This window comes from Arachis hypogaea, chromosome 20 (genome assembly GCF_003086295.3).
Source record: "Arachis hypogaea cultivar Tifrunner chromosome 20, arahy.Tifrunner.gnm2.J5K5, whole genome shotgun sequence".
In the NCBI taxonomy this organism is placed as follows: Eukaryota; Viridiplantae; Streptophyta; class Magnoliopsida; order Fabales; family Fabaceae; genus Arachis; species Arachis hypogaea.
Window position 1 is genome coordinate 3,958,353 of NC_092055.1, and position 60,948 is coordinate 4,019,300.

Below are 60,948 nucleotides of genomic sequence, written 5' to 3' on the forward strand. Positions count from 1 at the left end.
ACATTTGGAACTGTTTTCTGTACTTTTTCTTCTAGTTGAGTAGGTTTTGTAAGGCATGTTTTACTTTAATTTCATATAGGCATTTGATTTCTTATAGTTGATGCCTTGATGCTATTAAGGCCAGTGATTGATTCAGTTCTTAGCTATTATTTTTCAAAAAGAATTTGCCAAATTCTCGACATATTTACCTTAATCTGTTTAGCTTAACAATTAAAAAGTTAATCAGATCTAGAAATCTCAATCCTTCTTGAGATTAAGTTTATTTGGGTCTGTGGGATATGAGAAGATTATAGAACAATGATGTAAAGAGCAACATTTTTGGATTTAGCAGCAATCTGAAATTTGCAGTTCTATCTTGACAACAAAGTTATATGTGTAATTTAGGTATCTGGCATGAAGAGGTCTCACCCTTCATCCTTGGAAAACTCACTGATTCCTCCACCTAACTTCCAAGTTTCTTCAATCTTTTCTCACCTTAGTAGACCTCATCAATCATCCATTACTGATACTCAAGGTGCAAATGGTTTCACCTCAGCCAATAATTGTTACAGGTAACTCCTTTGTTTACCATTATAGGCCTTATTGGTTTTTGTTTTCATTTTCAGTATCTTTTGTATTCAAGATAATGTTTTCATTTTTGTCTCTGCTTGTCTTTTTTTTTGTTTTTTTCTCAGGGATGCCAAACGGGGTAGTAGCAGTAGTTTGGATCTCAACAACAAAAGGTTCAATTCTGACATTGGTATGCATGGCCAAGCAAATTTCCCATCATTTGCAACTCATCATGATGTTCATCCACCACCACCACCTATGCATTTGTTTCAAGGTGTTCTTTCCAAGGGCACTATGCTCCCTTACCAAGTCATTGAAGTAAGTTGCAAGAAATTTCAGAAGGTCAATATTCTTAGCTCTTTGGTTATGTTTAGTAACAATCACCTTTTTTTTTAAGGAATGAAGCAAATACTTAATGTTCCTCTCTTAAGAAAAAAAAAATGTTCATTTTCTATCTATCCAAATGTTTAGAACAATGAAGGACACTTTTTCTTGATTATAGTTTGCATATCTAACTATACATTTCCTTTTTTCTGTTTTCGAAACATTATAGGATAGAACTGAGGACTCAAACCATCGTTCAGGATCAAATGCATCAGACAACAAGCCTTTTTATAATTTCTTAGGAGTTAAGGATCCAGAGTGGGGGAATGCACCTGGATCACATCACGGGCGATGCGAAGCAGGACGCTGCGGCATTGATCTTAGCTTGAAGCTTTGATTCTAGCAGGAAACCGTGAAGCAGTAACAATGGCTATGATGAGTATGCATTTGCAATGGTTTTGTGCTTGAAATCCAACAATGTTAACAAGCAAAGAAAGAGTGAATAGTTTCCTTGTCTTGGTTGAGGCCAAGGTAACTCGGAGTTATAGATAGAAGGGACTTGTTACATTGGAGACCATGCCTTTGGATTCAAGGAAACTGGAAATCAAAGATAAGAAGAAACCTTGCATGGGGATTTCATTTGACTTATGTTAGTTTCGATAGTTATGGTTTTATTTTATTTGAGACTTTTAATTTGATTACATTACATGTAATTCTATAGTTGCTCTATAGTCTTAGTAATAAAATTTTAAATTCGATGACACTCCATGTTTTGGTTCCTACAAGGGTTTGTTAGCATGAGCCAAGAAACAATAGCTCAAATGGCATAGTCTCTCTATATTCAATTAAGAGGTTGCGGGTTCGAATCTCCATATCTTCGGTAAAAAAAAAAAAAAGGTTTGTTAGCATGAAAATGCATGAGTGTTCTTTAAGAATTAAGAGGAATGTTATTTGGGACGAAACTCATTTGGGAAATTTTGTTTACTCTTCAAACTGTTCGCTAAATTTATTATTTTCTCAAAATAGGGGGGTTTTAAGTACTCATTTATCATTTTCTTTCCTTTGCCCTTCTTTACATTTCACATAGAATAATTAAACTTACTTAAAATGAAAATTAAATATGCCTCGTCTTTGTTTCCTTATCCCTAATGTAAAATTGTAAATCAAATTTGAATAAATTAAATAAAAATCAAATATTATAGTTTTAATTTAGATGTTTTCTTTATGTATATGAATTAAATGTAATATTATCCTTCTTCTTTCTTGCTTCTTTTTATTCTTCAGTTACGTTCTACTTCTGCGTTTTTTTCTAATATAGAAATTCTTTGTTTCTATAAAAAAATTGTCATTTTCAAATATATCTACATTTTTTTTTCAAAAGATTTATATTTAGTTTCATAAAATTTGTATGTATGTATTATTTTAAATAAACAAATTTTGAAAACTTAATAATAATCACCAAATATTTTTGCGTTATCCTCGTGATAAAATTGTGAAAGAATAGAAAAAAAATAGATAAAGAAATTTTATTAATTGTTGATTGATTGAATTGAATTGTAAACTATGAGGGTCAAACTAAATATATATAGAGCATTATCCTATGAAAGATAAAAGCAAATAAATATAAGATAAGAACAACTAAAGATAAAATAAAGATAAGATAAGATAATAAATACTAAAATTGTAATTAAATTTATATATTTTGTTGGGCTGAATTTGTGGGACACAAGACTTCTTTATTGTTGTCATAAATTAAACTGGAAGAGTAGTTTAATACACCCCCGCAATCTGGTGGATGGAAAACGCGTCTTATGATGGCATGGAGTTGGCATCCCGTTTGGCACCCCATTTAGGGGTGTGGGTTTGATGTGATCCAGACCTGGTCCGAAATATATACCGAGCCTATTTATTAAACCTGAATCCGGCCCTAGACCCGATGAAACCTATACACTTTCGGGCCATGATTATATCGGGTAAAAATCGGGTGAAAATCGGGCCGTTAACATTACATTACCTTGATACCTTCTTATAAGCTAGCATGTGAAAATATCCAAATTTTCAAGACTCCAACCATTATTTGACATGGAAAATACCCTAAAATTCACTTAGAAAAATATAACAAGAACCAACTCTTTTCTAAAATTAAATCATAACCATAATCAATACTAATATTATCTAATAATACCAAATATTTAAATAAATACAAATAACACAATATTGTGCATTAGTCTAAAATCTTATGCATTTTAAACATAAAACATTAGCTTATAGTCTTATAATAACTAATAACACAATATTAAAGTTTACAATACTTAAATTCCACGTAAGAATAGTCATCATCCATCACTAATAACACAAAATATTAATAGTGTATAATGACCGGGCCACCGGACCGACTTCGGGTGACCCGAGCCATGACTCGGACCCGACCCAAAATAATGACCGGGTCTATTTTTGAGACCCTTACCCAATCCTAAACCCGTGAAATCACACCAAAATAACCCCTAAAATATTCGGGACCGGACCGGATCTTTGGGTCGGGCCGGGCCATGCACATCCCTAACCCCATTCATGTATTCCTGTTAGTGGCCATCATTAGCATGGTGCGTTGTTGGTGGCGATGGCTCCACAAGACAGCATATGAAGTATCACCGCCATCTTCCATTCTATGGTTTATCTGCGTCTGTTACATGCTCCTCGCTATCATGGTCATCACAGGGAGCATCAACATAATGCAACTTTTACGAGTCTCCCAACTCAGCTTCTGTGATTGTGAGATTTACTTCGTTATTCGGCAGTTCGATTTCCATTGCCACTCTGATTGCTGTGGCCGCACTTCAAGAACCGCCAATAGTGTCTGACACCGCCTCACAAGCCGCCGATGCAATAACGACCTTCTTTCTTAGCGTCCAGATAATTGCCACTCTCCCTATGGTTGCTGTTGTTGACATCTTTCCCATTCCGGATGCGGTACATTTTGCCAGAGTCGTTTTTCCTGTTTTGGAGTCATTGGTTTTCACATATGTAATGCTTAGCGCTGTGGAATTGGCAGCTGCTTCTCACGCAACCGTACAAGTTGATATTGAACCAGTCACTGATCCCTTTGAAGTCATCAGTCTCGCTGTAATGGCTTTCTCAACCGTAATCTTTTCAATGTTCATAGTTGGCCACCTCCCACGCACAGCCTCCCATTGAGAAATGCTCGGATTCCATTGAAATTTTGATTTTGGTCATTATTTTTAAGAAAAGTACAGGTAGATAATGAAAATATTAAATAATATGAACAATGTATATTTTGGATGTTCAATTTACTTTGTGTACGAATGGTTACTCTAATATGATGAGTAATTTGAAGATGTAATGTACCAAGACTTCTTTATTGTTGTCATGGGTTAAGGTGGGAGAATAGTTAGTCTCTATTTTAACTTTTTTAAGTGTATATAAATAGATATAGATTTTGGTATAATGTTCTCAAAATATATAATTCCAATATGAAATGAAACTACTTTTCGTAATATAAAATAAATTTAATAATTATATGTAAACAGATTTGAATAATTTAAATATCTTTAAAATGAAATTGAATAACTCTACGTTATTTATGAATTTCTTCTGTTCTTGTGCTATTTATAAAATTTGATTTGAGTTTGACAGTTTTTTTTTTTTTTCGAATATACATGTAATATATATGTGTGCAAAATGATCGAAATACTCTCAAGACTGTAATGTTGAAAAAATATAAAATCATGTGTATGGTGAAGAGTGAAACTTTATCTAATTATCTCTATAAGTATATATCACTTCAAATGGCACTTTCTCAAAAATGAGCAGGAACCAATCTTCTCTTTCGTTATTCTTGAATACAATTTACAAAATCTATAGAGCGTTAATGGTTGAAACCGTAACCTGGCTATTAGGACTGGGGAGCTTGAAGGATTAACAATAAACCCTAAATGACATCCAAAGGGGTTTCTACCTTTACTCACTAGTTAACCTGTCCTACCTGAACCAGAGACATGATATCTTAGCAAAACATTTCCCTTTTGTCTCGGATTTTTCCAATAATTAAGGCCAAGGCAATTAGTGAAGAGGATTAGATTGTTGTAGCTGGTAGAAGTGTGGAGCAGCCTCCAAGAGCCATGAAGGATCTATGGATATGACGTTACGCATGTACTGTCTATCAGTTGATACAAGAGAACTGTAAATAATCCACTTCGGATTTACTCTGCAAAAGAACATACAAATTGCTAATCAATTAGTTAACTCACATGAAAACTAAGACTCGAATGAGCTTCGATTAATGGAGTGAACTCAATAAACTAGAAGTAAACTCTTGATCTCACTGTTTTAGTTGGATTTTGTTCTCGCAAGCATCAAAACACTTTCATAAGTAACATTCCAAATTGTAACTCTTATCTTGATGTCTTGATTCATGTTATTTTGATAAATCTTCAAAGAAATTTCTCAACTTAGTTCAGATTCGCATGACATTACCTGAATAGCACTGATGAAGGGTGAATATAAACTTCTTGTGATCCTCTTATCGTCTTGTACATCCCATTATGGCTGTATTCCTTTTGCAACAAGGTACAGAAACAACAAAGATAGGAATCAAGTCAAAAAATATACAGAAGTCGCTCAACAATGTACATCCCATTTGGAAAATATACAGATAAAAAAATAAAAAATAAAATCAGAAGATCTGCCATTTTAGTTTCAAGAAGCCGCTCACCTCTAAACGGCATGTATTAGCGAAGAATCCTGCAGTAACTGCCTTCCGAACCACCTAAAATGACATAATTTAAATTTATAAATATAATTGTACCCAGTAAGACTAAAAACCAATGAACTGAAAGTTAAAAAGATATGGTAGGGTAAAAAGCCAAATAAAGGAAGAGGATCAATAAGATAAAAATTACATTAGGGGAAACCTGGAGAGCTTATCTAACTCAAATATTCATGCAAAAAATAATAAACCACGGGAAGATTGTATCCTTTTCTATAATATGTTTTCCAAAAAAGTAAAAATATCAGAGAGCTGAGAAGCAACCTGCATATCACTCTCGCAAGACTTCAAGACTATGCCAATCCTCTGTGCAATTCTTCTGAGTTGTTCTCTAACTTCAAGAACCTTTCTCTGTAAAATTTAAGTAGGCTATCAACATGTATAAATGGAAAGGAAATGGAAAAGCTTACAATGTCAAAGTTGCAAAACACAAACACACCATTGCATGATAGTTCACGTAGTTCTTGTGACACCACTGGGAAGATTTACCAGACTGAAGAAACCCCTTGTATACATTAAGGAACGTCACATGGTCACCCTGTATCAATAATTGAAAGACGATGAAATTAATTCACCAACCAATCATCCGACTCCATAAAACAATCATTAAATGATGAATCATGGGAAGTTTAATACAAAAAATAGAAGTATGAACAGAGAGGATGAGAAAGTGTGTGTGTGTGTGTGTGTGTGTGTGTGTGTGTGTGTGTGTGTGTGAGAGAGAGAGAGAGAGAGGGTACCTCTGCTGCAGCAAATCTCAATTTTGCTTCATCTGATTCCTTTTGTATCCCTCGTCCCGAGATCCAGATGGACTGCACATACAGATACTTTGAAACTGAATTGAACTGTCACTGTGTAAATATTTTAACTACATTTCTGTGCTGTGATCCAGATAAATTTCATTTAATATGTACAAAAATAGTAACAAAACGTATATACTCTTTACCAATCCTGATTTTTAACATGCAAAGAAAATATAAAATTTTCCCTGAAACAACTCATTATGAACCAGAGCAAAAAGCTTTACTTGGATGGAAAGAACAGCAGCAACCGTGATTATTTCCTCTGAACATCCAAATTGGTTGGAAGCTATTATCATTTTTGAGATCATTGGGTCCTGGAAAAGAATTACATGTCATCAACAAGTGTCAGCAAAAAATTGTAAGAAATGCATGTAGATTGTGATAAGAAAAATGAATAAATGGAAAACCACACAAAAACTCTTTTAACAGCTGAACATTGACAACAAATGTAATTAGTGCTAAAGAATATGATAAGAAAGAATACTAGAAATTTAAATGAGCTTTAAAGTGTTGATTATTTCATGAATCCACACTGGTCATCTATGTTAACCAATAATCCTAAGAAACGCAAGCAAAACCATACTAGAACCACATGCACTGAAAGCAAAGCTAAGTAACAGGTGTAAAAAATGATCCAAACTCCAAGGATAGCATATGTTTCCTCTATGGCTGCAAAGGATTAAGGTCGTTATGGAAGAAGGAAATAGACTTTCATTAACATTTTATAAGAGAGTGCAGGTTTCAGATGAATTCCTATAATAGGATACCACATTTATCCTTTACAGATAGAATTTATGAATAAAGTCATTGATGCTTCCAATTTTCAATATTTTCAGTTCTTTGCTATTCCTTTGTGGGTGCACTTCGAATTAAACCCGTCCCCGTGGTGGTGAAATTTTAACAAATGGATGAAATATGATTTTAGATAAATCCCAAACGTACAAGTGGAATCTCTGCAACTTGAAATCCAGTAGGTGAAGTTAGCTTTGCATCATCGTCCAAGACCCCAAGTGAGTAGAGAACTTCTAGTGCCCGGATCATTGCTTCAGGAGATGGAGATGCAGGCCAATCAAAGCCTAAGATATTATCAATCCCCAAGGCCTTCAACTGGAAATCATCATAAAAGGTATTAAACACTTTACTCAAGATAAACATACATAAACTGCACTGAAAAAAAATGTTACTTTGAAATTGTTTCTTTTTTTTTAAATAAAAAATAAAATGACTAACATGGATTATACAGGAGACAAGATTTGATCTCTGTATCTCTGGAATTGCCTCATTAGACATGTGATTAAGAAAATATTCTTCTGCATATAACCTGGTTGCAGCCATACGCATAATGAATGGTAAGAAAGGGGATGCCAACATTACCATCACAAATCATAATAGTTATGGTTACAAGGTAACAGGAAGAGAAAGCAGACATATGAATCATAATATGCATTTAAAAAAATCAGCGAAATAAGACGCAATGAAATTCAATGAAGAAACATAACTAGTTGAACAAAATGCTTAATATGATATTAAAATGTATCTGAGGAAGTGAACCACCTAAAGAGTTTGCAGTTATGCCACAGCCTCTATTAAGAAAGGAAAAACAGCAGCAAGAAACACAGAAGCAACTTTTAGTCAACTTGTTATGGATTTCATATCTCTTAGCAACAAAGGATTAGACGAAAAACATTATATTTGAAAACTGAAATACCTTGAACCTATCTGAAAAATACTAACTAGTTTCAGTCACAAACCTGTAACATTTTCCTGGTCGAACTCGTCCAGCCCTACCAGCTCTCTGTTTAGCAGAAGCCTTAGATATTGGTGCCACAACCAGATTTTCAACATCAGTAATCTGAGACAGAGGAGAGCAGAAAGTTAAACTTGCAGACAAAAAGACATCCAAGAAAAGAAGAGAAGGGTGGAGAAGGTAGGACTTATGAATATAAAATTACTAGCAAGTCAACTAGAAACGATAGATGCAGACTAGAAAGCAATAAACTTGAATGGAAACCAGAATAGAAGGGCATCAATCTAAAAGGCATGTACTTTTATCCTGTATTAAATCTGGAAAAAAGATTTAATTTTATAACAGTATGAACAAATAATTTCCAGCTCATTAAAATATATCTTTAATAGAAATATACTTAAAGAAACAAAATGGAAATACCGGATTGTAGAACTTTTGTTTTGAAAATCCGCTGTCAACAACATAGACAATACCCTGCACAATAAAACATTGAGCATGGATAAGGAGAATCCTGTAGCCTCTGACGATAGTTAATACTTTGCAGAAAAGGGTTACCTCCAATGTAAGGGATGTTTCTGCTATATTGGTAGAAATTATTACTTTCCTCTTTCCTCTAGGAGTTGGAGAAAACACTAACTCCTAAAAAAGTGAAACATATATGACATTCAGATATTTTTATACAAACACATGTTGCAGCAATTAAATGCACTAATGTATAGTAACCTGTTCAGCTCGTGGAAGTCCAGAATAAAGAGGCAAAACAACCAATCCTGAAACAAAAGAAAACACCATGTGTTACTGGTATCCAATTGACAGGTATAATTATGTGCAAAAGATGACATTCTATTAGTCTATTCCCATTGTGTTCATTTTGGAGAAATGAAAATACAGTTCAACACTGCTTAATATTTTCTAAATAAAAGTAAAAAGAATTTGTACAGGATATAAACAGCTGTAAGAAGCTAACTAAATCACAATCTAATGGTTCAAATAAGAATGTTTCATAAGGTGTACCTGGAGAATGTTTCTTGCTGGTTTGAACTTCATCAGCAATCAACTGAACAGCACCATCAATATCATCTTGACCAGTAAGGAAAACTAGAATATCTCCCGGAGGCTCCTAACAAGGGATGGTATAGACCAATTACCATTTTTAATCCATTTTGCTTTTGTTTTAAATACAAAAATATATATGACTTTCTACTTATGTCAAAAGTCAAAACGTTAAATGTGTTTCACTATGTGGTGGAGAGTCCCAGAATTACTGGTTCTCCTTGAAATGAACACTAGTACTTGGGTTCTATAACTCGATGCTTAGTGCATACTCGGATGCACCATGCAACTGCATATATATTTACATTAAATAAAATGCATAAAAAATAGAATAAATTCCTTGATGTGATCATGTTTCAATATAAGACAAAATACCCTCTCATGAATCAACAGTACTGTTGAAACGGCAGCCTGAACATAGTCTTGGACAGGTTCCTCAACATAATTAATTTGTACATTGAAGCCTCTACCCTGAAAAACAAAAAGTATAATTCATTTTATATATTAAAACTCTACCATGGAAATCACAAAGGCCAAGTGACTATGAACATCAGATCTTCAAATTAAAATGCAGTCCAAACTCTGAAAAGTATGTATTCTTCTGCTAATAAAATTTCTCATTATTAGCTGCTAACATTAAATAGAATGAAGAACATTGAGGACCAGGGTGAGGATGTGGTAGTGGGGAAAACTAAGGAAACAATGAAGCTTGGAATACAGTAGGATAGAAGAATCCTTTGCAAATTGAATATGGCAACACCCTTGAAATAAATGTGGACCAAGCACCTGAGGGAAACTAACAATCGAAAAACATAATCTTATCCCAAAAAGAAATCCAGCCAATGATATTCTAGTCACATCAAGAAGCATGTGTATTCCTGCCTAGAAAAGTAAATAGTATAGAGTTCGATAACCAAAAACATGCAGGCATCAATACTATCTCGGAAAATAGTACCTCAACTGATAAGATTGCAGGTTCCAATTGTATTCCATTCTCCTCATTTTCAAGTTCCCGCCGCTTTTTCCTGTTTACCATGCACAAATGACTGAGCAAGTGAGTGGGTTTTGGAGGAAAAAAATAAGCGTCTCCTTCTTCAGGATAGGGAAGCAGCACCAAGAATTTCTAATTGATACAACATACTAAAATGGACAAATAATGGGTATAGTCAATTGGATGAATTCTTATTATATCTACGTACAATGTTTACCGTCTGTAAGGTTAAAAGTAAAGGAATAACAATTAGAACATAGAAAGATAAGAACAAAACCTCTTCCGGAAGAAGTCAGACATCGCCTTTGCTTCAATTGTAGCAGATGAGATGATCAATCGCAACTCCGGTCGACGTTTTTGAACCTATACAAATATGAAGCAGAAAATATACAAAATAAAGACCCTGAAAACCGGAATAAAAAAGTTGAATTTGATACTTCAATAATGTATGGCTAGCCTATAAATTTGATACCTTTTTCAACAGTCCAAGTAAAATATCAGTTGAGATGGACCTTTCATGAGCTTCATCTACCATTATAACACTGCAAAAGTTACGTTCATGGTCAGATCACCACAGGACACAGAAATGGAAAAAGATCTCTTTCATTCTAAAGCACAGAACAAATATAGGGTCCTTGCTACTTGGCACTTGGCACAAACTATAAAATGCCATGGAAGGACAACTACTTTACATTAAGGTTTACAATTCGGCTTTGTGGACAAATTTTGACGAGTACCTATATTTGGTCAAAAGAGGATCATCCATCATCTCCCTCAAGAGGACACCATCCGTCAAAAATTTGAGTACTGTTACATCCTGTGCTGCCGAGGAAATGAAAACTGTTGTAAGCATTCGCATTATATGATCACAAATTGTAAGTACAAGAAAGAGTCATTCAAATGACCATAACATTATTAGTGTTTAATGGGTAGATATTCATCAGCACCATGTCAGATTTAGAGATTTCCTAATCTGAAAGAAATAAACAGAGATGCTTACTGGCTTTGTAACATCTTCAAACCTAATGGTGTAACCAACTTCCTCACCAAGTTTAACTCCCATTTCTTCGGCAACCCTGGAAGCAACCGCCTGCAAAAACGTTGGTGTGAGAACATTATCAATAAGGTGAGCCATAAATGAGAATAATGACATTATAAGATGAGAATTCAATTAAACTGTGAGTGAAGTTAAAAGAACCCAGCTAAATAGCACAGTGACAGTGTTACATCAGCTCATTTAGCCACATCACAAACGAATGAATTCACTGTTTACCATTCAGCAAGTACTGCTTCAGCATGGTCTGAGGCTAACCAACATGGCCAACTAACTTGAGTAACAGAATAACTAACTTCTAATCTTATATTGAATAGAATATATCAGTGAAAGATATGGTGGAACCTGAACAGCTAGTCGCCTCGGCTGGGTGCAAGCAATGAGCCGGCCACCGGAAGCCCAGCCAGCCTCCTTGAGGAACTGCAAGTTCCAATTAGATACAAATGAATTTCAAATTTCAATTTCAGTTTAAAATGGTCGAATCCAATTTGCACAAGACAAGTGTTCTTCTGTGTGTTACCTGAGGGATTTGAGTGGTTTTGCCGCTGCCGGTCTCGCCGACAATGATGGTGGTGGCGTGAGTCTCGACAAGGTAGAGAATCGCAGTGCGGTACTTGTAAACAGGTAAACGCTGCCTCTGCTTCTCGATGCTCGCGTATCCATAACCAGAAGAGGAAGAAGAGGACGAGAAGCCACCAGAGAAGAAGAGAACGCCGCCTTCTTCATCGTCCACAAGGCGAGGCTTCTCCGTCCCCGGTTTCCAGAACTGAGCCATTCCTTCTCCTTCTCCACTCCACCGCACTCGAGTTTCCAGCTTGAGCTGAGCTTCAACTTCTGGGCTCTCGGTTCACTTAATCGGAGCCCCGATCCGGTTACTTTATGGACCGAACGTAATAGCCCATTGATCCACAATGCTTCTTCCCCTAGGCCCGTAACACCGGCCCAATCGGGTTTTGTGCATTTATGAGTTGACCCAAAACCTGTGATCCATCTCTCTTGTGCTCCCCTAAACAAGTGATTTCTTTGTCCAAAAAAAAAAGAACAACAAGTGATTTTACTTTCTAACCCTAGCAACCTTCGTCCAATAAATGAATATTATAATAACTTTACTTACAAGTTACACATCCTTATAGTTAGGCTTTAGGGTAAAAGTGAATATTCCAAAAATATTTTTTATATGTGCAATTTATATACTTAAATAACTCGTATAAAAACTATTTGGATCCAGAAAATACGTATTTATGTTATTTGTTAGTATGGAAATAATATTAGCTTATTTCCTTTCTTATTAGAATGTTAAGCATATGTATTAGCATGAAAAAATCATTACTCAAATTTACCCAAGAACATTTCCAAAATACATTATTTATCTAACCTAAGCCAAAAATATGTTAACATCAGTTTGAAAATTAATAGACATTCCAAGTTTCTTGGAGAACGGATTTGATCGAACTATGTAAGTTGACCTTTCAAACTTTTAATCCTTGGTCAAACAATAAAAAGTTTAATTTTATTTCATGAAGTGATTCTTATCAAATTTACATTTTTATTCTCACACGTTAGACATTGTTGTACACTTAGAAATGATCATATGCGAACTTTCAAAGGGTAATGTTCCATAAGTTGAGAACAAATGAATAATTTTCAATTCAACACCAATGTGCTATAAGATTATGACCAGTTCCCTCCATTGAATACATGTATATAACTATTATGCTTCTTTTATTGGAAATAACATCTTTTTTGCAAATGGTTAAACTTGCCTATTAGGACCAACATGAATTCACATATTTTGCTTCTTCAAATATTCTTGCCAACCAGAAACCAGTAAAAGTATTGATTGCTGAATATTTGTCCCTACACAAGCCAATAAGTTCACACCTTTTGTCTCTTAGTCTTTTTAGTAGACTTCTAAATTTTAATACGTGTGGTTTCGATATTTCTATAAATGCATTCTTTTTCTCACATAGAATTGTCTTATTTCAAGATTCAGCCCTATAATTTGCTATAGGAATCTTAGGTCTCCCATAGAATTTACAAAAAAAAAATAAAATAATAAGGCTTTTACATTGTTGCCATTACAGAACTCATTTGCATCACATATCTTTCATCCAAATTTGTCTACTCTTATAGTCTTCTATCAATTCTTGTGGTCCAGAACTAAAAGAACGTACTTGTTACATTTATTTACAAAACTCAGAAAACAAGAAAACAAAATGTCCAATCCTGATCATTAATTAATGAGTTTTTGGAGGAACTCTTAATTAGATTTCGTACATAGACTTGCATCTATGATCTATCCCGGGAATTTATTAACTTAGCATTAATACATTAATAGACCAAAAATATTATTTGTAATTTTGTACACCAAAATCAACCACTAAAATCAGTTATTATGTATTTATATATATATGTGGTTTTTAATTTATTTTTAACGTGTATTTTGTATTTCAATATGTATTTTATATTGATGGCTGATTTTAGTATACAGCTAGCATGATTGTTAATAGACTTATAGACACTAATGTGACTAAGTCATAATTTATTAATTGTGATTATTTACATATGTAGTATATTATCGTTAGAATAATCTTCTCTCAATATCATCCAAGAAAATATAATATTCTCTCTGGGTGCTAAGGCTAACCATTATTTGTGTGTAATAAAGAGTCTTGTGTCTCTGGCTTCTGATATCCAACTATTTCTTCAAGACTCAAATGTTGTGGAGTCAACCCTTCACAATTGACAAAGTCTCATTTCTCAAATTCCATGCCCCACTTAGATCCCTTTAATTTGTATCACAAAGTTTAAATGCCTAAGGAAGCCTATAAATCAAAACATACAAAAGAAACTCCAACAAACTGTTTATGCAGCATGCATTGTTGCCCTTCAACTATTCTTCAATCACTTGCAATGACTTGGCTCTTCTTTTTTCTTGTTTTCATCATGAATGCAAACTCACATGAGGTCAAGAATGAAGGCAACAAAGTTATATCAGTTGGGGTGATTATGGATGCTAATTCTCGTGTGGGGAAAGAGCAGAGAGTAGCCATGGAAATTGCAGCACAAACTTACAATAACACTTCAAAGAACTACAAGTTGTCTCTCCATTTTCATAACTCTACCATGGACCCCATAAGTGACACCAATCTTGGTTAGTACTATATCTAGCATTTGATAAGAAAAAAATATAAAAGATATTATTTTTCATGCGTTAGGATTATAAACTTAGCATCTTTAGTATTGAATATTGTGTGACTTTTCTTGCAGCGGAAGAAATGATAAGAATGCAGAAAGTGCAAGTGATTTTAGGCTTCCATAGATGGCCAGAAGCAGCTCTTATAGCTGAAATAGGATCGCGGTTTCAAGTTCCTATTATATCCTATGCAGAACCTTCCATTACTCCACCATTGATGTCAATCCGGTGGCCATTTTTGGTAAGAATGGCCAACAGTGGCAGAGCATATGTAAAATGCATTGTGGATATAGTCAAAGCTTATGGCTGGGAAAGAGTAATAGCCATCTATGAAGATGATGCCTATGGTGGAGAACAAGGGATGCTAGCCCTGCTATCTGAGGCCCTCCAAGATGCAAATTCAATGATTGAATACAATTTTATTCTTCCACCAATTTCTTCTTTGCATGATCCAAGAGGGCTAGTGCAAGACGAGCTACTTAAGTTAATGAATACTCAACAATCGCGAGTGTTTATCGTGCTGCAATCATCACTAGAAATGGTGATTCACTTGTTCAGAGAAGCTTCAAATATAGGACTTGTGGATAAAGAATCAGTTTGGATAATCCCAGAGAGCATAACCAATCTAATTGACTCCATCAACAAGTCTTCCATTTCATACATGGAAGGAGCTATAGGAATCAAGAACTACTACTCTGAAGAAAACAACAAGTACCAAGATTTTGAGGCTCAGTTTCAGAGAACTTTCTGGCCAAGAAGCCCCGAAGAAGATAACCGAAAGCCTGGATTTTTTGCTTTGCAAGCATATGATAGCATTAGCATTGTGTCTCAAGCACTGGACAGAATGAGCAATGGCAAAAGCAGCACAAATACCTTACTAAGAGAAATACAGTCAAGCAATTTTTCTGGTTTAAGTGGCCATATTGAATTTGAAGATGGAAAACTGCTGCAGAATCCTATCTTGAGGGTAGTGAATGTGGTTGGGAAGAGTTACAAAGAGTTGTGCTTTTGGACTCAGCAACATGGATTCTCCACAAGCTTCCATGCAACAAGACAAGATGGTGGTAATGGTAACCATGTTTCAGAATGCTTCAATGCTGTACTTTGGCCTGGGAATTTGCAAAGGACACCAAAGGGATGGAAAATGCCTACTAAACAAAAACCTATGCAAATCGCGGTCCCAGGCAGAACTACATTTTCCAGGTTTGTCAAGGTTGATTATGCCAAGAATCAAAACCTTGATAAATATGATGGATTCTGCATCAAGATTTTTGAGCAGGTGCACAAAATTTTGGGGTATGATCTACCCTATGAGTTCCATGCTATCAATTGCACCTATCCTGATTTGGTTCAATTAGTCTATAACAAGGTATTTATTCGTTCCCTTGTTCCTTTTTTCCATTCTTAATTAACCATTATCATATTATGTAATATTGATATGACCAAGTCTATTACAATGAGCAATTATGTCCAAGTTCACTTATCAAAATGTTACAATTATAATTATGTTCTAAATACAACCAGCTATCTTATTGATTTTTTATTTTTATTTTTTAATTTTTGGAAGAGTTATGATGCTGTTGTTGGGGATATTACCATACTAGAGGAAAGATTGCCATATGTGGACTTCACTGTGCCATATGCAGAATCAGGATTGTCAATGTTAGTTCCAGCAAAGTCTGACGAATCAGCATGGCTGTTCACCAAGCCATTTACCTGGCAACTTTGGACAGTTACAGGAGCCATCTTGATCTATACAATGTTAGTAGTTTGGCTACTTGAGAAAGAACCTAATCCAGAGTTTCATGGCAATTGGAAGAACCAGATCAGCACTGCTCTTTGGTTTACCATCTCCTCTTTGTTCTTTGCTCACAGTTAGTATCAATCTCTATTTTCAATTTGGTTCCAATAATTTAAAAGTTTCAAACCTGAGTAAAATGAAGCCAAATTTTCTCATTTTTCAGGGGAGAAAGTGTATAGAAAGTTAACTCGGGTGGTGATGGTATCATGGCTATTCCTAGTTCTGATTCTTAATTCAAGCTACACTGCAAGTCTTTCTTCAATGCTCACAGTGAAGCAGCTGCAGCCAAATGTCACAGACATTGAGTGGCTGAAGAAGAACAACATGAAGATTGGTTGTGATGGTGACTCATTTGTTAGAAACTACCTAGAGGATGTGGAGAAGTTCAAGCCAGAAAACATAATCAACATTATCAGTGAAGACAGATATATTGATGCATTTGCAAATGGTAGCATAGTAGCTGCATTTCTTGAATTACCCTATGAAAAAGTATTCATTAGTGAATATTGTGATGGATACACTGCCTCCACTCCCAGAACTAGATTTGGAGGATTAGGCTTTGTAAGTAAAAAATAGTACAAAACTTTTGTTCACCAAGTAAAACAAAAGATTATGATATCATATTATGTTTTGAATAAAAACATTCAAATGATTTGATGCAGATGTTCCAGAAAGGCTCCCCGGTGACAAGAGATGTTTCCAGAGCTATATTACATCTCTCAGAAAATGGAGAGCTGAAGAAGTTGGAAGAGGAATGGTTGTTGAGTGCATCACAGAAATGCTCCAACATGACCTCCAATGGCACGGAAAGCTTGAGTCTAAGAAGCTTGTGGATTCTATTTGTCATCTCCGGTGCCACTTCCACTATTTGTATGCTACTATCAGCAATGCCATGGCAAAAGTTGTGTCTCCAAAGTCAAGAATTGGCACCAGAACATAATGGCACAACAAGTGATGAGAGTATTTGGAGAAGGGTGATTACACTTGCAATGCAGATTCATAACAAAAAGGTCAACAATTCAAGTGATCATTCTTCTTCTTTTGGAAGGGACAATCATTTGAGAGATAATGATAGCACTGAGCAACAACATCATCATCAACCTGTAAATGGAATCTTGATGCAACATTTTCCACCACCACCAGAAGAAGAAGCAAAAATTTCAGATCTTCCTCATCACTGATAAGAATATTTTGGAGTATCAAAACTATATATAAAGGGTGTTCCAAGTATGTTAACCATATAGTACTAAAATTACAAGGAACCATATTGGTTTTCCAAAACTTCAATGCTATTCTTTTTTTTTTTTGGTTTACCCAAATGGTATCCCCCAATCCGACAGGTTAAGGACTAATCCATTGCGGATCTGAGCTCCATTTAAGAGTTTGCCGCTGGCCAATGAGTTGCTGCATGCACAAGACGGGATTCGAACTCCCAACACTTACTTAAGCGGACGAGTGAGCTGATCACTCGACCAATCCAAGTTGGTTACTTCAATGCTATTCTAACTTCAACGTTTTTGTCATCTCTGTTTTTTTCACCAATTTAACCAACCAATATAAGTGCGATGAGTAATGAGTAACAACTAATATATCTAGCCCAATCAATATTTTTTTCCAAAAAAAAAAATGAAGCCCGTATTGAATGTTGTTCCACGTGTGACGGTGGCAGTTACAGCAGCGCCAGCAGATGGAGTGGTAGTATCTGCGCGTTCCCGCACAAGAGGAAGAAAGCCACTGCGCGGAGTCACACGCCGGATAAGGTCCAAGCCGCTCCCACTCACAGTCAAAGCAATGCGAGCCGTCGTTCAGCGAGTCGCCTCCGCATCCGTCGAGGTTGAAGGCCGCATCGTCTCCGAGATCGGCCCCGGTCTCGTCGTCCTTGTCGGAATCCACGATTCCGATTCCGACGCCGACGCCGATTACATGTCCTCCTCCACGCTTCTCTCTCTTCTTGTTCTTTTTGTGTTTCTTCAAAGCTCCAATTTCTTACTTCTTTTACTTTTTTTTGTTTCCACAGATGCAGGAAAGTCTTGAACATGAGGTTGTTCCCTAATGAAAATACGGGAAAAGCATGGGACCATAGTGTAATTCTATCGATATCTTCCTTGCTATCTTTTACAATTCTGATTGTGAATTCATATTACAGTGTGCGTATCTTGTGTTTGTGCAGGTGATGCAGAAAAAATATCAAGTTCTGCTTGGTATTATTCACATTCTAAACGTTGATTATGGAAATTGGCGTTTCCTTTTCCTTTTCATTTTCATTATCAGCTGAATAATTATTATTAATTTGTATGTAACAGTGAGCCAGTTTACCTTGTATGGATTCCTCAAGGGTAACAAGCCAGATTTTCATGTTGCTATGCCTCCGCAGAAGGCCAACCCCTTCTATGCGTCTTTAGTTGACAGGTTCAGGAACACATATAACTCAGATGCTATCAAGGGTATCTAACTAATATCCATCTTTCTATTTCTATAAATCTGTAATAATCATTAGAGTACTAGCAATGCATGGTTTTCGTTTTCCATTCATGTAGTCAAGAATCAATTTTATGTAATTCATGTGCTTACACTTTTATGATACTTACAGTGTATCATAATGAAAACAATGACATAGACCTTCCCACACCAAACAATCTCTAACTATAGTCCTACTGCTTAGACCTAACTGACTAGAGGAATGGTCTAGGGTGGTTGATGGCCAAATATGGCAGTGTATGGTATAGTGTTCTAGTATACCCCAGCGTTTCAGGGGAATCCATGGTTGTGTACCCCATTGTTTTTAGAATTGCAAAAGTGATTCACATTAATGACTTGTGTTTCCTGTCCTGGCCAACAAAGATGAATATGCCAATTCTATCTATCACACTCTATATCAAAATAAGTTATTGTTGGTTTTGAAAAAAGTTGTTTATGAAATCATATCTATTAACTTATCAATAGCAAAATTATAAATAGAGAACACAACCTCAAAGATTCAAGTGTGCCTATTTGCTGCTTACCTTTAAGGAGTGCTAGTTGTAGTACCGTTGCTTTGCATTGATTCACTTTTAGATTCTGCTGAAGCTATCTAAACTTCTATGCAGATGGTGTGTTTGGAGCAATGATGAAGGTATGTAACATCACCCAACTCTTGTGTGAGGTTTCCATTGTTGTGTGATTACATCAAATGCTGCCTCTTATTGGTGTAACAATCCTCACCCTTATGATGGTGACAGGTAAATTTGGTTAATGATGGACCAGTTACCATGCAGCTTGATTCACAATCGTCCAAGTGAGTAAATGATAATATTAGTTTTGACAAAAATATTTGCTTGTTTCATGATAACAATTCTGTTTAAAATTCATCTTTCAGGAATACGTCTGACACAGCAGAATCTTGATCTGCCTTGATGAAAAATGAGTTTTGAGATCCAGCCAATTTTTTCGGCAAAATCATGTAGGACATGGTCATTCACATGGGTTTTGTTGATCATTCTATATGAAGCTCATTATCTGCTACTGGAAATCACTGATCCATCTTGGAGCACTATTTCAGCTCAAGGATGCCTAAGGTTGTCCTTGCCCATTCTGTTTATACGGAAATAGAGTTTGTATTCTTTTTGTACTCACTAAAGCCAGATGATTACCCCTGTGTGAAGGGGCTAATGGCCTTATGACCATTATATTTGCCAAATTGTATTTTTAATGCAGTCTGTTGTAGACCCATATTTTGTAATAAAATTTTCGGTTGGTGTTACTCGATATGGATGGTCCTATTTTTTGTGTATTCTTGTGGCATGAATGCTTTATGATATTCACAACTACCTAGTTAACGAGCATACTGTTAGTCTCTCCTACATATTTCAGCCATTTTGCAGTACCAGATCATTTTGACAATAATAATGTCATCACACATCATCCGTGATTAGCTACATTAAAATGGATTGCAGATGCTTCATGTATTCTTGATCTCTTGTACAGTAACAACAACAAATAAATTCTTAGTCTATAAGGTCGGCTACCTATAGCAGTCGGTTTACTACTACTGCAAATAGTAATCATGCATGCATCCTGTTCCGTCCTGAGTGCACCGAGGTATGTGACTTCCGGGTGATTGCTCGAATCCCTGGTTGAGCTATACGTCGTCCAGGGGTTGTTGCAGATTAACTTCGGTCCTCTGAAATACGGCGGCGGGAGTACCTGCACAGAGCACTCCGATGCTCAAGTAAGTATGTGAGTTATGAGATAATGGAGAATAATAAACTAGAGTGAATTCTGTGACCGGATTCTTTTGTGGACTATTTGGCTTGGTTTTATAGGCGAGTAGTGTGTCAGTTAGGATCTGTCTGTTCCGATATGCCTGGTAGGTGTGGTTAATAGTATCTTTGATTTGCACAGAGCCGTGATTGAGTTTGGGTAGTGGGTTCCGTTTATTGTGGGCAACGGCTGGAAGATAATACGGATTTTGTGAGTGACTTGGTTGGCCTTATGATCGGTTTGTTGGTTATTGATAAAATCTCCGAGTATAATGGGGTACACATCATAGCCCCCAAGGTCGGCTGGCGTTATGTTAAGAATGGTAGGCGAGCTTTCATGGACTCATGGTTGACTTCTGTCGTGCGTGGGCTTTTTTGGCCCTTTTTTGCTTGTTGAATGATTTTTGAAAAGGAATTCTTGGAGACCCTTTGGTTGTTTTTCTTGCAAGACGTGTCGAATTTAATGCGTCTCTTTTGCCGGTTGGGTTTTCCACGTTCTTTAGTGGTTAATTCAAGCTATCCATTAGGTTAGTGGGCTTGCAATAAAAATTTTCTCTTGCTTTGGAACTCTGCTGTTTTACCTTCTCACAGTTTTACTTTCATTATGTCCTCGAAAGGTTAGTGCTGTTGTCCCCATTTTTCACTGTTTACTGTAGTTGTTTATTTATGGCGGGAGAAAGAGGGAAAGAGAAATTGAAAGTGGTTGAGGTTAAGGAAGATGACCCCTACCATTGGGTTCACGATGATGTGAGGACTCATTCCTCCTTATTTACTAGTGTTGATTCCATGGCTGATTTGAGAAGTCTGAACTTTGTTAAAGGCGGTTCCAATGTCGCCGTTGAGTTTCTTCCTTGTTCTGATAGTGATAGGGTATGCAAGAGAAGAGGTGATTGGGGGTATTTCTACATGTATACCCCCTGCATGATTGGGGGTATTTCCTCTTTCGAGTGTGATGTTCTTACTCAACTCAATTGTGCGCCTTCGCAGTTACACCCAAATTCGTGGGCGTTTCTTCGAGCTTTCCAGTGTTTAATGGATTTCCTCTCGTTCCGGTGTTCTTTGTCATTGTTCTTTTCATTGTTTCAAGCTAAAGGGGTTCGGAAGGGTTTGTGGGTTTGTCTCAGTAGTTTCCCGGGTCGTTCTCTCTTTCTTCTGTACAAATCCTCTTTTAAGAACTTCAAGTCTCTTTTTATTAAGGTTCGATCTGTTGAGGCTGAATATCCATTTTATTTGGATGATGAGCTTTTCGAAAAGTTTCCCTTCTACTGGTGTTCTGAGCCGAGCCAGATTCTTGAGGCTGCCGAGCGGAGTGATGAGGAGGATTCCTTTTTAAATTTTCTCGTTGAGAGTTTCGCTGACGGGTTGTGTTTATCGATTCCTGAACTTTTGCATTTGTATGATTCTGGTGACAATGAGGGCTTGAAAGTGTATATAGGTAACGTTTTGTTTTGTTCTTTTGTTCATGTTGATATTATAATATCTTCTAATTGTTGGTTTGCTCTGTAGGTGGGCGTGTTCCCCTTTTGGACCCTTCTTGTCTTCAATCTTTTATGAAAAAGAAAAAAGAGAAAGATGCTAGTGTTGTTGGAGTTCAGAAAGATGATGGTGGACCAGCGGCTTATTCTGTTGCTCAGCCGGCGTCCTCATATAAGCGGAGGCGAGATGATATTGATAAATCTGTTGAGGTTATATCAGAGGGTGATCAGGAGGTCGCTGGTGGTGGTAAGGTTGCTTTTGATCGTCAGGAATGACTTCACGGCTTTATTGCGGGGGTGGAGTGATCAGTTTAATTTTGCCGAGCTTGCAGACAAAGCGTCTCAGTATCCTGGGGATATGTTGATGACTCGTCGGGTTGGTATGGAGGCGCTTGGAAAGTTTGTTCAGGTTGTTTTTTTTTTTTGTTCTGTTCTTATGTGGTTTGAATTTTGCAGATCATTGGTTCTCGTCTGATGTGTGTCGGCCATACTACCGAGCTCATAGGCGCTGAGCATAAAGAAGCTATGGATAAGGCTTCTGATATAGAGAGATCATACAAAGCTAAGGTTATGGAACTGGAGAAGTCAATAAATGACAAAGATGATGTTATTGTTAGTGTTGTGGCTAAGGCAAAGGAATCTGAAGAGGAAGTGGTTCGTTTGAGGGACCAAGTTCGGTTGCTGCAGGTGGAAATTAAGGAAAGTGATGTTTCTAAGGGGAAGTTGACTGCCAGGGTTCATGAGCTGGAGGAAGCGGGAATGGAGATGTTCGTTTCTGGTTTTGATCGCGCTGTTAGCCAGATCTCCTTATTGGCCCCTGATTTCGACTGTGATCTCTTGGACGCGACTAAGATCGTGATTGATGGGAAGTTAGTCATGGATGGAACTGTGGAGGAGCATGATGAGAACGCTCCCCCCACCTAGTTTGTTTTGCTTTGTTTATTTTGAATATGTATGAATAACTCTTTGTTTTTGTTTGACTTTAGTTTAGTTTTTTTTTACCGATGTTTGGTCATCTTGACTGTTTTGTTGCCATTTTGAACTCGGATAGTGTTTGTTTTGGCCGCGGTTAGGCCAAGTTTGATGATATCACTTTTTTGTGATTTTGTAGCGTATGCTTTTATTGTTTTTTGCATTTTGTTTGTTTAGAACCAATCACGTTTATTTGAATATAGTGGGCGTCCGGCCTTATTAAAACCCTCCTTAGGCAAAACCCACTTTGTTTGGGAAAAAATCTCTAAGGGGAAAAAGAGTACCTTCCTCCACTCATTGTACACATTATGATCTATACATTTTTAACGAAGAAACATTCCAGTTCCCTGACACTGGGCTGCCCTATAACGTCTGGAGTTGATAAGTCCCCATTCCGAGTACTTTTGCTATTCGGAATGGTCCTTCCCAATTTGCGGCGAGCTTGCCGTGCGAAGGAGGTCATCTCGTATCTTCTGTTCGTCTGAGGACTAGGTCGTCCTTACTGAATGTTCTTGGGACGACCTTCTTGTTGTGTTGTCTCTCCGCTAGTTGTTTCTTGGCTCTTTGTTTAATTGCCGTGATGTCTCTCTCCTCTTCGACGAGGTCAAGCTCGGCGTTCCTCATGTTTGTGTTATGTTGTTCGTCATATAGCTCGGCTCTCAAGGTGGGCACTCCGACCTCCACAGGAATTAGTGCTTCCGATCCATATAATAGTTTGAAGGGTGTCTCGCCTGTGGTTGTCTGTTTTGTTGTGTTATAGCTCCATAATGTTTCTGGGATTAGCTTTGCCCATTCCCCTTTCGCGTTATTGAGCTTTTTCTTTATTTCCTGCAATATAACTCGGTTAGCAGCTTCGGCCTGCCCATTGGTTTGTGGGTGTTCGACCGAGCTAAAATGATGCTGTATATTGAAACTTTTTAGAAATGAGCCGAGCTTGTTATCTGTAAATTGCCTACCATTATCTGATATTATTTCCTTTGGTATTCCAAATCGGCATATGATATTTTTTCATATAAAAGATCGTACCTTTTCGGCTGTTTTTTTTGCTAGTGGTTGTGCTTCTATCCATTTTGAGAAATAATCTATTGATACTAGGAGAAATTTTACCTGGCCTAGTGCTATTGGAAATGGGCTGAGAATATCAAGACCCCATCTGTGGAAAGGCCAGCTTACCTCCATGCTGTGTAATACCTCGGCAGGCTTTGTAGTGATGGCGGCGTGTTTCTGGCATTTGTCACATGTTTTGACCTTCGTTATGCAATCCCTTTTCATGGTCGTCTAGTAATATCCTGTTCGGACGATCTTGGCTGCGAGAGCTCGTCCCCCGATGTGGTTTCCGCATACGCCCTCATGAACTTCGTCCATCACCTATTTTGCCTCATCTTTATTTAGGCATTTTAGTAATGGTTGTGAGAAACCGCACCTGTATAATTCTCCTGCTATGTTTGTGTATAGACTTGCTTTTCGTTTGAAGTGTTGCGGGTTGAGCTCGTCTTTGGGTATGATACCTGCATTGATGTACTCAAGAAGAGGTGTTCTCCAATCGCGGAGGTGGTTAATGCTTGTTATAGATAATAGTTCGACGCTGGGTTTGTTAAGTGTGAGCTGTGATAATGCCGATGTTTGTGTGTCTGCCCTAGTGGATGTGAGTTTGGATAATATGTCTGCTCTAACATTTTTTTCTCTATGTACATGCAGAATAATGAATGTGCTAAATTTTGAAATGAGATCCTTTGCTATGAGCCAATATCGCTCAAGCAAGGGATCTTTCACCTGAAATTCTCCTCGAATTTGTTGTACCACTAAGAGGGAATCACAATGTGCTGTCAGGCTTTGTATTTGGAGGCTTAGGGCGAGCTTGAGTCCTGCTATGAATGCTTCATATTCGGCCTGATTGTTGCTTTCTTGGAAGTGAAACTGGAGGGATTGCTCGGCTACGACTTTATTTCCCTCTTTCAGGATTATCCCAGCTCCGCTTCCTCCTCGGCTGGACGCCCCATCAACGTGTAATTCCCAATGTTTATTGGGCTCGTCCAGAGTCAGTTCTGAGATGAAGTCTACGAGGATCTGTGCTTTCAAGGCCGTCCTTGGTTGATATTGGATGTCAAATTCTGAGAGCTCGATGGACCATTTGGTCAGACGCCCAGCCAACTCTGGTTTTGTCAGTATTTGTCTTAATGGTTGGTTAGTCCTTATTATTATCGTGTGGCTTTGGAAGTAGTGCCCGAGTCTTCTTGCTGTTATTACAAGTGCTAAAGCTAGCTGTTCTATCCTCGGATACCTTTGCTCCGTCGGCTGCATGACTCTACTGACGAAGTATACTGGTTGTTGTATTTTTCTTGTCTCAGTGACTAGAGCCGAGCTTATAGAGCATTTAGAAATAGATAAATATAAATGTAAAGGTTTACCGACTTCTGGTCGTTGCAGTACGGGTGGTGATGATAGAATGTTCTTGAGCTCGGCGAATGCTTTCTCGCACTCTTCTGTCCACTGGAATTTTTTGTTATTTGATATTGTTTGGAAAAAATGGTATGATCGGCTTGATGCTGCTGGCAGGAACCGAGACAGTGCCGCTACTTTTCCTGCTAATTGTTGCACTTCCTTTATTGTTCTAGGGCTTGCCATGTTAAGTATCGCCTCACATTTTTCGGGGTTTGCTTCAATTCCTCGTGAGGTCAGCATGAATCCAAGGAATTTACCTCCTTGAACCCCAAAGGCACATTTTTCTAGGTTGAACCTCATGTTATATGCTCGGATCTGTTCAAATATCTCCCTGAGGTCGTCGCAATGTGACTTTTCTTGAGTGGTCTTGGCGACCATGTCATCAACATAGATTTCCATGTTCCGACCTATTTGATGACGGAAGACTTTGTCCATCAGTCGTTGGTAAATTGCACCTGCATTCTTTAGGCCAAAGGGCATTACTTTATAACAAAAATTTCCATGATCAGTTATAAATGTTGTCTTGCTTTGGTCTTCTGGATGCATGAGGATCTGGTTGTAGCCAGAGTATGCATCCATAAAACTCAAGCTTTTGAAACCTGATGCATTGTCTACGAGCTTATCAATGCATGGTAAAAGGATAAGCATCTTTAGGGCATGCCTTATTTAAGTCTGTAAAGTCGACGCACATACGCCATTTACCTGAGTTTTTCCTTACCATTATCACATTTGAGAGCCACGTGGTGAAGCGGATTTCTCTGATGAAGTTAGCTTTGAGGAGCTTTCTGGTTTCTTCTAGGACTGCCTTTGATTTCTCTGCCCCTAGATTCCTTTTCTTTTGAGCTATAGGTCGGCTTGTTCAGTCCGTGGCTAGTTTGTGGCAGATGACGTCTGGGCTTATGCCTAGCATGTCTGCTGGGGTCCAGGCGAATAGATCAGCATTGACTTGTAATACCTTTATAAGCTCCGACCTTTCTTGTCCTTGGAGCGCTTGGCCAATGTATGTAACCTGTTCCGGTGCTGGTGTCAGTTGGATCTTCTAGAGCTCATCTGCTGGTTGAGGTCTTTCTTGGGTGTCTTCCCGAGGATCAAGCTCGGCTAGGGACAAAACTTCTTCCGTGGTGTGTATTGCCTTGACTTTAGGTTGTTTTTGCATTGTGTCCGACCTCTTTAGGCTTGCGTTGTAGCATTGCCGAGCTTGCTGGCGGTTCGAGTGAATTGTCGCTATTTTGCCATCCTGTATCTGAAATTTAACACATAGATGAAAAGTGGATATCACTGCTCTGAACATGTTCAGAGCAGGTCTTCCGAGAATGATATTGTAAGGACTGGTGCAGTCAACTACTAGATATTGTATATCGATGGTTCTTGACGATGAATCATCTCCCATTCTCATTTTTAGCCATATGTAACCTTTGATTGGTACCCTTTCTCCAGAGAATCCTACTAGTTCTCCGAATGAGGGTTGCATGAGTTTTTCAGATAAATTCATTTTTAAAAAGGTAGAGTAAAAGAGAATGTCCGCACTGCTATCTGGGTCCAAAAGGACTTTTCTTACCAGTAGATCACCTGTTTGGATAGAGATTACCACTGGATCGTCTAAATGTGGGGCGGCCGAGCATATGTCTGCCTGGTTGAAGGTAATTTCTAGGTCGGGCGTATTTTTCCAGCTTGGTGGTGCTGTTCCTTCTATTGCTAGCATCGCTCGGTAGCTCCGCTTCCTCGCCGATGTTGTTTCGCCTCCTCCGGCGAATCCTCCGGATATGAAGTTTATAACCCCTTTAGGTGGGGTGTTGTTTGACCATTTGTTGGCTTCCTTGTTTCCCGATGTCTGTTGGCGTTCCTCCTTGTCCCTATCGTCTTCTTTATGTTTCCTTCCTTCGATGTACTTATCTAAGAGGCCCTGCCGAGCTAATCTTTCCAATAGGTCCTTGGCTATTACGCACTCATCGGTTGTGTGTCCGTACTTCTGGTGAAAGGCACAGTGCTTGCTTTTGTCTACAAACCTCTGGTCTTGATAGCTCCCAGCTCTCGCTGGTGGTTTTATGATCTTGGCGTTGAGTATTTCTTTGATTATCTTTTTCCTTCTTGTGTTGAATCTGGTGTAGTTATCGAATTTCGGGGTGAGCTTGAATGGTTTGCCGAGCTCTTTGTTGTTAGCCGACCTTGGCATTCTGTCTTCATCCCTCCTAGGTTTTCTTTCTGTTTTGTTGGCCTCACGTAGTTCTTCGATCTCCATTTGTCCATCCGCTCTCTCCCGGAACTCCTCTAATGTCTTTGGCTTGGTGATTGCGATTGTCTCTCTGAACTTTCCAGGTCGGAGGCCGGCCTTAAGGGTATGCAGGTGGACAGCGGGGTCCAGATCGGATATTTCCATTGTTGCTTCCGCGAATCTGGTCAGGTAGTCTTTCAGACTTTCCTGGGGACCTTGGCGGATGGTGCCGAGATAATCTGATACGTGGACATATATCCGTGCTGCAGCGAAGTAGTCGATGAAAGACCTTGCTAGCTCTTCGAAGGAAGAAATTGACCCTGCAAGTAATTTTGAAAACCAAAGTAAAGCAGCTCCGTCAAGGTAAGTTGGGAAAGCTCTGCAAAGCACAGGTTCGTTATTAGAGCCGTTAAAAAACATCATAGACTGAAATTTCTTAATATGAGCCCGGGGGTCACCAATCCCCTTATATGGCTCGAGTGAGGAAGGCAGTGTGAAGTGCTTTGGCATTTGGTAATTCGTGATTTCTTTAGAGAATGGGTTGTCTAAGGTCAGTCTCTCCTTCGGGGGGTTGACGATTAGTAGGTCGGTGCTGCCTTAGGTTGAGCCCTTGGAATTGCTCTCTTCCCGTTTGTTAGTGTTGTTCTGTGTTGACAATTCGGCGAGCCTTTTGACCTCTGCTTGTAATTCTGCCATCTGGGCCATAAGTTCGGCCGGAGTGAGTTGATGAACTCCGTTGTCAGCCATGTAGGAAGGTCGAGAAACCCTGTAAAAGAAAACTCAAAGAGCAGTATGAAAAAAGAGTGGGGTTAGTGTAACTTCGGGCCCCACGGTGGACGCCAAATATTCCATCCTGAGTGCGCCGAGGTATGTGACTTCCGGGTGATTGCTCGAATCCCTGGTTGAGCTATACGTCGTCCAGGGGTTGTTGCAGATTAACCTCGGTCCTCTGAAACACGACAGCGGGAGTACCTGCACAGAGCACTCCGACGCTCAAGTAAGTATGTGAGTTATGAGATAATGAAGAATAATAAACTAGAGTGAATTCTGTGACCTGAGTCTTTTGTAGACTATTTGGCTTGGTTTTATAGACGAGTAGTGTGTCAGTTAGGATCTGTCTGCTCCGATATGCCTGGTAGGTGTGGTTAATAGTATCTTTGATTTGCACAGAGCCGTGATTGAGTTTGGGTAGTGGGTTCCGTTTATTGTGGGCAACGGCTGAAAGATAATACGGATTTTGTGAGTGACTTGGTTGACCTTATGATCGGTTTGTTGGTTATTGATAAAATCTCCGAGTATAATGGGGTACACATCACATCCTATTATTTCAAAGGCCAAAAACCAACTATTGTTCAAAGACAGTGAGCTAAAACGGATCAAATCAATCTATCACGTCAATCTAAATCCTACGCGGGATTCTCAACTGCCTTGCCAGTCCATTTTGCAAGTGATCCCACCAAATATGAAGCATCTAAGAGTTGATAATGCTAAATATCATGCTGTTAATGTCGAAGTAAACTAAATGTCCTAAAAACAATATCCATCTACATTGCTTGCATATCATAAAGTAGCTTAGATATTATGCAGAATGCATTGATTTCGTTAGTACTATTGGGGACTTTGGGGGGCAAAGCCTTCAATATTTGTTCCAAACTCATGTGAAGGGTCCTACCATAGTAAGAACATAAGCTCACATGTTATTTGGTGCATTTTTAATAAGACTAATGATTTCCTGCATATAGTTCTTGCTTTATTAATTATTAGCCTCTTTTATGGATATTCATAGATCATTAATGTTTTAACTTATAAAGAAATTCCTTTGCCTATTGTGTTTCTTTCTTTTGTTAACTGATGGGTTCTCCTGTTAGTATGAAAACGATATCATACCCAAATGAATAAATAATGTGCACTATTCACATACATAAAAATCAAGGATGCAGTTTTGCATTATAGTAGTCAGTTGTTGAACAAGAAGAAAAAGTAATATGCATTTATGAAGAGCTAGTAAGCTACTGCTACTTGAACAACATTTTACCACATTTTCTGGTAGGTCATAGATCATCATTAAATATGGTGGGGATAAGAAACTAGAAAAAAAATTATTAATTTCCGTTGCCGGGACTTGAACCCGGGTCTCTCGGGTGAGAGCCGAGTATCCTAACCAACTAGACTACAACGGAATTTTGCGAATTGTTGCAAGTTGCAATATACTATTTAAACTTTAAAGATACAACAAACTATAAACATTGAAACTGGGAAAAATGCAAAACAAAAACAAAAGCTCATGTTTATTTTATTTATAAAAAATTATTTTAAAAAAGAAAATGTGAGCCACTCTGAAGTGAACACATAAGAAGTTCTGTCCAGCAAGGAGCAAGGAGGATCAGTTTGGAGCTGTCTTCAAATAAGGAAGGGATCTCCTGAGTCCTCATTATTATTATAGTGACAATAGTCTTAAACTTTTAATGCTGTGTAGTTGATTTTATAGAACCAAATTATAAATGCTCTAACTACCTCAACGAATTCTTACCTGGCGAATTTAAAGAACGGTGTGAGGCTACTACTATATCATAATATCAACATCACTTTTATTAACATTATTATTATAAGTACTCACCTATGAAGGTGGGGGATTTTGCTTCATCAATATTTTAGACTGAAATATCTAGCTACTTTCTTGCGGGTCCTTCAATTTCTATAGAGTTCAGAGAGAGCTTGTTCCATTCCATTATGGAGTTGGTGGTGGTGAGAATGATGATAATAACAATGGCATTAATAATAATAATGCCATTATATTATTCAGTAGTTGCTAAAGTGGACATTGGTCTCGTGAGGCAATTGGCTGCAAAGAACAATGTTTCATGCATATTGGTTTTTGGAGACTCAAGTGTTGACCCTGGCAACAACAATGTCCTTGGCACCACCATGAAAAGCAACTTCCCTCCTTATGGCAAGAACTTCTTTAACGCCCGCCCAACCGGAAGGTTTAGTAATGGCAGACTTGCCACTGATTTCATTGGTAATAAACACATATTTATACTTCCATTCAATTGATTAAGACCTTAGTCTTTTCTAGCAGTTATTGTTATTAGAACTTAGAAGTAGTATCTATCATTATGAAAACAAAACTTAAGTGGTGTTGCATGGGAGTTTCACATTTAATAAGTGCTAAAAATTTCTTGACAGATGAAATAAATAATATAAATTCATAAATTTATTATATATGCTAGCTAGTGTATGTTATGTTTCACCTCTATATATGTATTTCAATAATGTACAAACTCTTTTAATTTGAGTCTTACTTCTTACAAACACTTGTATGCACAGCTGATGAAGCAATGGGGTTCAGAAAAATAGTTCCACCATTTCTTGACCCAAATTTGAAGCTAGAAGATCTGCCATACGGTGTTAGTTTTGCATCAGCAGCTACAGGTTATGATGATCTTACTGCCAATATTTCGGTATGACATTTTAATCTATATGGCTGCGTTTGTTTCTAAAAACAGGACAGGACAAGACACTGAGAACAGGACAAGACACTGATGGACAGAGACACAAAATTTTGTGCTCTTGTATTCTGTTTGGTGATTAACTAGAACAAATTATGAAAATTCAATTTATTCTTATTTTTTTCATTCAAAAAATTTGAGATGAAAAATATAACAATAAAAAATATAATTATGAAAAATTAACAAAAATAATGAAAGAAAAAATAAAAAATAAGTTGTATCCCTTGTTAGTGTCTCTGTGTCCTTCCTGTCAGGATGGACACAAAATATACTAATTCAGTGTCTATGTCTCTTCTGTCAAACACGATTTTGTGTTCAGTATCTTGTCTCTGTAAACAAACGCTATGATGACCTCTTAGCTAACTTAGCTTCTATATTATTATAACTATGCAACATACATATATTTGAAAATTAATGTGGAGTGTATTTAATATCGTGAAACAGAATGTTCTACCAGTATCCAAACAACTAGAGTATTTTGAGCATTACAAGATTCACATGAGGAAATTGTTGGGAGAGAAAAGAGCTGAATTCATTATAAGGAATGCATTGTATGTGATAAGTATGGGCACAAATGATTTCCTACAAAACTATTTCTTGGAGGATACTCGCCCAAAGCAATACAGCTTGCAGAAGTTTGAGGAATTCTTGCTCTCCCAAATGACTAAGGACATTGAGGTTAGTTAATTCCCTTAACTTTAATTAAGCTCATTTTTTAGTTCCATTTAGAAAATTTGATAGCTTATACAGTAGTGTCCTTGTGCTATAGGAATAGGAAACTATTGTTTGCAACTTTACACAAAGATATTATTGTTTTGCTACATTGGAGTGGTGGACCCATGTTAGTTAGGCCAGGGTCCCTTGAGTGAAAAACATGTTCAATAAATGCTCTACCACTGTGGCAGATTGTTTGAATAAAAGCTGGATATGTCCTATGTCTGATTCTGAATTAAGAATCCGAGTTATGTGGTTAGAAAAGTTCAAAATTGTGGAAAATTTCAATTAGTGAGTTAATATCATTAAGTTGGAGAGTTTTTGCTAACTAGTGCAGTGCTAAAATCTCAAGTGATGTTGTTAAGTATCATTTCTTGCCATGTATTTTTTGAATAGGAGAAAAAAATTATGTGAAAATATAATTACATAAAAAAAAATCACACTTAACAATATCGAAAAAATTAAAAACATCTATTTCCATTCCGGTATCGGTAAAGTCTAAAGACCTGGAAAGAGAGACTTATGGACTATATATGGCTTATATATAGGTAATATAAATTGTTGAAAAAATTTAATTTTTTTATTAATTAATATTTAATTATTTTGTTAGTCTCTATAATTACACCAAATTTGCAATTAATTTTTTTTTTCAATTAGGCTCCTATACTCCTTTTAATTTTATAATTAGATTTTTTCTATGTCAAAAACATTAAAATTAATGAAGTATTTTTTAAAAAAAAATATATAATCAAAGATCTAATTCAGTTTTTAATTATGGATATCTTCAATTTATGAAAAAATATTTCATTAACTCTAATATTTTTTTACACTGGTAAGAACCTAATTATAAAATTAAAAACAGTATGAAAATCTAATTTAAAAAATATACAAAAATCTAATTATAAATTTAGTAAAATTATAAAACTCAATAGAATAATTAAACCATTAATTAAGTATCCTTAGATTGATTATAGACAAACCCTACTTTGCTTTCCTTTTTTTTTTTTTTTTGTCTTACACAACATTCAAATTCACTTACATACACTCCCACTATTAGTACATGAATTGTATATTCTTCACTCAAGACTAAGACTCAAAACTCTCACACATCATTCAATGAGACAGGTAAGTCTGTCATTTGTCCAAGTCTGAGCTGCCCTATAAGTTTAGTATTTTGTAACATGCATGTCTATTTTTTTTTTTCCTTTGAAATCACATGCATATCTATTTTTGATGTGGATACAATGCAGATGATGCATAGGCTAGGGGCCCAGAGGTTAGTTGTTGTTGGGGTCCTACCACTTGGGTGCATTCCACTTATGATGACCCTTAAGAACACCAAGACTTGTGATACAACTTTGAACAATGTGGCCCACTCATTCAATGCAAAGCTATCACTCCAATTGACCCAATTGAAGGCCCAATTGGGCATGAAGACCGCTTATGTTAATGTTTTTGGTATGATCCAAAACGCAGTATTGGACCCCCAAAAATACGGTTTTGTGGAAACTACAAAAGGATGCTGTGGAACAGGGTTAGTAGAATATGGTGATTCATGCAAAGGGTTGACTACTTGTTCAGATCCTGATCAATACATCTTCTGGGATGCTGTTCATCCAACCCAGAAGATGTACAAGATTATCGCTGATGAGGCCATTGAATCCATCGCTAATGAAATTGTTTAGTGCATTTACAAGACAACCAAATAAATATAAATATATAGTATGGTTAGTTAGTTGATTTGGTGTGTGGACATATTATTATTATGTGGACATTATTTCTTCAATTTGTACCAACATTACTTAAACAAATCGTTTTGTGAAGTAAAACCTACCGTGCAAGAATAGCCATGATTTCATTTCCTTGCTATTTCACTGTTTTAATCTACAGACATCTATGCAAGAGGCTTGGTTCCCTATACACAAAACAAAACAAATACTAATGTGCTTCCAAGAAATTAAAATAAAAAATCGAAACAAAAAATAAAGCATCCTAAATTTTTAAATCTTAAATACTAAATTTAAAGGCAAATGTTAATGAATTTCGCAAAAATTAAAGAATCCAGTACTCCTTAGACTTTAAAGTTTCAATCATGCTACGTTACTAACTTTCTATCTGCCAAAATCAGCCAACTTTAGTTGGGTTGGACATGAAGCCCATCCACTCACCAAAGCCACATCTAAGTTAACTATGGTTTAAACCTAATTTATCACGTTAACCTAAATTACTATAGTCCCAAATTGACTAACGGTGGACTTTTTTCCCAATCCCCCTTATTCGCATCCAGCCCCAAATAGAATCCTTTGTTGCCGTCTCCGCCGGTCTCCGCCGTCAAGGGAAAGTCAACGCCGGCAGACCATTAGACCACAACGTCAAGAGTACGGTCCCATAGTCGCCGTGAAGCCTCTTAGTCTGTTGCATGTGACACATCTGGCTGTCCGGCCTTGTACAAGACGCAGCAACCCAGCGCGGACTCTCCACATGCCGCGGCTGAATTCGTAGGGCTGTGGGTTCGCTAGAAACCTGTGGCTTTCTGGATTCGCTCCTGCCACCAAGCACCACGCGAGGTGGACGAGCCCGAGTAGAAGCGTGTCTTCCTTTGGGCACCACCGCAACACTACGAGGTTAGTGGGTATAGATTTAAATTAAGTACTTGTGAGTATTACATTTTTAGAATTGAGAAGGATTAAACATGTGTCTATATGTCCTGTGAAAGAACTTGGATATTGGTAAATGAAGTGGTTTTTTTATGATCTTGTTCCTGTACCAAGGTGGTTGCTTATGCTGTGTTGTATCAGTTCTTTAATAAAAATGGTGTTATCAGTTATTCAATTTTTTTTTGTCAGTTGTGGTTATTTGTAGTTTATTTAGTATATCTATGTTGTGTTTTTTTAGACAGAAAAACATTGTTTGGTGTAGTGCCGCTGTGGTCACCCTCGTTGACATAGTTGTTATCGTTGTCAGACTTTTTAGTACTTTTTCCTCAGTTTTGAGATTTAAAATTGTTTCAGGTATTTTATTAATATAATTTATTTATGATAGAAGCATGTGAAAATATAATTTAATAAATCTAACATAATTTAGTAATATAATTTATTCAGATGTGTCTTATTCCTTCTAAAAATTTGGTGAGCAATAGTATTTCAATGATAATTTACTGTTTGCATTGTTGTGGTTCAATATGGGTCTATGTTGAATTAGAAAACAGAGAAGCTGAAACGTGGTATTAGTGTAATGCGCTAATTTTTTTTTAAATTTGCATTTTTTATTGTGTCTTGTGCTAAAGTTCCATTTTAAAATGGTGTCTATATTGGGACATATTTGGCCTTTTTGAAGTGTGCATTTCCGTACTCAAGTTGGACATTTTATTTTATAAGTAAGCTAAATAATTGTTGTACTCGTTTTTTGTTTTTAAAAATGCATTGAGATCCATGTATTTTTTATTAAATGGTTGGTTGTTTCTTGATCCACCGAGCTACAGTGGTGCAACTTGGTTATATAATTGGTGTGGCCTGTGTTAATATGTAGCTTTTATGGAACGAAAAGTTTATGTTGCCTTTTTATTACCAAATTAAATTTTTAATTTTTGGGTCTATTAATTTTCGTTTGAGAGTACAGTAAGTTAACGTCAGATGTGTCTTCTTCATTTTAGCAATATTTTATGTTTTTTTTTTTTCGAATTAATTTGCTTAATGTGACTTTTTCATAGTAAATTAATGTGTTTTGTGGTGAGTTTTCTTGTGATACACATAACAATAATTTCAGTTGAGAATGACTATATATTTTGAGCAATGCATTGACATCCATGTGTTTTTTATTAGATATTTGGTTGTTTCTTGATCCACCGAGATATAGTGGTGCAAATTGGTTATATAATTGGTGTGGCTTGTTTTAACGTGAAGCTTTTATGAAAATATTTAGATGACCTTTTTATTACCAAATTGAATTTATAATTTGTGGGTCTATATAATTTTCTATTGAGAGTACACCAACTTAACCTCAGAGGTGTGTTGTTCATTTTATCAACATTCTCTGATTTTGTTTTTTTTTTCGATTTAATTTGCTTAATGTGACTTTTTCATAGTAGCGTAATGTGTTTTGTGGTGTATTTTCTTGTGAAACACAGCAACAAATTCAGTTGAGAATTAGTATATATGTTGAGCAATGCATTTAAGATCTATGTGTTTTTTATTAGATATTTGGTTTCCTATTTATTCCCCGAGCGACAACTGAAGTGGTAAAAATTTGGGATAAGTATTGTTTTGGTCCCTCACATTGAGGGTCGGAATCGAACCCGTCCCTGGTGTATATTTTGATTTAAAATCATCCTTAATGTGTTTTTTGTATTAAAATCGTCTTTTTTTAAAAAAAATTAATTTTATTCCTAAAATACCCTTACTTTAATAATAAAAAATTAAAAAATTAAAAAAAAAAGAAAAGAACACATTTGGGGGGAGAGGAAACGTGTTTTTGGGGGTGGGGGGCCGAAAGAAAATGCGAAGGGGGAAGAGAGGGGGAAGGGGAAGGGGGGAGAGGGGACGGCGCCGGCGAAGCTTGGAGCTGCCGTCGCTGTCGCCGGAAGAAAGAAGAAAGGAGATGGGCTGCGACGGGGGAGAAGAGAATAGGGGAAAGAGAGAGGGAGCGCCGGTGGAAGGGAGGACCATTCATGCATGCTTCTGCCGCCGTGGAGTGCGTCGCCGGGAAGAGGAGCACGACGCGAGGAGGGCGGCACGCGAAGGAGAGAGAGAGGGATCCGAGGCTGAGCTGGTCCGCGCATGCTCCGTCGCAGGTCTGCGAGTGATGGGTGGCTGAGGAGAGAGAGGTCTCCGAGGGTGGAGTGCGTCGCCGGTCCTCGGACGTTCCGTCGCCGCCGCTAGGGATGGGTGGCCAAGCGCCGGTGGTTTTGCATCTGTTTTTCTGCTTCTTCTTCTGCTGCATCTGCTTCTTCTGCTTATTCTTCTACTGCATCTGCTTCTGCAGCTTCGACTTCTGCATCAGCATCTTCTTCTGCTGCATTTGCTTCTGCTTAAGTTTCTGATTCTATGACTGTCTCTGCTTCTGATTTTGATTTGTTGTTTTTTGATTTGGTTGTTGAATTTGGGTTGATTTGTTGAATTTGTGTTGATTTGTTGAATTTCTGATTTTTGGATTTGTTGAATTTGTGTTGATTTTATAGATGTTGTTTTTCTTGGTGGTGGAGGTAAAGGTGCTGGTGGTGGTGGTGGGAGTAAAGGTGCTGGTGGTGATGGAGGTAAAGGTGCTGATGGTAGTGGAGGGCATTTTTGTCCAAAAATATTTAAAAGAACGATTTTAATACAAAAAAACACATTAAAGATGATTTTAAATCAAAATATACACCAGAGACGGGTTCGATTCCGACCCTCAACGTGAGGAACCAAAACAATACTTATCCCTAAAAATTTATTATATGATTGGTGTGGACTGTATTAACATTTTGCGGTTATAGAAATGTTTATATGAGATTTTTATTAGCAAATTGAATTTGAATTTTTTGGAGTACACCAACTTATCCTCAGATGTGTCTTGCTCATTTTAGTAACATTCACTGATATTTTTTTTCTCAATTTAATTTGCTTAATGTGTATTGTTCATAGTAGCTTAATGTGTCTTTTGGTGAATTTTTTTGTGATACATGGAGCAACAAATTCAGTTGAGAATGAGTGTATATTTTAAGCATACTTAGTCTTTTTGTATTGTGCATAAAATTTTTTTTCCTTGCTGAAATTGGGCATGTGATTATACAAATAGGTTAAATAATTGCTGTAATTTTTTTTATTTACAAAATCCGTTGCGATCAACATGTGTTTCTGTACATAATTGGTTCCCTCATGATTCACTGAGCGACAAGAGCAATGGTGCACAATAATTTTACAATGGTTGTGACTTCTTTTAACATTTAGCTGATTTTTTGAAATATTTCTTTGAGCTGTTTATTAGCAAATTGAGATTATAATTGGTGTATATAATAATTTGCCTGTGAGAGTGTTTGTTCTTTACATCAGATGTGTCTTGTTCATTAGATTAGTGTTCGATGGTTATAGAATGGTTAAATAAATACTTTTCTCATTATAAATTTTTGTAATTTTAGATTAGTTGACTTTGGATAACACAAGTGAAGTTTCTACTCAGAATCAATTTCTGCTATTTACGCAGAGACCAACTTATATACATGGGAAAGCCAGTAACACCTCATCCACAATTTTGTGCTCTTGTTATAGTTTCTATTCAGTTGTTTGCTTCGGACAGTCCTGTCGTATGTTTTACAGAAATTACTAGAGACAAGATGTTCACCATGTTACATCGCGAACTTGTTCAAAGAACTGGAAACCAATCAGGATCAAGCAAAGCTTGATGAGATAGAAGAAATTGGTTTTAGTTTCCTGAAGCTTGTTCCGAAGTGGCAAGTGAGGCAAGGCATAATGGTGATGTTGGCCAAAGACTATGACATAGAAACGAGCACCCTCAAGCTAGAAAATAGGAACATTCGCATTGTGCCGGAGCTCTTCCAGCGTCTTTTTGGTATCCCACCCGAGGGTGAGTACACCTTTACTTATTACATTCTACTGAATTGGTTAGTGTTGTTTCGATCTTCATGTTCATTGCTATTATCTACGTATGAAACTGCTCATCTTGCCCTATTTTATACATATCCATGTTACAGTTGACGACTTCCCACCATTCGACAGCAGCAATCCTGCTCATGTGTCCATTAAAACAAGGCATCACTGATTGAAAACTGTGCAGCTGAGGCATTTTGTCAGGCATTATCTAATGGATACCGAAGATGACAGGATGGAGTTTGGGAGACACTTCATTCTACTGGTGCTGAAGATGTTTTTGTACCCGACCGTGCAACATGTAATCTCCCCGTGGCACATCGACACAGTCCTTGATGTATCTGATCCGGCGAGATATCGTTGGCCATTGCATATTTTTAATTCTCTAGAACAGGCAATTAGGAAGTACCAACATAAAAAGAACAAATCATGTGAGGGCTACATGCTTGGGTTGCTGGTAATGTTAATTTAAAATGCAATGTAATGTGACTAAGATGTGCATCTCTGAAACTAACTTCTTTTTACAATATCCCCAGGTGTTGTACTTTCAGAAGCTAAAGCACGGTGAACTCAAGAGTTGTCAAGAACCTGAGCCGTGGCTTTCTGCATGGACTGCCAAGGAGCTTAGCGCTATGGCAGAAACTATTCAACCGGAGGTAATCAATTTATTGGTTATGTGTTAAAATAGTCAATTTTTAAATCGAAGCTCGTTTTAAGATGCAATTGACTGCAAATGGATTTTTTGAATGCATAAATATCATGGCTTTGCATTTTATTATTAGGAAATGGAAGATGTTGCTAACGGGTGTGTCGTTTATTATGTCCGTATTTTCGTGTTATCAAATATGATGCTGCTTTAGCTATATGTGTCTTCTGACCAGTTAATGGCCATCAACAGGATTGCAGTGAACCTGGCCGGAATGAAGATGGGGGCAAGGAGGGTGCCACTATAGAGGACACAAGTGACCCAAGCCCTGAACTTAGTAAATGTTAATCGTAACTCACTTTTCTGTGGTCCACGTCTTTTCATTCAGGGCTTGGGTCACTTGTGTCCTCTATAGTGGCACCCTCCTTGCCCCCATCTTCATTCTGGGCAGGTTCACTGCAATCCTATTGTTGGCTATTAACTGGTCAGAAGACACATACAGCTAAAGCAGTATCATGTTTGATAACACGAAAATACGGACATAATAAACGACACACCCGTTAGCGACATCTTCCATTGCTTAATAATAAAATGCAAAGCCATGATATTCATGCATTCAAAAAATCCATTTGCAGTCAATTGAATCTTAAAACGAGCTTCGAGTTAAAAATTGACTATTTTAACACATAACCAATAAATTGATTACCTCCGGTTGAATAGTTTCTGCCATAGCGCTAAGCTCTTTGGCAGTCCATGCAGAAAGCCATGGCTCAGGTTCTTGACAATCCTCGAGTTCACCGTGCTTTAGCTTCTGAAAGTATAATACCTGGAGATATTGTAAAAAGAAGTTAGTTTCAGGGATGCACATCTTAGTCACATTACATTGCATTTTAAATTAACAACATTACCAGTAACCCAAGCATGCAGCCCTCACAGGATTTGTTCTTTTTATGTTGGTACTTCCTAATTGCCTGTTCTAGAGAATTAAAAATATGCAATGGCCAACGATATCTCGCCGGATCAGATACATCAAGGACTGTGTCGATGTGCCATGGGGAGATTACATGTTCCACGGTCGGGCACAAAAACGTCTTCAGCATCAGTAGAATGAAGTGTCTCCTAAACTCCATCCTGCCATCTTCGATATCCATTGGACAATGCTTGACAAAATGCCTCAGCTGCACAGTTTTCAATCGGTGATACCTTGTTTTAATGGACACATGAGTAGGATTGCTGCTGTCGAACAGTGGAAAGTCGTCAACTGCAACATGGATATGTATAAAATACGGCAAGATGAGCAGTGTCATACGTAGATAATAGCAATGAACATAAAGACCGAAACAACACTAACCAATTCAGTGGTATGTAATAAGTAAAGGTATATTCACCCCAGGCGGGATACCAAAAAGATGCTGAAAGAGCTCCGGCACAATGCGAATGTTCCCATTTTCTAGCTTGAGGGTGCTCGTTTCAGTGTTATAGGCTTTGGCCAACATCATCATTATGCCTTACCTCACTTGCCACTTCGGAACAAGCTTCAGGAAACCAAAACCAATTTCTTCTATCTCATCAAGCTTTGCTTGATCCTGATTGGTTTTCAGTTCTTTGAACAAGTCCGCGATGTAACATGGTGAGCATCTTGTCTCTAGTAATTTCTATAAAATATACGACGAGACTGTCAAAAGCAAACAACTGAATAGGAACTATAACAAGAGCACAAAATTGTGGATGAGGTGGTACCGGCTTTCCCATGTATATAAGTTGGTCTCTGCGTAAATAGCAGAAATTGATTCCAAATAGAAACTTCACTTGTGTTATTCAAAGTCAACTAATCTAAAATTACAAAAATTTATAATGAGAAAAGTATTTATTTAACCATTCTATAACCATCGAACACTAATCTAATGAACAAGACACATCTGATGTAAAGAACGAACACTTTCACAGGCAAATTATTATACACACCAATTATAATCTCAATTTGCTAACAAAAGGCTCCAAGAAATATTTCAAAAAATCAGCTAAATGTTAAAAGAAGCCACAACCATTGTAAAATCATTGTGCACCATTGCTCTTGTCGCTCAGTGAATCATGAGGGAACCAATTATGTACAGAAACACATGTTGATCACAACGGATTTTGTAAATAAAAAAAATTATAGCAATTATTTAACCTATTTGTATAATCACATGCCCAATTTCAGCAAGAAAAAAAATTTTCTGCACAATACAAAAAGACTAAGTATGCTTAAAATATACACTCATTCTCAACTGAATTTGTTGTCCATGTATCACAAGAAAATTCACCAAAAGACACATTAAACTACTATAAACAATACACATTAAGCAAATTAAACTGAGAAAAAAATATCAGTGAATGTTGCTAAAATGAGCAAGAAACATCTGAGGATAAGTTGGTGTACTCCCAAAAAAAAAAGGTAGACCCAAAAATTTAAATTCAATTTGCTAATAAAAATCTCATATAAACATTTCTATAACCGCAAAATATTAATACAGTCCACACCAATCATATAATAAATTTTTACCTTGTTGCTCGGGGAATAAATAGGGAACCAAATATCTAATAAAAAACACATAGATCTCAATGCATTGCTCAACATATATACTCATTCTCAACTGAATTTGTTGCTATGTATTTCACAAAAAAATGCACCACAAAACACATTACGCTACTATGAAAAAGTCACATTAAGCAAATTAAATCGAAAAAAAAAAAACAAAATCAGAGAATGTTGATAAAATGAACAACACACCTCTGAGGTTAAGTTGGTGTACTTTCAACAGAAAATCAATACACCCACAAATTATAAATTTAATTTGGTAATAAAAAGGTCATCTAAACATTTCCATAAAAGCTTCACGTTAACACAAGCCACACCAATTATATAATCACTATATCTCGGTGGATCAAGAAACAACCAAATATCTAATAAAAAATATATGGATCTCAATGCATTGCTCAATATATATAGACATTCTCAACTGAATTTATTGCTATGTGTATCACAAGAAAACTCACCACAAAACACATTAAGTTACTATGAAAAAGTCACATTAAGCAAATTAATTCGAAAAAAAAAATATAGAATATTACTAAAATGAAGAAGACACATATGACGTTAACTTTATGTACTCTCAAACAAAAATTAATAGACCCAAAAATTACAAATTCAATTTGGTAATGAAAATGTAATATAAACTTTTCGTTCCATAAAAGCTACATGTTAACACAGGCCACACCAATTATATAACCAAGTTGCACCACTGTAGCTCGGTGGATCAAGAAATAACCAACCATTTAATAAAAAACACATGGATCTCAATGCATTTTTAAAAACAAAAAACGAGTACAACAATTATTTAGCCTACTTGTAAAATAACATGTCCAACTTGAGTACGAAAATGCACACCTCAAAAAGGCCAAATATACCCCAACATAGACACCATTTTAAAACTGAATTTCATGTTTTATATGTCATAACAAACTTCAGCACAAGACACAATAAGAAATACAAATTTAAAAAAAAAAATTAGCGCATTACACTAACACCACGTTTCAGCTTCTCTGTTTTCTAATTTAACATAAACCCATATTGAACCACAACAATGCACAGTAAGTTATCATTAGAATACTATTGCTCACCAAATTTCTAGAAGGAATAAGACACATCTGAATAAATTATATTACTAAATTATGTTAGATTTACTAAATTATATTTTCACATGCTTCTATCATAAATAAATTATATTAATAAAGTACCTGAAACAATTTTAAATTTTAAAATTGTCTGACAACGGCACTAGGGCTGGCAATTCAAACCCTATCCACGGGTACTCAATCCGGTCCAACCCGTTCGGGTAAGGTAGGGTACGGGTTTAGAGTGTACCCTACCCTACCCTACCCGCACCTCATATGTAACACATAATTTATAAAAATTAGGTATATAGTGAAGGAAGTGAGAGTTGAACCCACAACCTCCTTTATGTAATGACTTACAATAAATGAACAACTACTAAAACTAGTTAGTTAATTTAGTAATTTAGAGCATTAGTTTCTTATTTTTTATGTTATTAATATGTATAAAATTCGAAATGATTGAATTTTATATTTACTTTAAAAAAAATTTGATATTTCTGCGGGTAGGGTAGGGTAGGGTAGGGTTTAGAATTTTAGGATGCGGGTAGGGTTAGGGTTGAGAGATTCTCAACCCGCGGGTAGGATATGGTTGAGTTTTAATAAAATTTTCAACCTTCAGGTAGGGTTAAGGTAGGGTCCAAACCCTACCCTACCCTACCCTACCCATTGCCAGCCCTAAGCGGCACTACACCAAACAATGTTTTCCTGTCTACAAAAAACACAACATAGATATACGGAATAAACTACAAATAACCACAGCGATAAAAAAAATTGAATAACTGATAACACCATTTTTGTCAAAGAACTGATACAACACAGCATAAGCAACCACCTTGGTACAGGAACAAAATCATCAAAAAAACCACTTCATTTACCAATACCCAAGTTCTTTCACAAGCAATAGACACAGACACATGTTTAATCCTTCTCAATTCTAAAAATATAATACTCAGAATTAGAAACCTATACAAGCACCTAATTTAAATCTCAAATACCCACTAACCTCGTAGTGTTGCGGTGGTGCCCAAGGGAAGACACGCTTCTACTCGGGCTCGTCCGCCAGTGATCGCGTGGCGCTTGGTGGCAAGAGTGAATCCAGAAAGCCACGGGGTTTCTAGCGAACCCACACAGCCCTACGAATTCAGTCGCGGATTGTGGAGAGTCTGCGCTGGGTTGCTGCGTCTTGTACAAGGCCGAACAGCCACATGTGTCTTCGAGGCATCTCCGATGAGCACATGCAACAGACCAAGAGGCTTCACGGCGACTATGGGACCGTAGTCTCGACGTTGTGGTCTGGTGGTCCGCCGGCGTTGACTTTTCTTTGACGGCGGAGACGACAACAAAGGATTATATTTGGCGCTGGATGCGGATAAGGGGGTTGAGAGAGAAGGTCCACCGTCAGTCAATTTGGGACTATGGTAATTTAAGTTAACGTGGTAAATTAGGTTTAAACTATGGTTAACTTAGACGTGGCTTTGGTAAGTGGATGGGCTTCATGTCCAGCCCAACTAAAATTGGCAAATAAAAAGTTGATAACGTAGCATGATTAAAACTTATAAATAATGTGTAAGGATTATTCAAATCTAATTCATTGACATAAAATAAAATAAATAAAGAATTAAATTAATTAACAAAGAGCACAATACTCTTAAATTAATAATGAACGTTTAAAATGAAACTGAGTCGCAAAACATAACATAATAGATTGAGCAAAAGGATTTTAGAAAATAATTTAGGTCACATAAATTCACGACAATAATTAAAGCAAAATAGGAAAAATTCGAAAAAGGAGGGAAGTAAAATAAAGGTAAGAAGAATAAGGGTAACACAAATAAAAGGGTAGCGGACACACATTAAAAAAGAACAAAATGTATAACCAAGAAATAAGAAAAAGTCACAAAAAAAAAAAAAGGAAAGCACACAAGAATAAGAGAGAGGAGAAAATATATAGTTGAAGAACAAGTAATAAAGGTGATATAAAAGATTTAAAAGAAAAAACAAGAAAAACCTAAAAAATTTGAATCTCAACTCATATTACAACACAATGTAGTGATGAAAATTTTATGGTTGTACATTTACACAGAGATTATCATTACAATAAATTGAAGCAGAATATCTACTTTTTTCGCATCAATAAATTAAAGAATAACGTTCTGTGTAACTCAACAACGGGTAGAACACGAATTTTTGACAATAAAGGGTCTATGAGTCTTCTATAGTTCTATATATTTCAATCATGTAAAACTTTATTATCTGACACATATCTGTGACCTTTCTAATTATGAATCCTCTGTATGGCTACCAACTTTGATGCCATGCCAATGTTTGCGATTTGTTAGTATATAAATAATTTTGGTAAGTTGTTGATCACAATTAATAAGATCATGACTTTATTTCATACAATACAATGTAACAAATACAATAGCATCACATGATGTTGTCCCAAACTCCCAATATATGCAAAAGTCATATACATACATGTGCCACTTTTCTTTAATATGCAAGTAATTTATTTATATGGTAGAAATAATAACATGGCTATTTTATACTATATAAATATAACATACACACATGCACTGTCCAATAGAGACTAATTAACCTCATATCATTCCATTTGAAAGAAAATACAAGAAGAATAGCTTTTATTAGATGCCATATATAACTTGGAATAAGGAAAAGTAGTCATTAATTTCTAGCCGTTGATGATGAAATCAATGGTGGGGAGTTCAGCCAAGAATAGATCGTGGTATGCTTTATCTGTTGGGTGAATTGAATCCCAGAAAACATACTTGGATGGATCTAAACAAACACCTGAAAACTCGTTACACAGTACTGATGCTTCAATATACCCACTTCCACAACACCCACTACCAACCTCATCAAATCCTACCATAGAAATATATGATGTTAATTAGCACAAAAATTAATTGATACATTAAAAAATGAATTTGGTATCAAATATTTAATATATTTGTGATACAAACCAAATTTTTGAGGTGCTTGGATCATTTGGGCTAATGGGCCATATATGTCAACATAATAGATTTTAGTTGGGGAGGTAGATATGTTATTATTGAGGTGCAATTGAAAAAGATGTAACTGTTGTTGAAGGAGATGGTTGTAATCTCTTGCAATGGATGAATAGTGATCGATGCAATGACGATTGAGAATGTCAATAGGGGAATTCAAGGTGATCATCAAAGGTAAGCATCCCATTGGAGGTACTCCGGCAACTGCAATTTTTCTAGCACCTTCTGCCACCACATCCTGATCACCAATTTAGGAAATTAATTAAATCCGTTATTCTTTATAATGTAAGCTAAGCTACCTAGGATAATAATTAAGAAGACAACATATTAAACAACTTCAATTTCTTCTTATTTATGAGTTAATTAGGTAGCGTTTGTGTTGAGGTAGTAAGACAGAGAATGAGAGGCTGGATTCAGTATCGTATTTGTTGGTTTAGAGATTAGTACTAAAATTTCTGTCTCTGTCTCCAAAATTTCAGTATTTCAGTACCTCCAAAAAATAGGGATACAAGAGACTAAAATTTTTAGAGATGGAGACTGAAACTTTAATAACATTTTATACCTAAAATACTCTCATTTCAATTAATTAATTCCAATTTTACCCTTTGTGCAAATTAAATTAAAGTTTCATTCTTGTTTCAATTCCTGTCTCTCATTTTACACCAAATAAAATACTAAAATTTATTTCAATCTCAGTCTCTCAGTCTCAGTCTTTCCATCTCTATCTCTCCACCAAACGCTACCTTAATAATGTAATACTAATACAAATTAGATTATGAAAGTATCAATTTTCTTAATCAATTAAACTCCTATATATTTCTGATTTTTTCTATAATTCTAAACCTTAAATAATAAACAACTATACTTGAATTACTTAATTAATATATATTTTCTATTCTCTATGTTCTTTTTTTTAAGAAAAATTCAAGATATGTTACGTCCCATCAAATTTGGCCTACTAATTAAGACAGAAACATAGTTAGAGACTCAATATAGAAATTCGAAATAATCCAAAGGTGTATGCATCATATTATACCTAGATTATATAATTATTTGGAAGTATGTGTGCAGTGTTTAGGAAAAAGTAGATGTAGCCACACAAATAAGCACATAACCACATTTATGAACATATTGACATAAAAGCAATAAACCAAATCCAACCCTAAAGAAAGAAACCTAACTAGCTCCTCCCTCAGCCACATTCTTTACAATTGGAAAACTATATATTATAAAATAATTAAATACATGAAAGTCCACGTTAACGCTTATGATTGCCAGCTAGTGCGGTGGTCCATTTAATTATTTATTATATATTTACCTATGTAATTAATAATCCTATAAAAATTTACCTGCGATCCATGGTTCATACCATGTATATATATATGGACAGAGTGAAAAATTTTGGGTCCTTATTACTACTAATAATATGTTTCCTTTTTACTCTAGTTATAGCTAGTATTTTTTGTATTATCTTGTAATTCATATTCAATATATATATGCTTGTTGCAGTACCCATATATATATATATATATATATATATATATATATATATATATATATATATATTAGGTGAAAACTCAAGTGCAGTCGATTTTACGTTAAGTTGATAGCTGAGGGCCATTAGATAATTTGACTGATTTGACTAAATTTTCATCTAACGGCTCTCAACTATCAACTTTATGTGAAGTCGATTGCACATGAGTTTTCACCTATATATTAACATACATAAATGTTGTGTTTCATGTCTATGTATGTGTAGTCTCCAGTTTGAGTAACCAAAATTATTAGTATTACCAACCCTTAGGGCTGTGACTATGCCTACCATTATTCATGGCTTTCTAATACTATGTAATTTCATTTTCATAGTCTCATCTTTTAATTTTCTTTCATTTTCTCTCTCTATATATTGGCAAACATGTTGCTTCACATACAAACGTGTTAGTTTTTAACTTTTTTTTATTGAGGACAACTTAGCTATAGCTTCGAGGATTTTTGGCGGTTAGATCTCTATATTAGTTCAATTTCGTTACGTTACCAATAGTATTTCTGTCAACTTCTGCCAACTCTTATTTATAACTGTGTTTAATAGAAGTGTCTTTGTGAATGTGTCTAATAAAAATATATTTTTTTATAGCTGTGTTTAATAGAAGTGTCTTTATAGATATATTTTTTAGATGTATCTCTTTATATATGTGTTTAAAATATAATAATTAATTATTGTTGGTAATAAATTGACAGATAATATGTTGGTATCCTATACTTTTTCATATTAGTTTTAATTTATTTCTTATCTACCATCAACTGTACCAGAGACAATGACACTTCCAACTCATACATAGTTAAATAACTTATTTCTACTCTCATTATTTTATATAGGAAAATATAAAAATGTAATTTTTAAATAGTGCATGTTAGTTAATTTTTTATTATAAAATTAATTTTTATCCTATTTTTTGAGAATTTAAAGTTTGAAATTAGAATTTAAAATTTATTATTTTAAGACAAATGATTTAAAATTAAAAAAAGAATTGACTAATGTTAACTGAAAAAGTTTATTCCTTAAACTTTTTTTTTTTAAGTTTGGTGGGATAGATGTAAAAATAATGTGTTGTAGAATATATATTCTTGTTTCATTATTTTGGAAAGAAGTAATATGGTCTTTCTTGTGAGTACTTCAAATTTTGGAAAAGATGGATATTGATTGTAAAGTTATTAATTAATTATAATAAAAAAAAGTATAGATAAATAATTTTCAATCAGCTAACTTTTAAACAATTGTAATTAATAATTATTAATTTTATATATTTAAAAAACAATAATATTTGAGAAGTAATAAAAAATTCAATTTAAATAATTTAAAATTATCTTATTTAATATTTATTAATTATCATTAAAATAATTATATAATTTTAAATATAATAAATATATAATTATTATAAAAATTAAATTATATAAAATAATTTTAGATATTTTCCGTCTAGCATATTATCATTCTATAAAAACCAAAAGTGTCAAATGAGAAATCAATGTTTCTAGCTATCTCCTATATCATCACATCTAACGAACGATTCGCTTTGATAAGAAAATACCTATTTTTAGCTAGTGGGTATTATTTCATTGTTTGAATTGAAAGCAACCATGCATGTCAAAGCTAAGTTAGAACTGAAAATTACTTTTATATATACTTCCCCATACAACAATGATATTAGCTAGTAATAGCAATAAAATAACATTTTAATATGATATACGATAGACATTAATTAACTTACATTATAATCATACTTCCCCATACCTACTATTTATTATTCACTCACAATTAAATTAAAGAAATAAAATTTAGTTACTTATTATATACTAAAATTCATACCTTATCCAATAATAAATAAGTGATATTTCAACACGAGACATTGACTCAACATACCATTATTAACCATCATAAATATTTAGAATAAGGAGTTAGGTGGTTCATCGACAAATAATTTATAGTTGAAGTCATGAGAAATAGTATAATAGTACAAGACATTTGAAATTAATTAAAATATCCATGCAAATTAAAATTCAAATGTAGTAGTCACCAACACAAGAAGGAAAAAAGTTATTAATAGTTTGTTTTCTTGTAGTAGTGTAATTAATTATTAATTAATATTTAGTAAATATTAGTTTGTTCTTTATAATAAGAATGATATGGGTAAAGCAAATAGCCATACTTAATTAGTTGAATGTTATAACTTATAATAACCACACATATTTATAATTTTATGCATATATATCACGTGTGAATATTCAAACATTAAAAAGGGATGGAAGATAGTAATTGAGATGAAACCTCAAACCTGAATAAATTGTTTCACATGTTGGATCAAGAATTGCTGGTAGGATAAGATAGTAAAACTCTTTCTTCTAATTGGTAGAGCGAAATAATTTAGAATGAAGTCGTTGGTACCAGCACTCAAGAAAAACACAGCCTTTTCTAGATGATTCTTGGTTCCTTCTTTACCAAGCTTAACCTCTAACTTCTTTTTGCATTCTCTAAAATATTCCAATTGTTTTCCTATTGGAATCACATTCTGTAATCAATAATAAATATAACACAAACAAATTATATATTTGTCCATAAATATGAAAATAACATATAGAGACATATCAATATCATACTATAAATATATATATTGAAAGACAAGTGAAGTTTGTACTATTTTTTTCATGTCAAAATTTAGTGTAGTTAACTTCATGCGAATTTGATAGTTGAGAATCGTTAAATGATTTAACAGATTAAACTATCAACTGGTGAAAACTCAGTTGCAGTCGACTTTATGTGAAGTTGATACCCGAGAGCCGTTAGATGAAAATTTAGTCAAATTAGTCAAATCATCTAACGGCTCTCAGTTATCAACTTCACGTAAAGTCGACTGCACCTGAATTTTTACCCTATTAACTTCATACGAAGTTAAGTATACTTGAGTTTTTATCATTTTTTAAATGCACATTTTTTTATATACGACATACACTGATTGATGGTGTAAGTTGGTCAAAGCCAGAACCAGCAGAGGCAAAACTAACACCTGTGATAAGCTCTTCAACGCTGAGATTTGGATCCAAATAAGCTGGAAGAAACGATTTCTTGAGTCCTGCATAGGAAGCTATACATATATATATGTATGTGCAATGCACATTTATATATTTGAAGTTGAATGAATATATACTAAATTAATCATATAGTAATTATAAGCATGTAATAAAGCCATATATATATAGATAGGTGGAAACTCAGATGCAGTCGACTTCATGTGAAGTTGATGACTGAGAGTAGTTAGATAATTTGACTGATTTGACTAACTTTTTATCTAACAGCTCTCAGCCACCAACTTCACGTGAAATCGACTGCACCTGAGTTTTCACCATATAGATATGTACCAATGTAATCAGTGGCAAGCTTGCCATTGCAGAATCTTCCAGTAGGAACATGGTTAGGGAAATCGATGCCATAAGGTGGAAAGTTGCATTTGAAAGGAGTGTCAATGTAGTTATTGTTTCCAGGGTCAACGGTGGAGTCTCCAAACACATAGAAGCCAGACATCTTATTATTACTACTATTGTTGAAAGCTTCAACCGTCAAACATAGAAGCTGCCAGAGAATAAAGAAAATCTGAGCAAGAAAAAGGAAAGAAAAAGAAGAAGAAGAAGAGGTCCCCATTTTTCGAATGGCCTCCAGGCTCCAAATAATAACAAAAAACTGATCAAGTTTCAAGTTTTCTCACTGAAACACTGCCCCTATTATTGTGTCTATCTACTAGCATTTATAGAGTAATAATGGCCCAATTGTTTATCGTACAAATTAAACCCTATGTACCATGCATCATGACCAAAATAACCTTTTCGCATTTCATCTTTCAACCACCATTTTTATTGTAACAATAATCAATCGAGTCCCACTACAATGGGCTATTTGTGTGTATAATGGACTTTTGAGTTATAAAATGAACATTTTTTATACTATCTAAAATAATCATCCGAGTATTAGGGATAATAAACATCTTCCCAAAAGCTTAAACTGATTTTGGGGTTCACCAAATATCGAACTTTTGATCTTTCGGATCTAGCGCTCTAATACTATGTCATGATACCACTCATCCTAAAAATTTTAGCTGATGGAAAAAAGATAACACTAATGGTTATATCTTTAATACTCCCTAAATCTCCATTGTACACATTGTACAAATATTCCATTGACTCGTCATACTTTTCCTAATCATAATCATCATAATATGCATATAGTAATTAATTAATTAACGCCCTATAACCTCACACTATGCAGGTATAATAGTACCAAACATTACCGTAGATAGTATATAATCAACTTTTTTCATTTTGCCCCACTTTATTAATGATCGATCTTTGCAAGGAACATTACCTATCCCAAAATGACATTTAACCGACAAAAGGCTAATCATCAATTACGTCTAAGAACATTCAATATATTATTATCTGATCTTAGATTCATTGTTAACCAATTAACTATTCACCACGGGTTTGCATCCCAATTTAGTGGGTTGAGATAATGTAAGTTAATCCTAATAAATATCATGATAAAAAAGTCTTGTTATGGCATCCAGATTGGTAACTGTGAAACTGCACCTGGTTGTTCAGCAATCAATTTTCCTGTTTTCGTCTAAACCAATAACTAGCTTGGAAATTAGGATTAAGATAAGTCCCAGCGCACAAAATCAGTGTCTATCAATAAATTCTTCATAACAAGGCAATCAACACAATTGTTATCCTTTCTGAAAATAACAAAAAAATCTTCCAATTCCTACTTTTCAATTCACTGCTTCTTCTAATTAGAAAATTGGGGTGGGTTCCTGGCTTTCTGCCCCCATTTATGCGCTGATCGTAGCTTCCACTTTATTAGTTTTTGTTTATTGGTTTCACCAAAATCAGAGGCCACGTGATGACTTTTGGGCCTTTTTTGAACACGTGTTTTTGGGCCTTGAATGAACAGCAGACACAATATACTTTCTTTGCTTATGTGCTAAAGCCCAAAAGACAGAAATAAGAATAATATAAGCCCAACTCCAACAATAAGTGTGCTTAGTAGTTCTACTCCGCAAGGGTTCTTTATTTTTTCAGAGTTGGAAAAAAAATTCCGAATTAGCTCAAGTTGAAAAAATATTCTCTTATGCTATATTTAATGGCTGAGAGTTATCACAACATATAAATAGAGCAATAAATAAATAAAATTTATATCTTTATTTTAAAAAAAATTCATTGAAAAATTTAACAACTTGAGACTAATTATCTTATACTATTATCTTGAACTTTAAACTCATTTTTTCACCTGTTTATTAAACACTATTAATTGCTATTTTGTTTAAAAAAAATCCAAAACCGATAATAGTTTTAAGAAAGAGATAATACTTAATTTGGTCCTTGAACTTATACGTGAGCCTCAATTTAGTCCCAAAAGTTTCAATTGCCTCTATTTAGTTTTCGAAGTTTATAAACGTGCCTCGTATTAGTCCCTAAGACAATTTTTAGTATAAAAACATTAATAGAGCGCTGTTGTAGACTATCACATATTCACATGTCACGTTAAAACTTGTAAAATGATGCAGTTTTGGTTTTGACATTTAAATAGCTCAAAAACAGCATTGTATTACTTATTTTGTTAGGTAAAATTTTAATAAACATCATTTAGGATGTTGTTTTTAGGTTATTTGAGTGCCAAAACCAAAATAACATCATTTTACAAAGTTTAGTGTGACATCCGGCTGTCACGACAGTGTTCTGTTAACGTTGTACGTTGAAATTTTATTTCAACGACTAACATGAGTTATGTTCACAAAATTTGGGGACTAAATAGAAGCAATAGAAGCAATTGAAATTTCAGAGACTAAATTGAAACTCGTGTATAAGTTCAGGGATCAAATTGAATATTATCTCGTTAAGAAATGAAATGTGTTTGAAGTGGTTACTAAAATGGAAATATAATAACAAGGTTGATTGAAAGAAACGTATATATGCAGCGAGGCATTGGGATTTTGAAGTTTCAAACCCGCAACATGTGGCGGTTCATGGAACCGAGACCGCCACGCCGCATTCGCATGCACTGCCTACCATTTTTCTTCCCTCTTAATTACCTTTAATTTGTAGCACTCTTATTTTAATGCCCCAACCGTGTGCCTTCTATTTATTATTAATTAATTAATTAATACATCACTTATTAATCAACACCCACAAATATTCTTTGCCAACGCCAATTACTCCTTTACGTCACCGTGTATGGTGTATAGTATTTTGGCAAAGCTAGCTGCCTTAATTAACCCATAACCAAATTGCATGTTTAAGACAAATAATGCTGGTCATGCCACTATTATTGATAACCTCAAGTCCTCAACAACGATTAGGAAGAAATAAGAGGTGTATTTTCTTTCTTTTTAAAGACAACTAATTAATATTAATCAAGCCCAAGAATATGTATTTTCATAATCTATATATATATATGTGTAGCTATGTCATCAATTTCGTAAAATATAAAAGTGAAAATTCAGATGCAGTCGACTTCATATGAAGTTGTTACTTCAGAACATTTGACTGATTTGACTAAATTTTCATTTAAGGGCTCTGAGTTTTTACCAAATATAAATAAGTCATACGTAGTTTAGCTATCCCATACTTTTTGGCTCATACGCAAGTAATTTCGTACAAATCAAAGACTACTATATGATATTAATATTATTATGATATACTATATAGCATTGAGTCAAATAACAACCCACGGTGAAAATTAAAGCGACTAAAATTGGTTTAGCTTAATAAATTATTGCGTTTAATTTCCCTTTGGTTTGACTTAGAAAACATTAAATTATTGTAAAGAGATGATTGCCCCCTAACTCCAACAAAGTCCACGCTTGCCAGCTCTGATTTGAGACTGAAAATGCTTCTGCTTCTCATCAGTTTCGTAATGTTATAAACTTGATATCTGAAATTGAGGGATTTATTCCAATACAACGAATAAAATATAGAGAATCAACATGAGATAAATCCCCCCAAATGATTGAACAAGCACACAAGTCAAGGGATAAACAATAAAATAAACCTTATCTTATATTTATTTTAATCTTGTATTAGTGCTGAAAATACTGCATTATGTATCTATAGCTGGAGATTCAATCAGTGTATTAATTAATGCACAAGCTTTCCAACTGTGTTCCAATTCACTCATCATTTATCTGATTAAAGCAAAAATACAATAATAAATTAAAGCTGAGCTGTCAAATTAAAAGAGCATTCACACTTTTTATGTGTATATATATTTACACTGTTATGTCCCTTTCTTAAAATTTTCATCAACATGGACAGTCATAGTAATGATGCAAATTCTGAAGGGATTCTTGAGAATGTATGGGCCAAAATTATCAGCAATCAAAGAGGAGGAGATCATGTGAGAACATATGGTGATGGTGATGTTGCAGCAGAACAATCATGGGAAGAACTTCCACAACTTGATGGAAGAGACAACAATAACGGTTCAGTGGGAATTCTGCAGAGGCTTCCAAGCTTAGGGAGGTGGATATCAATGGGAGCAGATTTCTGGGAAGATGTTTTAGATGGAGTTGTTAATATTACACCAAATGATGCTGCAACAACAACAAACAATAACGAACAAGATTGTAATAAGAAGGTAGAACTAGAGAAGAGGGTGATGAAAACAGAGAAAAAAGTGGTGACAAAGCACTACAGAGGAGTAAGGAGAAGGCCATGGGGGAAATATGCGGCGGAGATTCGAGACTCGTCGAAGAAAGGTGCTAGAGTTTGGCTTGGAACATTTGAGACGGCTGAAGAAGCAGCATTAGCATATGATAAAGCTGCTTTGAGGATTAGAGGGCCAAAGGCATACCTCAATTTCCCATTTGACACAGTTTCAAAAGCTATACAATTTGATCATCATTATTGTAATAAGAGAGGGTCATCTGTGGTGTTGAATGAGCAACCTCCAACAAAGAAGGTAGCAGGAGGGTTTCATCATGATCATGATGAAGAAGTAGATGTTTTTGTGTTTCAGGATTTAGGAAGTGATTACTTGGATAATTTGCTGTCTTCTTTTTAATTATATATCAAGATGCATGGTATGGTATGGTTTGGTTGAGTAGTTACATATATACTTATCACCAATTTGTATATCATTTGTTGTTTTTCTTAGCTATCAACTATATATATCTAATATCATTAATTGCTACTATATATTTTCGGGGCATTGCAATTGATCGATCAATTATTACTAATCCTTATATTATGGTGAAAACTCAGGTGAAGTCGACTTCATGTAAAGTTGATATTTGAGAGCCGTTAGATAAAAATTTAGTCAAATCAGTCAAATTATCTAATGACTCTCAGATATCAACTTCACATGAAGTCGACTGCATTTGAGTTTCCACCTTATATTATATATACTTTCCATAAATGTAATCAATCTGTTCATACCAATTATGCATATAGATATAGGAAAAAGTGAAATACTTTTGGGACCATTAATTTTTTGTATTTTTGGTTATTATTTAATTAACATAAATATTAAATTTTTTATAATAATTTTTTTTATTAATTTATGTGTGTAAATTCTGAAAAATATAAATACAAACGATAATAATTTATGTGTGCAAATTATAATAAATATAAAGTAAACTATATGTTTATTGAGTATAAAATTTTTGTAAATATAAATATAAATTATTATTGATTAAGTACTGATTAAAAATAATAATATTTACTGGTCATGTATAAATATAGCTGTTCACGCACGTATATATAATTTTCAACAATCTAATATATATGGAGTAGCCTTTTTTATTTGTTTTGTGTTTGCTACGGTACGATACATTTAAAATATGGACAAGTAGTAATAAGGTATGTGAAATTTATTTTTCACATCAACATTTAATTTTTTCTTTTTTAAATATATATTATATCACCACTTTTACTAAAATACCTTTTTAATTAAATAAAATTAAAAAATATTTATTTATTTAATTTTATAAAAAAACTTAAATACCCTTTTTGTATATATTAGACAAAAATTACTCTTTTAGATTAATTAAATTGTTTAATTTTATAATTTTAAAATTTAAATAATCTAAAAAACAAAAACAAAAATACATTTAACAAAATCATTTGTCTCTTCATAAATCCTAATCAATTATTCATACCAAAAAAATTAAATAATTTTAAAAAGTACTAAACAAAATCACTTTGTTCTTTGTTTGCTAGGTCACGCATCCCTCATCTCTAATTGTTCATACAAAAAAAATATCATCTGAAAAACTGAGAAAAAAATAAAAGAACAGAACTTCATGTCTTCATCTTCTTGGGTTTTTCACCAGCACACTCTCAACTAACGTCTCTCTCATTCCCAATTCTGAGACTCAAACTCTCCTCTCTCACTGTCACTAGAGTCTCTTCTCATACCTGGATTCAGCAGTGAATGAAATTGAAAGCAATTTGAGAAGATGAAGAACGATGAAAGAACAATTTTGATCTTTTATTTTTTTTATATGTTTTTGTTTTGTTGTTAAAATTATTTGAAATTGTAAAATTAGGATTAATTGAATTCTAAAATTTGATTAATTTAAAAAGGTATTTTTGTCTAATCAAATAAAGTAAAGATGTTTAAGACTTTTTATAAAATTAAATAAAAAATATTTTTTTATTTTTATTTAATTAAAAGAGTGTATTAGTAAAAGTAGTGATATAATATATATTTAGAAAAGCAAAAATTAAATGCTGACGTGGATTCCACGTGACTTGTTATTACTTGTCCATATTTTACGTATAAATTTATCGTCGTACTGTAACAAACATCTTTTGTTTTTGGTGAACATGGCGATTATATTATCTCTGCTCTGCTTTCTTAGCCATGTATGTAGACATTTTTTAAGATGATATTAATTCACTTTGATCTCCATTGGGCAGTTGAATAGAAATTTTAGTTAATGTGCAACACAAATTGTTTTTTAGCTGAATTCTTATCTTTGGACATCAAATTGTGGCATTGACTTGTGGCTTTGTATTCAAAACAGGGTGCCATTTTTCCTTTGAATATAGAGCTTTTCCCGTTTCCCTTGGCTCTTTCAATAATCACTAGTGTAATTTTTAAAAGCTTGTATACTTTTTCTAATTCATATAATATTTGAAATTTCAAGCTTGAAATTAGTCTTTAACAAATCTTTTTGATGAACACTAAATAAATTTGTGAATGTAATTATTGAGTGCTTTGATGGAAAATGATTCTCTCTAGTTTTTTTAACAATCGATAGAATACAGTGTGATCTATTACCCTTGATTCTATGAGTGAGACCAGAAATAAATAAGAAATAGAGTAATGAATGGTTAGATTGAACACTGGATACCATCAAAGTCTAGAGAACCAACAACTTTTTCAAATTCTGGTCAGCATGTAACTAGCAAAAAAAAAAAGTGAGCCATTGGATGAAATTTCACACCAATCTCACACTATTAAAATCATCATTGATGGTTATTTGATGACTACAAATCACAAAAATTGCTTGCCACCTAGCACTCCTCGTAAACAAAATAGTAATAGATATGAAAGATGAATGAGAGAATTTTGATTGATTATATATAATTAAATACAGAAAATTAAAGCAAAAGAGAGAAAAAAGAAGGAGAAAGATTTGAAGAGAGTCTAAGTATGAATGGAAGTTGAAGCAGTGGAAGTAGAAGCAGTGGAAGAAGCAGCTGCAACAACCTCAGCAGGGAAGTTCAACAAAGCCTTGGAACCTCTCATCTTGAAAGCAGCTCTATCATAAGCCATGGCAGCTTCTTCCGCTGTTTGAAACGTCCCAAGCCATATCCTTGCTCCCTGTCTCGTCGAGTCTCTTATCTCCGCTGCATACTTCCCCCATGGCCGCCTCCTCACCCCTCTGTAGTGCTTCTTCGCTATGTTCTTCTTTGCTTCCAATCCACGCCGTTGCTGTCCGCTACTCATCATCATGAACGACGCCGCTTCATGTTGCTGCTGCTGATGGTTATTACTAGCCTCGTTCAGGACTTGGTATATAACCATATCCTGTGAGTCATTCTCATTTAAAGGTAACTCTGTTTGGGATTGGGAAGCTATAACCATGCCTTCTTCTTCGATCTTATTCATCTGTTTCTTTTCAACAACTTGCCTTGCCTCTGCCAATGCCTATGGACTTTGCATATATTCTCTTTGGGGGAATGCATGTCCCACATCGAATATTTTGTGCCAAGGAAAGAAGATTATTCTCAACCATTGACTTGACTTTTCTATTATTATTTTATCACTGCCACTACTTTTCCTCCTATTTACAATATTGCCCTTATTATAAATTTATAAACTCCCGGATAACCAGTCCATATTCTTGTTAACAACTAGAGCTGATAGTTCAAAATATCGTGTAATGAACTAATAATTGAACTCTCCATTATTAGTGATTGGGTTGTGGAATTTTAGATGTGGGTCCAAATTGGATCACAACCTTGTTGAAGCCAATAACAGAGTAACACACAATGTAAGGAGGATCCATCGCAAACTTGTATGAATTTAATGATTAGACAAGAAGGGTGTTACTTTCCTAGTATTAGGGTTTGGCTGTGCCACCATAGGTGGAACTTAGCTTGGAAATGATACAAATTGATAACAAGGGAACACAACAGACGTGAATAACGGGGACAAAGAAGAAAGTGACATTCACGGTAGTAAACTAGTCATGCATATATATTCCAAGCGTCACATCTATTTTTTAAGCATAAGATTTTTAAATAGTTTATAAATATAAAATATTTTTTATTTTATGAATTAATTTTAATTCTAGTAATTAATATATTTAATATTAGATAAATTTATAAATTTTCGACACATAAAAAATCATATTTCTGATAGAAATGTGTATTTTTATTATTGAATTTAATTTTTTTTAGAGTGATTAATTTTTATTTTATTTTAGAGAATATTAGTCCATTATTATTAGGTGGGAAAAACATGAGAAGGTGTAAATTGCCTGAGTCATGATTGGGAAAGAAAATGCTATCCATGCCACATACCTTATTATAACAAGAAAAGGAATTTGACAAGGAAGCAATTTTGAATAAAATGGCATATGGAAAGACTTTAGTCCCCGCAAACATCAAACACATTCACAACTTTTCCATCTTGCACATGAATGCATGATATTCTAAGACTCTATCTACATTGTCGATACTTAATATCACAATCACTAGAGGTTTTAATAGGCACATTTTTTTTCGATATGGCAGTAGCGTGTGTGTTGTGCCTGGATGTGGAGAACATAGGTGCTAGACATGAATGTGGGACAGTTTGTTTTGAAACAGTGAAAAGAGAAAATTTAAATTTTGGCTAAACTAATCGGATCGTCCGATTGTATATTCTAAATTTTTTTTAATTATTTAAACACAAATTGAAAGGTCCGATTTTTGTTCCTGACATCGCAGTTGCGTAAAATATCCATACACTCCATAACTACGTCCTACATCATTTTTCTCTCCATATCTATAAAAAAATGTGGTCCTAGTACTTCAGTTTTATCGTGTCTTTTATTAATTCAAAGTGTTAACTAATATAAATAAAAAATATATTTTCACTAACACAATATATAATATGTAATCATATGCATAATTTTTTTATCAATTCCACTACGTTACTAACAGTATTTCTACCAATTTTTATTAACTCTTATTTATAATTGTGTTTAATAAAAGTGTCTTTGTGAATATATTTAATAAAAATATTTTTTTTATGATTGTATCTAATAAAAATATTTTTATAGATATATTTTTTGAATGTATCTTTTTATACATGTGTTTTATACCTTCTACTTTTTTCTTTTCTTATACCAAGAATGCATGGAAAATAAGTTCATGAAATTGAGAGTTGGGGTAGATTTGTAATTCTATGGAAATTCCGGTGGCAAATGCCAGAAGACATCACAGCTCAACAATTGCGGGGCCATTCTTATTTAGTTAGTGACGTCATGAATGCCATCACAGATCAAAGGTTCCTCGTGCGATGACGTAATCGATTGGCAATATTACAAGACTTTCCAATATGTGACGTCATCATCCGACGAGACCGGGTGCTTAGTAAATTTGGAGGGCCCACACAGTTACTAGAAGTCTTATTTCAGTCTTCGTTTAAAACTTTTCTTAGTAAACCCCTTTCATATTTTTCTTTTCTTTTTTAGCATTTTATAATTGTCTCACTTTTATTAAACTCTTTTATTTTATTACATTTATTGCGAAGGAAGGAAGGTTTTAATACATAAAATGTATCCAAAATGTTAAACTTTTATATTTTTTATTTCTTTAACTATTGTTTTTGAAATTAAAATCTAATAAACAAAATTAGAGGCATCGATTAATTTAAGGTAGAAATTCAGGTGTAATTAATTTTATTTAAAATTGATAATTGAGAGTTGTTAAATAAAAATTTAATTAAATTAGTTAAATTATTTAATCATTTTTAACTATTAATTTTACGTAAAATTAACTACACGTGAATTTTTATTTTAATTTAATATTAAATGTTTTATTTTAGAAGAGAACAAATAAAAGTTGAGAACTAAATACTAATGACATGTTATGTTTGAAGAATAGAATTATAGAAAGCCAATAGTAT

At 35.0% G+C, this 60,948-nt stretch overlaps 10 protein-coding genes and 1 non-coding gene across 15 annotated transcripts in view; 5 read left to right on the forward strand and 6 right to left on the reverse strand.

The window, feature by feature from the left end:
- Positions 1 to 1,636, forward strand: part of LOC114926070 (uncharacterized) — a 2,601-nt gene extending 965 nt beyond the window's left edge. Inside the window, exons 3-5 of the mRNA XM_072230871.1 lie at positions 385 to 551; positions 675 to 867; positions 1,103 to 1,636. Coding sequence (XP_072086972.1) covers positions 385 to 551; positions 675 to 867; positions 1,103 to 1,270 — 528 coding nt within the window. The 3' untranslated portion in view covers positions 1,271 to 1,636. The remainder of the gene's footprint in view (positions 1 to 384; positions 552 to 674; positions 868 to 1,102) is intronic.
- Positions 1,637 to 4,642: 3,006 nt separating this feature from the next.
- LOC112783709 (probable pre-mRNA-splicing factor ATP-dependent RNA helicase DEAH9) lies at positions 4,643 to 12,150 on the reverse strand. The gene is made up of 22 exons (XM_025826754.2): positions 11,828 to 12,150; positions 11,653 to 11,727; positions 11,254 to 11,343; positions 10,991 to 11,070; positions 10,726 to 10,795; positions 10,531 to 10,616; positions 10,218 to 10,287; positions 9,638 to 9,733; positions 9,224 to 9,329; positions 8,933 to 8,979; positions 8,765 to 8,848; positions 8,630 to 8,683; positions 8,214 to 8,314; positions 7,693 to 7,783; positions 7,405 to 7,569; positions 6,687 to 6,776; positions 6,400 to 6,471; positions 6,099 to 6,197; positions 5,924 to 6,010; positions 5,606 to 5,659; positions 5,368 to 5,447; positions 4,643 to 5,098 (listed from the first exon to the last, which is right to left on the reverse strand). The coding sequence occupies exons 1-22, from the start codon at positions 12,080 to 12,082 to the stop codon at positions 4,954 to 4,956; spliced, it is 2,097 nt and encodes a 698-aa protein (XP_025682539.1). The 5' UTR covers positions 12,083 to 12,150; the 3' UTR covers positions 4,643 to 4,953.
- A 1,729-nt stretch (positions 12,151 to 13,879) lies between these two features.
- LOC112784612 (glutamate receptor 2.7) lies at positions 13,880 to 17,617 on the forward strand. Its single transcript, XM_072229272.1, has 5 exons — positions 13,880 to 14,461; positions 14,578 to 15,872; positions 16,071 to 16,377; positions 16,468 to 16,865; positions 16,967 to 17,617. The coding sequence occupies exons 1-5, from the start codon at positions 14,119 to 14,121 to the stop codon at positions 17,483 to 17,485; spliced, it is 2,862 nt and encodes a 953-aa protein (XP_072085373.1). The 5' UTR covers positions 13,880 to 14,118; the 3' UTR covers positions 17,486 to 17,617.
- Positions 17,229 to 20,048, forward strand: LOC140172868 (uncharacterized). Of its 3 annotated transcripts, XM_072229274.1 has the most exons (9): positions 17,229 to 17,531; positions 17,645 to 17,785; positions 17,974 to 18,229; positions 18,322 to 18,388; positions 18,475 to 18,505; positions 18,608 to 18,748; positions 19,391 to 19,416; positions 19,523 to 19,578; positions 19,660 to 20,048. In XM_072229274.1, the coding sequence occupies exons 3-9, from the start codon at positions 18,096 to 18,098 to the stop codon at positions 19,685 to 19,687; spliced, it is 483 nt and encodes a 160-aa protein (XP_072085375.1). In that variant the 5' UTR covers positions 17,229 to 17,531; positions 17,645 to 17,785; positions 17,974 to 18,095; the 3' UTR covers positions 19,688 to 20,048. The 3 variants fall into 3 exon arrangements, with proteins under 3 accessions (XP_072085375.1, XP_072085374.1, XP_025683668.1); XM_072229273.1 differs by having other exon boundaries at positions 17,500 to 17,785; XM_025827883.2 differs by lacking the exons at positions 17,229 to 17,531; positions 17,645 to 17,785 and having other exon boundaries at positions 17,801 to 18,229.
- A 3,400-nt stretch (positions 20,049 to 23,448) lies between these two features.
- Positions 23,449 to 24,261, reverse strand: LOC140182903 (uncharacterized). Its single transcript, XM_072230872.1, has 2 exons — positions 24,097 to 24,261; positions 23,449 to 23,889 (listed from the first exon to the last, which is right to left on the reverse strand). The coding sequence occupies exons 1-2, from the start codon at positions 24,259 to 24,261 to the stop codon at positions 23,449 to 23,451; spliced, it is 606 nt and encodes a 201-aa protein (XP_072086973.1).
- A 2,209-nt stretch (positions 24,262 to 26,470) lies between these two features.
- LOC112783624 (uncharacterized) lies at positions 26,471 to 28,153 on the reverse strand. Its single transcript, XM_025826655.1, has one exon. The coding sequence runs from the start codon at positions 28,151 to 28,153 to the stop codon at positions 26,471 to 26,473; it is 1,683 nt and encodes a 560-aa protein (XP_025682440.1).
- Positions 28,154 to 29,750: 1,597 nt separating this feature from the next.
- TRNAE-CUC (transfer RNA glutamic acid (anticodon CUC)) lies at positions 29,751 to 29,823 on the reverse strand. The gene has a single exon. It is a non-coding gene; the product is annotated as a tRNA-Glu (tRNA).
- Positions 29,824 to 29,886: 63 nt separating this feature from the next.
- On the forward strand, positions 29,887 to 33,695 carry LOC112785215 (GDSL esterase/lipase At5g45950). The gene is made up of 4 exons (XM_025828660.3): positions 29,887 to 30,662; positions 30,971 to 31,104; positions 31,597 to 31,830; positions 33,117 to 33,695. The coding sequence occupies exons 1-4, from the start codon at positions 30,374 to 30,376 to the stop codon at positions 33,549 to 33,551; spliced, it is 1,092 nt and encodes a 363-aa protein (XP_025684445.1). The 5' UTR covers positions 29,887 to 30,373; the 3' UTR covers positions 33,552 to 33,695.
- Positions 33,696 to 45,110: 11,415 nt separating this feature from the next.
- LOC112785062 (GDSL esterase/lipase At5g45960) lies at positions 45,111 to 51,093 on the reverse strand. Of its 3 annotated transcripts, none has more exons than XM_025828469.3 (5): positions 50,691 to 51,093; positions 50,283 to 50,416; positions 49,610 to 49,843; positions 45,732 to 46,014; positions 45,111 to 45,633 (listed from the first exon to the last, which is right to left on the reverse strand). In XM_025828469.3, the coding sequence occupies exons 1-5, from the start codon at positions 50,968 to 50,970 to the stop codon at positions 45,440 to 45,442; spliced, it is 1,125 nt and encodes a 374-aa protein (XP_025684254.1). In that variant the 5' UTR covers positions 50,971 to 51,093; the 3' UTR covers positions 45,111 to 45,439. The 3 variants fall into 3 exon arrangements, with proteins under 3 accessions (XP_025684254.1, XP_029151896.1, XP_025684255.1); XM_029296063.2 differs by having other exon boundaries at positions 49,610 to 49,827; positions 50,339 to 50,416; positions 50,691 to 51,075; XM_025828470.3 differs by having other exon boundaries at positions 50,283 to 50,404; positions 50,691 to 51,073.
- Positions 51,094 to 54,610: 3,517 nt separating this feature from the next.
- On the forward strand, positions 54,611 to 55,735 carry LOC112785063 (ethylene-response factor C3-like). Its single transcript, XM_025828471.3, has one exon. The coding sequence runs from the start codon at positions 54,628 to 54,630 to the stop codon at positions 55,381 to 55,383; it is 756 nt and encodes a 251-aa protein (XP_025684256.1). The 5' UTR covers positions 54,611 to 54,627; the 3' UTR covers positions 55,384 to 55,735.
- A 2,141-nt stretch (positions 55,736 to 57,876) lies between these two features.
- LOC112785110 (pathogenesis-related genes transcriptional activator PTI5) lies at positions 57,877 to 58,990 on the reverse strand. The gene has a single exon (XM_025828545.3). It carries the CDS (start codon positions 58,438 to 58,440, stop codon positions 57,976 to 57,978), a length of 465 nt encoding a protein of 154 aa, XP_025684330.1. The 5' UTR covers positions 58,441 to 58,990; the 3' UTR covers positions 57,877 to 57,975.
- Between the last annotated feature and the right edge of the window lie 1,958 nt (positions 58,991 to 60,948).

Excerpts from the sequence above, each read along its gene's own strand:
- LOC112783709 (XM_025826754.2), bottom strand. The coding sequence starts at position 12,082 with ATGGCTCAGTTCTGGAAACCGGGGACGGAGAAGCCTCGCCTTGTGGAC. Across the intron at positions 10,796-10,990 it reads CCTCTTTTGACCAAATATAG|TGTTATAATGGTAGATGAAG; the intron begins GTACTCGTCAAA and ends TAACTTTTGCAG. Across the intron at positions 8,684-8,764 it reads AAACATCCCTTACATTGGAG|GGTATTGTCTATGTTGTTGA; the intron begins GTAACCCTTTTC and ends TTTATTGTGCAG.
- LOC112784612 (XM_072229272.1), top strand. The coding sequence starts at position 14,119 with ATGCCTAAGGAAGCCTATAAATCAAAACATACAAAAGAAACTCCAACA. Across the intron at positions 16,378-16,467 it reads CTCTTTGTTCTTTGCTCACA|GGGAGAAAGTGTATAGAAAG; the intron begins GTTAGTATCAAT and ends CTCATTTTTCAG. Across the intron at positions 16,866-16,966 it reads GATTTGGAGGATTAGGCTTT|ATGTTCCAGAAAGGCTCCCC; the intron begins GTAAGTAAAAAA and ends GATTTGATGCAG.
- LOC140172868 (XM_025827883.2), top strand. The coding sequence starts at position 17,931 with ATGAAGCCCGTATTGAATGTTGTTCCACGTGTGACGGTGGCAGTTACA. Across the intron at positions 18,389-18,474 it reads GAAAAGCATGGGACCATAGT|GTGATGCAGAAAAAATATCA; the intron begins GTAATTCTATCG and ends GTGTTTGTGCAG. Across the intron at positions 19,417-19,522 it reads TGTTTGGAGCAATGATGAAG|GTAAATTTGGTTAATGATGG; the intron begins GTATGTAACATC and ends TGATGGTGACAG.
- LOC140182903 (XM_072230872.1), bottom strand. The coding sequence starts at position 24,261 with ATGAAAAGGGATTGCATAACGAAGGTCAAAACATGTGACAAATGCCAG. Across the intron at positions 23,890-24,096 it reads TTCCAATAGCACTAGGCCAG|CATCATTTTAGCTCGGTCGA; the intron begins GTAAAATTTCTC and ends TTCAATATACAG.
- LOC112783624 (XM_025826655.1), bottom strand. The coding sequence starts at position 28,153 with ATGCCAAAGCACTTCACACTGCCTTCCTCACTCGAGCCATATAAGGGG.
- LOC112785215 (XM_025828660.3), top strand. The coding sequence starts at position 30,374 with ATGGAGTTGGTGGTGGTGAGAATGATGATAATAACAATGGCATTAATA. Across the intron at positions 30,663-30,970 it reads ACTTGCCACTGATTTCATTG|CTGATGAAGCAATGGGGTTC; the intron begins GTAATAAACACA and ends TTGTATGCACAG. Across the intron at positions 31,831-33,116 it reads AAATGACTAAGGACATTGAG|ATGATGCATAGGCTAGGGGC; the intron begins GTTAGTTAATTC and ends GATACAATGCAG.
- LOC112785062 (XM_025828469.3), bottom strand. The coding sequence starts at position 50,970 with ATGGGGACCTCTTCTTCTTCTTCTTTTTCTTTCCTTTTTCTTGCTCAG. Across the intron at positions 49,844-50,282 it reads AACTTACACCATCAATCAGT|AATGTGATTCCAATAGGAAA; the intron begins GTATGTCGTATA and ends TATTGATTACAG. Across the intron at positions 46,015-49,609 it reads ATGTGAAACAATTTATTCAG|GATGTGGTGGCAGAAGGTGC; the intron begins GTTTGAGGTTTC and ends ATTGGTGATCAG.
- LOC112785063 (XM_025828471.3), top strand. The coding sequence starts at position 54,628 with ATGGACAGTCATAGTAATGATGCAAATTCTGAAGGGATTCTTGAGAAT.
- LOC112785110 (XM_025828545.3), bottom strand. The coding sequence starts at position 58,440 with ATGAATAAGATCGAAGAAGAAGGCATGGTTATAGCTTCCCAATCCCAA.